The 72089-nt window shown below is 33.1% G+C and overlaps 5 protein-coding genes across 6 annotated transcripts; 2 read left to right on the plus strand and 3 right to left on the minus strand.

Moving 5' to 3' along the window:
* The first annotated feature begins 9328 nt into the window (after nucleotides 1–9328).
* LOC145038590 (stem-specific protein TSJT1-like) lies at nucleotides 9329–10922 on the plus strand. The gene is made up of 4 exons (XM_078986901.1): nucleotides 9329–9571; nucleotides 9820–10060; nucleotides 10144–10264; nucleotides 10548–10922. Exons 1-4 carry the CDS (start codon nucleotides 9372–9374, stop codon nucleotides 10736–10738), a joined length of 753 nt encoding a protein of 250 aa, XP_078843027.1. The 5' UTR covers nucleotides 9329–9371; the 3' UTR covers nucleotides 10739–10922.
* An 890-nt stretch (nucleotides 10923–11812) lies between these two features.
* On the minus strand, nucleotides 11813–19536 carry SFR6 (sensitive to freezing 6). The gene is made up of 16 exons (XM_078990431.1): nucleotides 19030–19536; nucleotides 17747–17815; nucleotides 17459–17547; nucleotides 17114–17226; nucleotides 16808–16909; nucleotides 16049–16727; nucleotides 15353–15971; nucleotides 15188–15267; nucleotides 14995–15077; nucleotides 14685–14921; nucleotides 14421–14601; nucleotides 13198–13745; nucleotides 12944–13120; nucleotides 12471–12857; nucleotides 12212–12395; nucleotides 11813–12018 (listed from the first exon to the last, which is right to left on the minus strand). The coding sequence occupies exons 1-15, from the start codon at nucleotides 19344–19346 to the stop codon at nucleotides 12246–12248; spliced, it is 3831 nt and encodes a 1276-aa protein (XP_078846557.1). The 5' UTR covers nucleotides 19347–19536; the 3' UTR covers nucleotides 11813–12018; nucleotides 12212–12245.
* Nucleotides 19537–30500: 10964 nt separating this feature from the next.
* LOC145042072 (uncharacterized) lies at nucleotides 30501–31085 on the plus strand. The gene has a single exon (XM_078990435.1). It carries the CDS (start codon nucleotides 30531–30533, stop codon nucleotides 30918–30920), a length of 390 nt encoding a protein of 129 aa, XP_078846561.1. The 5' UTR covers nucleotides 30501–30530; the 3' UTR covers nucleotides 30921–31085.
* Nucleotides 31086–31764: 679 nt separating this feature from the next.
* Nucleotides 31765–34879, minus strand: LOC145042071 (Eukaryotic aspartyl protease family protein). Of its 2 annotated transcripts, none has more exons than XM_078990432.1 (8): nucleotides 34621–34879; nucleotides 33845–33962; nucleotides 33441–33661; nucleotides 33109–33333; nucleotides 32847–32985; nucleotides 32359–32559; nucleotides 32205–32277; nucleotides 31765–32076 (listed from the first exon to the last, which is right to left on the minus strand). In XM_078990432.1, exons 1-8 carry the CDS (start codon nucleotides 34788–34790, stop codon nucleotides 31967–31969), a joined length of 1257 nt encoding a protein of 418 aa, XP_078846558.1. In that variant the 5' UTR covers nucleotides 34791–34879; the 3' UTR covers nucleotides 31765–31966. The 2 variants fall into 2 exon arrangements, with proteins under 2 accessions (XP_078846558.1, XP_078846560.1); XM_078990434.1 differs by having other exon boundaries at nucleotides 33832–33962; nucleotides 34621–34878.
* A 7758-nt stretch (nucleotides 34880–42637) lies between these two features.
* On the minus strand, nucleotides 42638–44360 carry LOC145042073 (epoxide hydrolase 3-like). Its single transcript, XM_078990436.1, has 4 exons — nucleotides 44037–44360; nucleotides 43512–43679; nucleotides 43169–43404; nucleotides 42638–43105 (listed from the first exon to the last, which is right to left on the minus strand). Exons 1-4 carry the CDS (start codon nucleotides 44322–44324, stop codon nucleotides 42856–42858), a joined length of 942 nt encoding a protein of 313 aa, XP_078846562.1. The 5' UTR covers nucleotides 44325–44360; the 3' UTR covers nucleotides 42638–42855.
* Between the last annotated feature and the right edge of the window lie 27729 nt (nucleotides 44361–72089).

A 72089-nucleotide genomic window follows, 5' to 3' on the forward strand; every position in this document is an offset into this window, starting at 1 on the left:
CTTAGAAGATGGAAAAGAGTAGTAGCCCAGGACCCAAAGAACCATATGAGGTCTGCCCCTAAAACCATGTTTATTGGAGGAATCCTTAGACCGGTCATGGGTATTTTTCATTTTTTTGCAAAAATACACGTATAAGCAAAAAAAGATGCAAACAAAGTCATAATTTCAATCACCAGATGATACAAAGTCACAAGCAAATATGAAATATGACAATCAATCTTACTCCCGTGTTACAGTAACAATGGATACCAAAACTCTTATAATTTTTAATAATAGTACCATAATTTTCAATTCTTTATATATAGAATCCAATATGTCGAACTTCATACACATTTTGAATTTTTCATTCCTAATATCTAAACCTTCTTATTATATCTAGTTTCTTTCTTATGGATCATAATTATCCAAATTATAGCCTAAACCTTCCATTTTATGAAAGTTTTTTGAAAATAATATAACTCTCTCAGTCCGAAAAAAATATTAGTTATCTCTGAATCTGAATCAAATGCCTAGTATGCCCACTTATGAAACCACACAAACCATCTCTAAAATTTTGTTTGACGATTATCAAAGGCCAAACAAAAATATTAAAAAAGGTAAAAAATGATAAACTAAAGAAGATATGTTTTTGTTTAGTCAAGATGCAACAAAAAATTATGGTAGCATGGTGTCATGTTAGTCAAGATGCAACATATAGAAACATTTAGAGAAAAGAATGTCATAGGAACTTGAACTTCGTTTTCATATGTTTATCCCTAACAACCTCGTTTGTTTTCAAACTTGATTAAGTTCATTATGTTGGGACTAAATTGATTTTTCCACAAACATAAATTTGGAATATTTTTTGAGAAAGTTCTATAAATGTTTTCTTAAGTATTTTTCAACTAGACCCTTAAATCTTTATTAATATTTCATGACATAATTATGTTATGCCCAGAGGAATAAATGATAAGAATGGTCGATATTGTATATAAAAAATTGTAGGTTCATTTAAGTTTTTTATTTTTTTTTTTTATTATTTTTTTTGTGTTTCAGTTTCATTCCTAAGTTAGTTTTTGTTTCCCCAATAACTAGATTTTGATGTTAAATTAAATCATTGTAAAAAATTGTTTGTCATTTTCTTTATTCCTTCATTGAATTTAGTCATTATATCGGCCACAACAATGACCAACTCTACCCTCCCTTTGGTGTGTATATATATAATTGTTTGTCATTTTCTTTATTCCTTCGTTTAATGACCCCTTTGGTGTGTATATATATAATTGTTTGTCATTTTCTTTATTCCTTCGTTGAATGTAGTCATTATTTTGGCCACAACAATGACCAACTCTACCCTCCCTTTGGTGTGTGTATATATATATATATATATATATATATATATATATATATATATATATATATATATATATATATATATATATATATATATATATATATATAGGGTTAGTTTATGTGAGACGACCTAATTTTATGAGACCGTGAGACGCATTTTTTTTTTTAGTTAATTCAAGTTCCGAAAATAATATTTAAAAAAAGAATTTTTGGATTTTTCCATTTATTTTGCATTTTAAAATTATTTTTTAGAAGATGTCAGTGTAATATTCTATTAGAATATTTCACGTATTTTTCAAAAAAAAAAATTATTTATTTATTTATTTATTTTTAGTTAATTCAAGTTCCGAAAATAATATCTAAAAAAAGAATTTTTAGATTTTTCCATTTATTCTGCATTTTAAAATTATTTTTTAGAATATATCAGTATAATATTCTATTTAGAATATTTCACTTATTTTTCAAAAAAAAACGGAATTTTTTTATTTTTTTTATTTTTATTTTTATTTTTGTTTTTTTAGTTAATTCAAGTTCCGAAAATAATATTTAAAAAAAGAACTTTTGGATTTTTCCATTTATTTTGCATTTTTAAATTATTTTTAGGTTTGGTTTCACAAAATTAAAATGATCTCAAATGAACATGAATATATATATATATATATATATATATATATATATATATATATATATATATATATATATATATATATATAGAGAGAGAGAGAGAGAGAGAGAGAGAATTTCAAGAAACATTATTAATCAAAGAACGAAATAATCAATATAAAGTGTCAGAATATAAAACGACTAATGATCAAATGAATGGTTCAAGAGTTATATATTGGAATGCACCGGATTATACTAAACAATCTATTTATTCTTTTATTTAATTTGTTTAGGCTAAGTTTTTTATCGGAAAAATATATTTATATATCATTGTTCATGATTATTCGTTCTTTTTAAAAAGAGATCTATATCGATAAAAAAAATAAAATAAAATAAAATAAAAAAAATCTTCAATTGATCGTTTCCTTTATTTTTTGAAAAAGTTAAGACTTTTTTTATTGATAGAAAATTAATAAATATATTAAAATTCATATTTTTGGCGCTTTTTAAAATTAGTATCAATATATAAATAAACAAAAAAAATTAAAATTTATGTCACTACTACAAAAAAAGCAAAAAAAACCCGGTTAAAATACCTAATCGAACCCGGTTTTGCATTCGGGTTTGTTGTGGCCGGGTTATATTTGAAATGACATATAGAACCCGGTTTTCTACCGAGTCATATTTGTAATATAAAACCCGGTTTCCATACATAGAACAACATCTTTTACCGAGCCAAAATCAATTTTCCACCAACATATTACCTGGTTCTATAATAATAAACAACCGGGTCCTTTACCCTTTTCCAAAATTTTTTTAATACACAATAAATAATCATATTTTCATTCACATGGCACCCTAAACATCCAAATGTTGTTAACATAAGATCAAATTTTGCCAACATACACATTAAAGAGCAAGCAAATATTGGATACATTCAAGATAAAACGAAATATTAAATTTAAATTGAATAGTTGCTTATAACAATAATAAAGTTCAAACAGTAATGCAAATATAAGTTAACTAGTTAAGCAATTGTTGCAGCTAAAAAAAAAAAAAAAAAAAAAAAAAAAAAAAAAAAAAAAACTTGAACAGCAATAAAAAAAACAGCATTGATGGTTCCAATCAAAGTGAGTCTTCCAATCACAACGAGTCCAACTTTCACCATTGTTCCTTTTGTTTTGCCATAACTAAACATTAAAGAAGAGCCTGGTTAGAACATTATGTGCACATTAGGTATTCTTAGTCTATAACAAATTGGTCAAGGTTAAACTAAAAGTTCGTTGTTGTAAGTATTAAAAACTAATCATATATGTCTTTCTAGAAAACCACATTTTCATATATTTGTTCAGGAATTGTGTTGCCCACTTAACAACAATTGAAAACAAGGTGGTTTCCGAAAAAGGAGTGGTACCTTCCAAGGGGTAGTAGTCTATATAAAAATATAAATTACAATTGTTATATAAAAAAATAGAGTCTATAGTCATATACAAAAATGATAAATATATTTAAGTACTTACTCTACTCAAGAATCCGTGTTGTTCAACCATCACAAAATCCATCATCCATTTCATTACATAATAGTCGCATTCTCAATCGCCCGGTTGTTGATTGCACTAAATTGTAATCACAAATATACACTAATCAAACAAGTGAAATACAAAATCTATATTTTTGGGTATAGTGACATGAATTACCTCGGCAAGCGTCCAACTGATTGGATTTGATGTGTATTTCCCATACCTTGCAAAAGCCCTGAAAAATAAAAATTAGTGTTGTGATAAAAATAATAGAAAACAATGTCACGTTTATGAAATTTCTTACGTGTCAACATGTTTCTTCAGTAGGTAATAGGTATCCACAGGCTTTTGTACAGGACTCTTAATTGAATCCAATATGTACCCGGTGCCATTATGAGGGCAAATCACGAACAAGCCCAATGCTTACTTGTAATGTTTGAAGTATTAGTATAAACAATAAATATAGAGAAAGTTTAACAATTATTATATATATCAACATAAAGTACCTTTGCAGATATGGAGCAATGAGAAATTGTTTTCCTTGATGAATCCGCATCACATCAACAATGTAATTTATGACACCTTCTGGGTTTTCTTGGCAACTTTCCCCAAGAATCTTATGTGGGTTTAGGAAAGAACATTTGTTCTTCACACGTGCAATGGAATGTAGATTCCTAAAAATAAGACAAAATGTGTTACAAGCATATAATATCTACAAACAACCTAGAAACAAAATATTGGAGCAACTAACAATAATAAAGTTATGTGTACTTACATCTCCCAAATGGTTAGAATGGTAACATCAAGTGTTCTTTTGTTCAACAATTGAAGAATTTCATCATGTGCTACCCAAAACTCAAAATTGTCAGATTCTAGAATGCCATCATCAGCTACAACATGAATTAGTGGGTTGTTCTTCAATCGCTCACGTAGTAATTCAATTGGCTTCGATTTGTTCATTTGAGTGAGTGTGTTCTTTCTTGTACAACCCCCTACACTGATTTGTGGCAAACTTGGAGTCGAATTTTATTGCTTTCTTCCTTGAATCTATATCCACAAACCATTTTCATTAAACACATTGGAAATAAATTATGCATATACATAGTAACTAAAAAATCAAGGATAAAAAATATGTACCTGAGTCAGAATAATAGCATTTTGTGGCCACTAAATTATTTGGCCAACTGCATTTTGAAGATTACTGACTTCATCAGTCACTACAGGAATAGGAAGACTCCGGAAGTATTCCACGAATTGCAATGGGAATCATATGTGTCAACAAAACATGACAATCATGGGATTTCATACCTTCCAATTTTAAGTCATTCATCGACACCAACTTCTTAATGTTAGCAAAATAGCCAGATGGAACCTTCATACTATGCAAGCATTGGCAAAAATTTTCTTTTTCATCCTTGGACATGGTATAACATGCTGGAGGCAAATACTTACGTTTCCCAACATTCTCAACTGGAGCAAGCTCGGGTCTAATTCCCATTGCTACCATGTCTCTTCGAACGCTAGCCCCATCTTTAGACTTCCCTTTAAGGTTCAACAATAACCCTAACAAGCTTTCGCAAACATTTTTCTCTATATGCATGATATCAAGACAATGTCGGACTTGCGAGTGCTTCCAGTATGGTAAATCCCAAAATATAGACCTCTTCTTCCAAATACTATTGGTAACAGATCTACTTTTACCTTTTACTTTACCGAACACAATGTTTAGATTTTCAAGTCGGGAAAATAAAATTTCTCCATTTAATGGTTTTCTTGCCTTTTTTTTTCTCGATTCTACCATTGAAGACCTTTTTTTCTCTACGATATTAGTGTTTATGTGGAAGAAATCTTCGATGACCCATGTATACAGTTTTCTTGCAGTTTTTTAACCACAATGAATGTGTGTCGTCTTCACAAATATGGCATGCCTTTTTCCCTTTTGTACTGTATCCTGATAAATTCCCGTATGCCGGGAAATCACTTATGGTGCAAAAAATCATGGCTCTGAGTTGGAAATTATGCCCTATATATGCATCATACACTTCAACACCTGAATTCCATAATATTTTCATATCGTCTATTAATGGAGCCAAATACACATCGATGTCGTTTCCAGGTTGTTTGGGCTTTGAATTAGCAATGACATAATAATATATTTTCGTTTCATGCATAACCAAGGTGGGAGATTGTAGATACACAGTAGTACTGGCCATGTATTGTGACGACTACTCAGACTTCCAAATGGATTAAATTCGTCTGAACTAAGTCCGAATCGAATATTTCTAATCTCTTGACCAAATTCTTCAAAATCATTGTTGATATTCCTCCATTAAGGAGAATCAGCCACATGTCTGATCTTATCGTCTATTTTACGCTCAACATGCCATCTCAACAACTTTGCATCTTTGGCATTTGCAAATAACCGTTTCAATCTTGGTATGATTGGCAATTACCATAATAATTTAGCAGGTGGGCATTTTTTGGCCACTTTAATATTTTCTTCTTCCATCTGGGCTTTCCTCTTATACCGTGAAGTACCACATATAATACACTTACCTAAGTCCGCATGTTGGTTTCTATATAACATGCAATCATTTGGACATGCATGTATTCTTTCGATTTCCAATCCCAGTGGAAAAATTAATTTTTTTGTTTGGTATAATGAAACAGACAGTTCGTTATCTTCGGGAAGCATTTCATGCAAAATCGTAAGTACACTTGTGAAGTTTGTATCACTCCAACCATTGGTTGCTTTTATGTTAAACAATTTGAGCACAACTGAAAGTTTGGTAAATTTTGTGCACCCAGTATACAATGGTTTTTCTGACTCGTCAAACAGTTGTTGAAATTCGTCATAATATTCCTTCTCAGGAACATTATCCTCACAGTCATGCAACATATCAGACACATTATCACGATCCTCATTCCAATCATTTTCGTTGTTAATTTCTGAGAAACTTGTGTTCTGATCGAGCAATGTCTCACCATGTCGTGGCCAACACGTATAGTTACTCATAAACCCACGAGTTATCAGATGTTCTTCTATTTTTGTAGAATCAGTGTACATATGATAATTTTGACAATCGATACAAGGACACCATATGTAACCTTCTCCCTTTTTCACCCGATTTTCCTCTGCAACTTTTAGAAAATCGGCCAAACATGCCAAGTATCTAACGTCTGAACTTTTCATCTCGTACATCCAATAAGTACGATCCATCTATAATTCAAAATATGTATTTTAATAAAATCACTATACTGGAGAAAGTATTAATATAATTGACTATACGAGACAAAATATTTAAAAAAACAGTCTTAAAATAAGAATCCTGAAAATTAAACTCTATTACATTAATTTTGGATAAGTAAACATCTAAAAGCATATGCAATGTATATGATACTAACTAAATTACTAAATGGATGTTGCAAATATATGATGGGTATCCTAAAAAGTGATAAAAAAAAAATATACATACGTAATTACTTTTACAATTTAGATTAAACAATTAATATATTTTTTTTCTTTTATCAGTTCAATCAAATTTTAAATTAAATACCAATTAAAATATTTAAATTTGAAAATGACAATAACAATTCTCATAATTTCAAGTGCTATTATTGTCTAAATTTCTAACACAAAAATTTATAAATAAAGTTTTTAGAAACAGTCAAGAAAAAAAAAATAACAATGTAAATAATAAAACAAAATATGTGACGTACCATGATAACATATATATAATTTAATAATTAAAAACATTAAAATTTATTTTATTCATTGTATAATGGTTAGATATCATTATTCTAATTAGTTTCTCTCTCTCATATTGATTTTTCCTTCCCGCCACTCTGTATTAGGTACCTAAAATATTAAATAAAATCTAGAATAATTAGAACGATTGCTTAAAAGTGGTAAAAAAAATGTTACCTTACTTGTGTAGATTAGATCGAGCTAGAAAAGTGTGTTTTGTGGTTCAATTGATTTCTGCCGGCATTTCTGTTATATAAAAGAATAGAAATATTTTAACAAAACTACTCGATCTCAAGAGTTAAATGCAAACTTATAAAATAAATATATAACATAAATAAAAGAGTTATCACAATACCTTAAGAAAATGATGATGAATCGATATTGTGAAAATATTGCAAAGTGGTGATCATGTGCTATAAAAACTAGAACTCTTTTAACAAAATATAACTTACGAATGCAAAGTTTTCAAATAAAAATGCAACATAATTAAAATAGTAATCATAATACCTTTAGAAATTGAAGTAAAATTTGATGGTGAACCAGTAACGTGCAAAGAATGAAAAGACGTAATGGTGAAAGAAAAGAATATAAAATTTGTAGTTTATTGAAACCAGGTGAAGTATATGGATTTATACATAATCAATTGAGATTAATTAGGGATTTGAATAACCAAGTGTCATTGGTGATAAAACTTAATCTCATAAAAAAGTTGTTGCTCATTCATCGGTAAAAAAAGTCTGATTGTTAAGTGGGGCCTATGAATTCGAGAAAAAGGTCGTCCAAAGAGTATAAAACCCGGTTATTTATTTTAAACCGAATCATTAATGAAAAACTCCTATTTCCCTATTAATAAAACCCGTTTTTTTCAAAACCGGATCCTTTCTAAAGGGTCCCATTTACTTTTTTGTAGTAGTGTGTTTGGATGTTCATGTGAATCTTTTAATTTCATTGATTTTTTTATAAAAAAAATTACATGAGCATGATTATTGTACTTGATTTTTCCAATAATTATTGGTCATTTATATGTGAATTTAAATAATTCACTTATTATAATTATCAGTAAGTTTATTTATGTATGATCAAAATGTTAAAATCTATAAAATTCACACCATCATGACCATCATGTACAAAACTCGTTAAAATATATCAATTTCTTAGTCAACATTCAAACTTTGATTATAGATATCAATTAAAAATATATATGTGAATGCTCGTTAAAATCAACATATCAAATTTACATATGGATTCGAACAAAAATTCACAAGCTAAAATCAACATATCAAATTTACATATGGATTCGAACAAAAATTCACGTTCACATGTGAATCTAACTAAATTAAATGTAAATCTATATAAGTTGACTTGATTTTTTTTATGATTTTATCGTTTTGCTCGTACACAAATAAATTTACTGATAATCATTGGTGAAATTACTCAAATTCACATCTGAATTTCATAGAAATATTTGATACATATATGAATTTTTTAGAAAAATAATTATTGACATGTGAATTTTTTTAAAAAAAAATCGATAAAGATTAGTAGATTCACAGGAATATTTTAAATATATATTTAAAATGTACAAAACAATATAAATTTTGATATATTTATTAACTTTTTTTAAAAAAAATAAACCCTGACGTTTAAAATAAAAAAACGAAGTGAACTTTTTTTTTTTAAAATCAGTTTTATATATCAATAGTGATCCTAATTATGAATGGTATATTTTGTTTTTCCGATAAAAAACTTGACCCAAAAATAATTAAACGAAAAAATAAAGTAGGTTTTTTGGTATAATTCAGTATATTTGCGTCAATTTACAAGTCTACAACTATTCTATTGACTTTTGATCGTTTTGATTTCCGACGCTGACGATCGGTTCTTTGGTTACTTGTTTTATATATATATATATATATATATATATATATATATATATATATATATATATATATATATATATATATATATATATATATATATATATATATATATATATATATTGTATCCATAAATAACCAAAAACACAAACACACATGCATCTTGAGACCGTCCAATGTTCCTATTTTCGTGTGTGGTGTTTGCTTATTAAGCTGGCATTCTATTGATTTGAATTGGTTGAGAATTGACGATCAAAGAAGAAAGAAGAAAGAAAAGAAAGAACGAGAAAGATGTTGGGAGTATTCAAGAATGGATTGGTGAGCCCACCAAAAGAGCTAAAGAGCCCAGCCTCATCCCCAAGCAAGGCTGATCAACCCCCGCTGAAAGCCTTCCACTCTTCTCATCCTAACAGTGCTTCCACCATCTCTTTTGGTGAAGATGCTTCCTTGGCCTTTGCTCATTCTTCCCATTCCCTTATGGCCACCCAAAGGTAACATGCATGCATATATAAATACATACCTTTTATACATACATACATACATACATATATATATATATATATATATATATATATATATATATATATATATATATATATAATGGTGAACAAAATTCATGGTTCACATTTTGTTCCAATGAAATACATCTTTACCCTTTTACACAAAACAGTAAGAAATTATTTCTTTGTTTTTCTAACAAACCGTGTATGTTTAAACTATTGAGATGTTTGTTTTGTAGGTTGTTTTGTAGCGTGGATGACATCTACTGTGTGTTTTTGGGGAGCTTAAACAATTTGAATGCCCTTAACAAGCAATATGGGCTGAACAAGACTGCAAACGAGGCCATGTTTGTGATCCAGGCCTACAAGACCCTTCGTGACCGTGGCCCATACCCGGCCCATTCGGTCCTTAAGGACCTTGAAGGCAGTTTTGGTTTTGTGGTGTTTGACTTAAAGGCTAAAACCGTCTTTATTTCACTTGTAAGTTTCTTTGAAAAGAAGATAAAAAATATATGCATAAAGTGTTGATGGTCTTTTTCACCTTGTATGTGAATATTGAACAGGGTAATGATGGGAGAGTTATGCTCTTCTGGGGGTTAGCTTCTGATGGGTCTGTTGTAGTTTCTGATAATTTGGAGGTTATTAAGTCTAGCTGCTCCAAGTCTTTTGCTCCCTTCCCAACAGGTAGGTTGTATATTTATTAAATCCACAACCAAAATTTTATTACAAATTGTATATTGTCATCAGTTTTTCTTATTTTTTCATAAGTAAAGTTTGTAGAATCCGAAAACATACTTTTACAATAATTTGTATGGTAGAAGTATTTGAAAATTTATCAACATAACCATTTATTTGTAAGAAGTAAGAACGCAACATAGATGTTTTTACTTTTTAGTGTTCTTTTGAGAGAGGAAAGAAAGGAGAAAATGGTAATTTCTAACAACTGATTAAAATGAATGGAATGTAGGTTGTTTGTATCATACTGGAGGAGAGTTGAAGAGCTTTGAGCATCCAAAGAACAAAATGAAAGCAATCTCAAGGGTTGATAGTGAGGGTGCAATGTGTGGAGCCACCTTCAAAGTTGATATCTATGCAAAGACCAAAAGCATGCCAAGGGTTGGAAGTCATGCAAATTGGGCTTGGAGCCAAGAGGCTTGAATCTGTTTTGACTTTTCTAAAGTCAACGAGTAAAAGTCAAAATCATGCTCATTGAATTCAAGTACATTTGAGATGCCTTAGTTTTATAATACTCATAATATGACCAAGATTTTGTTAAGTCTATGTGTTTTTGTTTCCTTGTAATTTTTATTTCCTTTGATGGGTACCTTCTGTTTGAGTTGCTTCTTGGAATCTAAATTTGTCTTTGGAGGATTCTTGTACTATTGATTTGACTTCAAACTTATGTGATGCACTCAAACACGATAAACTCAACCGTCTAAATATCAAATGTCATGGTTACCCCAATAGGTTTTTAAGTTTCATACTTTCATTATTGAATGAAGAATGCGTTCTAAAAGGGATCATTTACCAGCCATTATTTTAATTTCTTTAGCATTAAAACCACTACATATTGAAAAAAAAAAAATGTAAATCAAGTACTATGATTTGTTATAACTCATTAATAGATCATTTATGCTTACAGGGACTTCTTCAATTTATTTAAAAAAAAAAAATGAGGTGGATATTATGTTGAGAAAAAAGTTTGTACTTATTAGACCGATTGAATACATTGGTTGAAAAAAATATAAGGTATATTAAAGAAAGTAGACAAATAAGGTTATATTAAGGATGACAACGGTTGAGTTGTAGTGTATTTTAACTCCATTTCATATTTTATTTAACGAGTGATGTTGACATATACATATAAAAAGATGGGAAGGATATGAAGGTTGTTAACAACATGGTCACATAACATGTGATTTGTTGCTTTTGGTTTTGGATGACGTGTACTAAAATTTTGAGATCTGCTATTTTCCGGATGTGACAGACAGCTTATTGTGTTTTTCTTATCCCAGGTGTTTTACTTTTTCAATACGGGTGAGTCGTCAAGGGATTACTATGAGTTGAAGGAATTAAATCTATTCATGTTAATATCATATATGATTTTGGTTTATTCTCATTTATTCCCTACATGTTAGCATTATTACTAAATCAATTAATTGACTTTTTAAAAACACAAATAACGAGATACAAACGTAAATTAAAACCATTACCTAAATAGTAAATAGTAAATACCACAAATCAAAAAGCGTGTTGCTATTAAATATTATGACTTAACCTCAAAATGATATTCATTTTTACAAGTACTTCAAAATTAAGTTCACTTTTTACAGCTATTTTTAGTTTCATTTGCTATCTATGGCTTCATACCACGTGGGAAAAAAAAAACAATGAATCCTGATTACGCCACCTTATCGAATTGAATATATATATTCTATCTGCAAGAGTTGAATAAGAGGGAGATCAGCAGCAGCAGCAGATATATTGTTTTGTTCTCCGTAGTGTTAAATGTAAAAAAAAAAACTTGCATTGATTTGTTTATTACATACAGCATTCTAGTGTCTACCAATAATCATAATATAAATTAATATTTAATGTGAAATTATTTATGGATCAAAGCAAGAAGCTAACCTAGAAGACCATAGATAATAAGGTGGTGATATGACTATACAACACGAACCCATGTCCCTCCACACATAGGACAGCCATGAACCCATCGGCTAATCCACCATGTCTCCCTCTCACTTTGAGTAGATGTATTGGTGTTGCCAGCTTGCGAGTTAAAAGCTGAAGTCTGCCTCAAACATCTTATACACTGCATAAAGTAATGTAAAATTAAAAGCACTGGAGAAAAAAGAAATATGTAAAAATAAAATAATATATAGCATACCTTGTACCAAACGCCTTCAAGACCAGTTTTCCAAACAGCAGTTACTACATCTCTTCGAGAGCCCATGATTCCAAGATACGCACCCAAACCAACGGAAGTGTTTAACCCAAAAGCTGCATCTCTTTCAGACATTCTTCGTTTCCTTGGCCATATACGCTGGGCTTCATGAACATGAGTGGCAGTGGTTTCATTCGATGAATCTGAGGAAGTGGAAGTGGTGAAGCTCATTCGTGAAGAGGAAGAATCATCAACACCACCAAAATCATCAGGATCGGACCATGTCCCACCATATGTGTTTCGTCTGTGCCACTCTTCAGCTGGAGGATGGAGTTCTAATTCTCTCAGCAATAACCCAGCAGCATCTGCACCTCTAGGCCGAGGCATATTCTGTCAAGTGTGAAAAAAATAAAAATAAATAAATAAGAGTTAAAGGAAAGAAATGAGATGTATGTAGAGTATAATAGAAAACCTACCTGCATATGTGGGCCGAGTGATGCTTCGACGACCTCTGGCAAGACGGTGTAGTTTCCGTCTATGTAGTGGAGGCGGACCTGGATGTTGGCGCTGCCTACCTGGGAAACAGGCAGTGGGTGTGCCAGACCTGATGTTCGTTTACACAGATCCATTAGTATCAAGAACAGCACCTTTACCTGCATGCACCCCATCACACATCAGAGGAGAGAAAAATGAAAGGACAAAAAGAGGAGAGATCAAGTAATGATCTTACCTCATCAAATGTGTAACCTTGACCAGCATTGCCCGAGCCATATCTTGACCTATTTGCAGGACCTTCTTCAGGGCCTTTTGCTCCGGACCCAACCTGCTGCCCAGCCCGGGCAATGGCAACGGGCAACTCTTCTGTCCTGCCCAAAGCGGATGTAGCTTTTGTAGGAACAGAGCTGACTTCTTCAACCTTTCCAGGCTGAGGTTTATGAACAGCTGCTGATGAATCTGTGTTTCTTTGTGCTGCTGCAGCACCTATAAATCTTGGTAGTTGTATTCGCCGGAAGAAAAAGCAAAATAGCAAAAGTTGGCAGAGTCTATGAAGGAAATGGCAGTCCCCGATAAGCCTGACAGCTGGCGTCCCAGGGAAAGTTCCGGTGTTTATACTTATAGGCATAAAGGAAGGTGGACCAGTTATGGGATTGGGAGTCGTGTTGCTGTTGTTGCTGTTAGGAGCACCATCAGATGTGTTGCTGATCTTAGCGATGGCTCCTTGTACCCATGCTTGGATTGGAGTGCTTGCTGTTGAACTTGCACTGCCATTTTGAGCACCTGGAAAAATGAAACAAAGTAAATGAATATCTGACCATTTTCGCATAGTTTAAAATAATTCATAAGAAATTTCAATTTACTTTTCTTTATTTGTGTATTATAATTCATACATAGCATTGATTTGTTTATTAACAGTGTACTTTGGAAAATGAAAAATCTACCCAACTGTAGCAATGTCATCCAAATACAAAACAGGGTTTGATTGTTTTACCAAGTATAATGTCCTAAAAAGAAGTATGAAAGTACAATGCTATAACGGGGTAAATAAAGTAGCATTCTTCGATAATAATAAAAAGTGAAACTACAGGGATTTAATAGAAAGAGATACACATGTAAAAGAAAGTATGCTGCTGTTTCTTGCATTTAACCCAAAGTAGAATGTTGTAACAGAAGGAAAAGGAAGTAGCATGCCATAATGAACAAATCAAAGAAAATACACTTCTATTTCTAGCAATTAGCCCAAAAATATTCCCAATTATAGCAATGAAAATAGCGTTGTTTGTATTTGAATGGCATTGCTATAACAGGATTAATTTTTCAAAGTACAGTCCTGTAACAAAATAAGGTGCAAAAATAAACAAATCAATGGAAGTAGGTAAGTGGCCATTTTTGCAATTAACCAATAATTTTAAACCAACAACGAATGACAACTGTAGTAAAAAAATAAAAACTAACCCTGCGTAGCTCCAGGAGCAGGAGTGCCAGTACTTTGGGTGGTGGGACTGATGACCATGCTACGGTTGCCACTTGTCCCAGCAGTTACAGCATGACTTGCCAGTGTACGACAGAAGCTGGCATAACGCCTCAATCGTGTGATGAAATGTGATGCCAGATCAAGAACAGCATCAACATATGCCTACATATTATATTTCATCCTTAAGATTACCAAACAAGCAACAATATCATCAATAAAATCATCAGTTCAGTTCAGTTCAGTACCTGGATGGTTAATACAAGTGCAGGGTCAACAGCCATTGCTTCATGGTCAATGTTGTTTAATGTCTCACCCGATGCCTGCCATGGCTTATCAACTAGAGCTGAAGGATTAATCAGAGCCGATTCTATTCCTTTCCCCAACATATCAAGTAACAATCGCGCTTGCATATCCAGCACCATTGCTCTCACCTCTTGAGCATTTGTGCCTTCTAATAGCCTGCATTTTATCCTATCTAATCCCTGCAATTTTTTTTTAAATAAATCCAACTTAAAAAATAACCAAAAGAATGAGAGATGGCTTGAAGAAACATACAGGGCTATATTGTTGTCTGTGCTGAGTGGAAGGAAGAGAATGAAAATCCGCATCCAGAACCGCAATCACATTGTTCAGTGAAACTGAGTAACAACACAACATCAACACGAAATGACCAAACTGCCCTTCACTATCAAATTTTTTATGCGTAAAGTTTTTTCAGATTATAAACGTTGCTAATTCATATTATTACCAATTCCATCCTCAGCAGCACTTTGTGTACAGCCAACAGCATCCCACCAATCAACTCCAACCATAAGACTCCACCAAAATCTGCAACGCCAAGTAATTTAGGAAAAAGAAATTGCCATGTCAGCAATCCTGTCACGAGTTCTGTAGAAATGAAATTAGAATATACCTTTCTGCAATTGCACGTTCCCATGTTGAGGAGTTTGCTTTCACTTGACTGCTTGGAACAGCAGGGGGAAGAACACGAATTATCTTCAACATAGTACAATCCTTACTTGTATCATGCCACACAGTAGCAGAACAGCAGCTCGTAGAAGAAAAAGCAGGAGAAGCAATTGCAGAAAAAACATTGATCTGATAGTTATCAACAGGTGTAAAACTCGAACCAGAAAAAATATGGACCCCACCTCTTAGAAACGCAACAGCAACCTCACCACCATGAGCAGAATAGACTATGCGAGCAAGGGTTCTAACATCACTTGGCAAATCAAAAGGATCAAAAACAACCCTTTTTGCCTTCTCAATGTCAGATTCTGACATGTTTATACCCTCGGAAGTCGATCCTGGTGTAGCTGTTGGATTGTTTTTAAAGTAATCAGTAGCTGGAATGCTTTTATTCACTTTTGTGACCCACACTGTCTGCATAGGAGGTTGTCCACCAAAAGTGGATGTAGGATTCCCAAATATTGGATGCAGGACAACAGGCTCTAAAGAGGATTCCCATCTTTGAACTCTCCATCCAGTAATTGAAGGACCTTCATCTGGATCATAAGGAGACATGTATTGACCTACATAAACAATGTCAACAGTTAACAAGTAACATAAAAGATAATGTAGAAGGTTGAAAGGTTGAAAGGTTAAGTACCTTCAACAATTACAATAGCAATAACAGAGCCACCACAGGTAGGGTCAAAGGCAACTGCAGTGACTCCAGAACCCCATGTAGTTGTTGCTGCTAATTGAGCTGAAGCTTCAGGACTCACATATGCAGAAAAATTTGAAACGGGAGAACAATGAAGGGCAACCATGTCACTATAATCTTGTTCTGTAAGTTTCTTCCCTTGTTTACTTTCTGAATCAAAGTATTCCTGCCAGCTAAACAAATAAGAAGCTAACGAAGCAAAACCATCCCAAGAAGGTGGATTAAGTGAAGGAGGGATCCCATTAGCGGTGCTTGTCTTTGGAGTAGCTTGAAATCCATTCCCAAATCCAGGAGTCACCTCCCAAACAACAACAGTAGAAGGGTTCACAATTGGGACTCCTGCCACATGTAAAGCTCCTGAGTCTGTAACAATTGCATCAGCTGCCATAATCCCACTAGGCCCAGCTCCCAAGAGGCCTTTGCTTGTGCAAAACCATTTAGATGTGCCACTTTGATTCAGTGGCCATTCAGACCAGTGGAGCTGAATAGATCCAGATGAGAAAACAGAACATACACACAGAAAATTTGGCCATCCAGCTGGAGCTTGAGGTTGTTGTGAGAGAAATTTTTCTTCAAATGGTGACTTTGGAGAGCTACCAGATCTTGAGGAAAGCCACCTATACTAGTTTTCAGAAAAAGAAAGAAATGTCATGAATGATTCATAGTTTGAATATAGATAACCAGAGGGTATAAGCATCATACAGGAGACACCCCAGATAGCCACTTTGTTATAACTGCAATATCCTGTCTCCACTCATGTTCCCGTTGCCAACAACTAGCATCGTTAACCAAACTAGTTGATCCCTGTAGTATCATTCAACATGTCAGTGTTAGTGTTAGTGTGTCATATCAGAGAACCTAAAGAGCTTGGGGAATGAATAAGAAAAAAAAAAAAAAAAAAAAAAAACAGATTTGAAGGGCAAGAATAAGCTTTTGGATACTATAGTGATACAATGTCATACACAATTAGTGAAAGTCAATACTAGAAGTAAAGCAGGCAAAGCTTACATGGGAAGGCTGAGTCCAGATGGTTATCCTCCCATGAAAGTTAGCAATTAGCAAGGCACGAGGGCAAGATGAAGGTGACCATTCAATAAATTGAACTGAATCACGTGGAGAATCTGGCATATGGTTATTCAATCAAAAAATTCATGACTTAGAATAAAGATATAAATATACCACAAGGAACAGCAAAAATAACTTCTATGCATGTTGGTGAACATATTGCTAAGGAAAAATCAGTGCAGTTGTTTTTGATGTGTGTGATAGATTGGCTATCCAATGCTATTGAAAAATCCATAAATAGAACCAATAAGAAAATGAAGTCTTCTAAAAGAATTTCACAAACAGTACCTGCTATGACATTGAATACGGTTGACTCAGTAGGTCGTTCAGGGATCACAATATGTATTGGAATCCAAAATGGCGGATTTGCATTAGAACTACAAGAAGCAGAATAAATCTTAGAATGAAATGTATTAAGTATTAACCACAAAGAAATGGCTTCAAATTGCTCAAGTTGTGCATACATCTTAATATGCTTCCTGAAACTGAACTAGATGATAAAACTTGAAACTTTACCAATACACAAAGTATGTCTGCCAATGTCATATGGTTGGAATATAGATAATATTTCATTACCTTGGTATACGTGCACAGGTCTCTGAAGCACATGCTATGGCATTCAGCTTTCCACACCAAGCAACAGCACTGTTAAAGCACTAAACCCAATTAGATATTACTAATAGTCAAGTGAAGTAACAGAAATCCACACACAGCAGTTATTTCTGCCACAAAAGCTAAGATTTGGATGTTTCCATACAAACAAATCTTAGATGAGCCACGTTTTAACAAGTAAAACATGAAAAACCGAGTTTCTCATACAAGCTTCTGTCATACTAAGTTCAAAGTTGAAAGTGCATAAAAAAAAGATGGTGCTATGTCTCAACTTTCATTTTGAAAGGATGATTCCATCCAAAGTGATCAAACACTTGGAAACAACAATAACCAGTAAGAAATTGTTTGCACAAATGAATGGTCAAGAACTACAGTGGATACATTTGAATATTTGATTACATCAAGATTAGGGGATCTTTAGGATTGCTAATAATTATAAGGTGCTTTAGTGCTTATTAGCTTATTGCAGTTTGCTACATCCAATAAGCTAGTAACAGCTTCTGTTTATTGACTTAAAGAAGCACTTTTGGAGATGTTGTTTCATTAATTTATCATCTCTTTGTGGTTAGGTGCTAATAAGCTAATTTGAGTGTTTGGATAAGTGGTTTTATTTTAACTTATCAGCTTATTGTGTATTGGCATCACAAAAGCTAATCCAAACAGTTTTTCTTAAACTGTGTTTGGTACCTCATAAGCTAATAAACACTTTTTATTTAAAAAATAATAATAAAATAAAATAAAATAAAAAAACATAAGTTGTTTTGAATAAGCGATCCCAAAACACCCCTAGATGTTGGAAGATACAACTCACTTTACTAAACCTTCTATTCTAAAAAGGTAATAAAACAAACCCACCTAATAGGCCGCACAAATTGTACTTCCTGTCATCCAATCAAAAGAAATAGCACCTAATGTGTCTGTTTAAAGTCGACCAGGTAACTTTCCAATCCAAATCAGCATTTTCATCTTCATCACAGTGGTGATTTCACTTAATTTCAGGTATAAATGCTTGACAACAGGAAATGTTGCAGAACATAAATGTGGCGTCTAAGATATATGTCTTTCGTAATGTTAATGTTTATTGCTAATTCATCCGCATACAAAGTGGGTTAAGAATGGGGATATGTTACGAATGCTAGTTTTTTAGGCTGCAGAATCAAACTTACCAAGAAAATAACGCAGATTACGCACCAATTAAGAAAAATTAAACTTCAGATGTAGAAATCTGAAATACCAAGGAGAAATACCTAAAATTGCGACAAAGTTCAGGGACACTCATTTTATACTGCAAATTAGACCTTGGCTGCTTAAGCCTGATACAAAAGACGGTTGCGGGATTCACAGAATCCTCATCCATAGGATCCCCGGCAGTTCCACCTCCTTTATCCATATCACTATCGTCTCCACCACCGGCACCGGAATCAGCAACAACAGCGTCTTCCGGAGGCTCGTGAACAGCAGAAGTATCAGCTGTAGCAGTGGCAGCAATACTTGTACCGCCAGATGAGGATTCTTCTTCGGAGTCTTTAATATTGTAAGCAACGGGGCCAGACGAGGCACTCATCTGAAAGAACCAATTAAAGGGCCAAAAACCCTAATTTATATATCGATGTAGAGATAGAGAGAGAAAGAGGAGAGAGGAAAAGATGAAGTGGTGAGAAAGTCGCAATTGAGGGCGACAGGAATGACTGGAGATAGAGAATTGCTTTGTTTTCTGTCGAGAGATCGAGAGGGAGAGAGTGAAAGTGGGGTTAGGGTTCGTATAAAAGAAATGGGTGACAAATAGAAAAGGGGGCAGATTTTTTGGGTGGGTCTGTCCAAAACAAATGTTTTCGGTTAAAACAAATCTCCCAACTTTGTTTTTTTCATAAATATATTATTACATCACTCACTCTTTATTACTATTTTATTTTTAAAGATATAAACAAATGAATACTTTATTCAAGTATAAGGTAAATGTGACTTATATGATATGGTAAAAATACAAGGTTCTAAACAATTTTTCGTAGTTTCGTCACAGTGGGTTATGATTTCAATGTTTATATTTGATATCATGCTTTAATATATATATATATATATATATATATATATATATATATATATATATATATATATATATATATATATATAAAATAGGTGTAGTTTAATTAAAAAAAATAAATATAAAATTTTAACAATTTGAAAAGTTTGAATTTATAAGAAAAATAAAAAAAATTTGAATTATTAAGATTAATGAAGACTTTAATGTATTGAATACACTACATATATAAATTTTTTATAATAAATATTTTACATATATATTACCTTACACATTAAATATGAAATTTTAATTTAATAAAATGAAAAATACAATAAAATGACAAGTGGAAAATAGAAAATTTAAAAATTCTAAAAAAATGTCACGTGTCCAAATGAATGAGAAGACGACATTTGGCAAAAAAAAACATTCATTTATTATAATATATATATATATATATATATATATATATATATATATATATATATGTATTCAAATGTTTCTACTATTTATTGTGTGCATGTAAAATTGATTTTAAACCAATCATTTTAGTTATTTTAATAAAATAATTAATACATATTAAATGTTGAATATTTAATTAATATTCATTATATCTTCAGCGTATAATATGTATTAATTATTTTTTTAAAATGACTAAAATGATTAGTTCAAAATCAATCTTACATACATACGATAAATAGTTAAAACATAATAACCTAACCATATATATATATATATATATATATATATATATAATTGTCGCCTTAAGTCATATACAAATGACGTGGCTCGTCACTGCTCGTAAAATCTTGAGGTTTGAAATTATCGTCAAAATCGCTTAAAGTTATTTAAAACTTGAAAAACACCATTATACTAAAAATTATCACAAAAATGTAATAATTTTTATCTTTCGTTTTTTAAATATCATTGTGACTGAAAATAGTTTATTTTCGGTCAAAATGGGTAAAACAAAGTTAAAGTTTTTTATTTTTTTCATAATATTTTTAGTTCAAATGGTATTATAAATATATAAAAAACAAACTTTATGAATGTGAGTGTTATTAACGTAGTTAAAAATATAAGCTTTTATGCATATAGTAGATTAATGCATGAAGTATATTTTCAATCCCTTAACTTAATATAACCTTTGATTTTCAACCCTTTAATTTTAATAAATAATATTTATCATCTTTTTACTTTTATAAATATCATTTTCATCATTTCCACCTTTAATTTTGTAAAATATCATTTTCACTGATTCGTTTTCTAAACTATACTACTTATCCTGGAGTATATATAAATACGATTTTTCATCGTTCTACTTTTTAGAATGCTTTTTTCACGCTCTTATTTTTTAAATGTTATTTTGATCTTCTTTGATTTTCTCAACAGAGAAAATACATAATGTCAACAAATAAAGTGTAACTTTAACCCTTCAACTTTGTATAATACATTAGTTACAACCCTTCTATTTTGTAGAAAAATTTTCTTTCCTTGAATTTTTAAAATATATCTTTTACCTTCTCCACCTTCAACTTTAAAAAAAGTCACTTTCACCCCTTCATCTTTCATCCCTAACTTTATATAATCTGTCACTTGCAACCCCTCGATATTGTAAAATTATGTCTTCCATCCCTTCACTTTTTAATTTAACTTTGTAAAATATCACATTCACAACTTCATTTTCTAAATTTTCCTATTTATCCCCCGTCTTATATATGTAATAGTATGATTTTATCTCCTCTATTTTCCTAATACGCAACAAAAACACGTAAAAATCCGCGGCAAAGCGTGGGCTCAATTACTAGTTTATAAAACACTTTAGATATCTTGTTATTTTTTCATAGCTTTTTCGGTTCATAATTTAATAATCAAGTTTTTTTTTATAAAAAATATGTTAACATTTGTTATATATATCTTTACTATTCTATAAAAGAAATCTATTTATTTCTATAAATAGATTTATTATAATAATATTATTTTTTTAAGACGTTCAAGTCTCAAAGCCTAAATTACAACCAATTTTAAATAAAATAATAATAAATTTTAAGTCATCCAAGTTTATAAACCTAATGTACAATTACGTAATGCATATTTGGACCCAATCCCTTAATCCGCTTGATCCCTGATCGAGTTTGTTTACTCCTGAGATCTCGCCAAATATCCCGACATCCAACCTTTCTGTTTTCTTCATTCTCAGATCTCAGTTTCAAAATCGGGAACCCTCTATCTCTCTAAACTCTCATGTTCAATATAATAAACCCTAGCCTCAACACACCACCTCTGATCCTTCTCTCCCAATTTCATGCACACAGTCTCCATGGGTCACCACAATCCACCACCTCCTTCAACGTCTCCACAATCCACAAATCACCGTCATAACCTTCATCACTACCAATTGCTACTCTCCAAAAACCCTCACAAGTGCTAGCCACCACGATCATCAAAACCATTCACCATCATTATCCCATGTCAGCCTCTACTCATGTTTCTCTCTTCGTTAGATTCTTGGGTATTTGAGGAATTCCTGGTGTTTCATGAAAAAAAGCTAATGATACTATGATACTTGAATTTTAGGAGAAATAACAATGATACTCGATTGTCAAGGATTGAACTCGAATCACATATCAAGAGAAAAAGAAAACCTTTACTTGTAGAAGATGTAGGAGGCGAAGGTGGCACAGTCGAAGCAAACAAAGGCAAAGTAGGCGATGCCGGTGACATTGCAAATCGGACGGAGTCAGACGATATCGGATCTGGAGGAGAAATAGGTGGAATAAAGAAGTGGAGTCGAAAAGAATAAGTGTGTGTATGATCAAAATGCCCCGCTCTATGAAGAACACGATGAAGGGTAAACCCACAAAGGGTCGTTTGTGTCGATTTATTGAATTTAGGGTTTTCATAACCAATTTTTAGATAAAGAGGGGGAAAGAGATTTAAATCGGAGAATTACCATGATTATTGGGATTATTTTTGGAAGTTATTAAACAAATAACTAAATTACCCTTATTTATTTATTGGGTTAAGTTCAAATGAGAACACTACTTTATTTTACTATTATACTATGAATTTAATATGTATAGTATTGTGGTAATTATAATATGAATATATTCAATTTTATATTGCTATTCTATTGTAAAATTTATATATATGTGTAGTAATTTAGTAAATTCTAATGTGAATGTTAAATATGTAATTGTTCATATATTCGGTGATGAATAATGTCATAAAGTTGTACATAAAAAAAAAATTAATGTGAATATTAATGTGTGATTGTTCGTATACGTGTTGATAAATAATGATATATCGTTGTATATACAAAATTCATAGTAGAATAGTAACATAAAGTGGTGTTCTCACGTTCTCACACTAAATAGTGTTCTCATTTGAACTTAACCATTTATTTATTTAATTATTTAATTTTGATTGGCCCACATTTATGCATACAATAACACAATATTTATTTTAAACAAATGAACCTAGATCTCTCTCTTTCTCTCTCTCTCTCTCTCTCTCTCTATATATATATATATATATATATATATATATATATATATATATATATATATATATATATAACTTATTAATTATATAGTTTCTACAATTAGAAATCTAACATCAATATATTTTTAAGATAAGATATCATGTTACATCGCTCACAGTTTAATGAAAACTATAAGACAAAATTGCAAAAATGTTCAGTGTGGTTTATCGAAAATTAACACTTTAGTCCAAAAAGTTTTGAACTAGCATCATTGGTCCAAAACTTTGATTTTGTTGCATTTTTGGTCCAAAATATTTTGAAATTGTCTAAAATGACAGATTTGCCGTTGGTGTTTTTTTTTTCAAATTTTTATCAATTTTGTTTATTAAAATAAATAAATAATGTAAACACCCCCCCCCCCCCCTATTTGCATTTTTTATTGTAAACACCCCATTTATCACTCAACACCACATTACGTGTCAAGCATAACCACCACCACCAGAAGCTACCACCGGTAGCACAACCACCACCACCACCTACATCGCCGCCTATATGAGGGATATGAATAGATAGAGTCGGAACTAAAGAGACGGAGAGAGACACGAGCAAATTCTCTGTTCATCTACATATGGGGATCAAAGTTCTTCGTCCACTACCGAAGTTCTATAAGCAATGATATTCGTTCTCACTTCAACCCTTCATAAATGGGGATCAGAGCTAGAATCTCAAGAGACACCAGCTGGTCATCGTCGGATCTTCGAATCCTAACACCTCTACAAACCATAGCTCGGGTTTGCAAACCCTCGGTAGGCGGCAGAGCCAAAACACTTATTGAGATGCTGGAAACTCAAGCTACATACGTCGGAGTCGTTGCAACGGCCCTAGCCAAACCCTTATCGTCGTTGACAAACAAATCTGGTAGCACATGTAAAGTCATCGTTGTCAGTTTTCATATCTACATGGTTGTCGTCGGTTTTCATATCTTTGAAAAATTTGATGGAGAGCCAACTGGTCATTTGTCGGAAAATCGATGTTGGTGGTGGTGTTGAATTGTATATGTTAGAAGGTTGTTGTGGTGTTGACCGATAATTTTCAACTGGTGACGATGGTTTACGACTGGTAATGGTGGTTTCCGGCTGGTAGCGGTGGATTCCAACTCGTAATGGTGGTGGTTGCTCATATATTTTGGACAGGTAATGGTGGTTGTGTTAGGTTCTTTTTGTGAAAAAATAAAAAGTAGAAAAAAGACATATGGGAAGGGGGAGAGGGTTGAAATTATCTTTTTTATTTTTCTTTTAATTAGAAAAGGTATTTAAATAAATAGATAAATAACTGTAAAAGGGAAAAGTAATGGCAAAATCATCATTATAAAAAAAATTTAAAACTACTCGGACCAAATTCACAACAAAACCAAAGTTTTTAACCGGTGGTGTTAGTTCAAACTTTTTTAGACCAAAGTAACAATTTTAAGCTAAACATATGGGACCATTTTTGCAACTTTGTCAAACTATAATCATTAAATTGTGAATGTTGTAAAACAACTTTTTTTTAAACTGTCAATGTTGTAAAACAACATTTTTTGCTTGCAAATACATTAATCGCTGCTTTCTTATTGTATAATATAATTTTTATTAAATTTTTATTTGTTTAGTTATTTTTGACAAAAATTGCAAAAAATATCCTTATGGTTTGTCGGAAATTGCTACTTTTTGTTCAAAAGGTTTTGAACTAACATCACAGTCCAAAAAGTTTATTTTGTTGCGAGTTTAATCCAATGTATTGATCGTCATCTATGTTTCCCCACTAAATGGATCATGGGTTGGCCATGTGATGATATTTTTGTTGCTTCCTATGCGTTTCCCTCTATTTAATTAATATACTCGACAATGTATCCCGAAAAATGTAAACATGGGTTCTTATCGGTCTATGAGGTTCAAAATATCGCCATATAATCATAGAAATACAACACCATCGTTGATTTCTTAGGGAAGAATAATACTTAGGGGAAAAAGTGTAGTGGAATAGTAATTAGGGCAAGAGTGGGGAAGTAAATGAAGGGAAGAGAATCGTTACCATCTCTTTAAAGGGATATAAATTAATTAAACAGGGAGAAGTGTAAGATCCCTCACATCGGTTTATTTAAATTAGCTTGTGATAAAATCTTTCAGAATAATTTCAAAGTTTTAGTTTGCGGAAAAACAATTTCCAAAGTTTAATTCAGTTCTTCATAAACAAATAGTTCCCAGACATGGTAAAGGAGGGTGATACGATCGACATGAAGTCCTTGGGCCCACACACCATTGGGATAATTAAACAAAATCGTAAAGGAAATGTCACTTTTCAAAGACTTTACCCATTGGTAAAATTCAGATGTTTTGCTAAACCAAATGAGGCGTCCGAGTCTCACAACTCCTCTGACAAAATATCTTCAGAACACACCTCGTCTGAAAAAGTGATCTCGGAAGGAGATGTGATTACTGTCTCGGATCAAGAAGGGGAGGAGACAGTCGTTCCTAATGTGGCTGTAGCCGAGGAGCATAACCTAAGATTAGTGCACATTGAAAGCGACTACAATGAGGGGTCTTCTATTAATGAAACTGAGGTTGATCAATATGAAGACCTTGATCTTACTGGTTTTGATCAAGATGAAATTCCTACAAATTTCGGAAGCAATGATGATTTCTTGACAAATGTCAACCTCAACACTCTGCTGGATAATGTCAGTGATGTTGCTCTCCCAACAACGGAGACAGGGGAAACTGAAGACGTTCTTGACTCAACACCCATCTCTAAAGAGCAAGTGGTTGGTTCTACGATTCCTATGGTGACTGTGTCAGGGATTACTCCCCTTGACAGTGCTTTGCCTACATCTGAACCACTTCAGGGTGATCAATCAACAGACCAGACCTTGCAGCCTCCATCCAAAAGAAGACGATGATATCCTACGTTCAGGCTTCTGAATTCTAGCTTGTCTCAAGGCTTTCCAATTACTCCAACTACCACTCCTGCTATTGTAACTACATAACCTTTACGTGAAGGCCCTAGCACCATTTTTGAAACTGGTGGCTCCTCTGTTCCACTAGGATTTTCTCCTCCAAGGGCAAATCTCGAAGATGCCTCTGTGCGTTTGGCCTTGCATCTTACTCAAGAACAAACCGCTGCACTTTCTTTTAAAGCCAAAGGAATTGCCTTTAGAGAAGGTCAGTCAAGAGAAGAAGATTATGTAATTGATGAAATTTAGAAGAGAGTAAATGTGTTGGATCAGAAAAATATGGAGCTCAACATTCGAGTTGAAGATCTTCTGAGTGAGAATACTAATTTGAAGATTCAAGTTTCTGATCTCCAAGAAGATAGAGCAACAAAGACCAAGCAAATCTTTGAGCTCCAAGCTCATTTCAATATTTTGACCTCCAACTATTTTGATCTCAAGAATAAGCTTGAAGAATATCTCGGTGCTAAGTATAAGACATCTGCTGATGAGTATAGAATAAATCTTCATTCTTAGGCTCACTCCATTGTTGTGCCAACTACTCAGACCTCACGGGTCGTGGACCGTTTTGAAGAAGAGTCTGCCCATGCTCCACATGTTGCAGAGATTATTCGAGACAGACAAGCCAAAGCCGTTGAGAAAGGACAACTCTTATTTAAGAGGAGTTCCGATAAAAGCGCACCCGGGAACAAATCCACAATTACTGTTATGGATCTCGAGGCCGTAAGGTTTAAAGACACGTATGTTGATCGTTCGAGAATCACATCTTGGGGTTTGCATGATCCCCTAAATATGTGGATTGTACGGAGAAAGAGCGGCAATACAGATCTCTACAAAGATTGTCATGATTTAAACTCTTGGACCAGGGTGGATCTTTCAGAGTTGTCTCAATCTCCCTTTTCAAATCCGATAGATAATCAACAAGCAACTAATTTCAAAAAATTTCTGGAAGATAAAGTGAAGAAGGGCTTTCCATCTACGAAGACTATTGAATCCGTAATAAAGCATTATCCTGACATCATTGATACCAAAACTGGTCATCCCCTCCAGGTGGTGATGTGGCCTGCTGAGGAGATATTTGAGTCAGCCGTGAAAGAATACACCGCTATGGTTGCTGAGATTATAAACAAGCAAATGTGGAATGGAGCGATGGGACAAGAAGATGTGATGATTGTGGACAAAGATTAACTTACTTCAAGCTAGCACCAAACCAAGGGGGAGATTGAAGGGTCTAATTAATGGTTTGGTGTAGGCTTTCACTATAATAGGTTCTTTTGTATGAATACACATTTTTGGTAGTTTATGTAAGAGTTTACGGCCGTAAGCTTGTTTACGGCCGTAAACCCAAGACTGGCCCAGGTCCGTTATAAATAGGGGTGTGCTAGGTCGTTTAATGGTTGTTGATACCTCAGAGTTTCGACTGTTATTCCACAAGTTGTACCAGACGTTTTTGCTATTAGAAGCGTGTGCAAGCTTGTTTAGATTCTTGTTTCTACTTTGTTCTTTATTATTATCGATTGTGTTTATTGTTTGATCACTGGTAACATCCGTTTCAGGACCTTACAAAGGGTCCTCCAAAATTGTTTTCCCCCAAGATCCTAGAAAATTAAAAAGAAACCGACATAATAAAATAGCTAATATTATAAGAAACACGCTACATATATTTGTATGCAAATAACATGTAATCTGCACTGTTAAACGATTGCTTTCAAGATCCAACATTGTATGGCTAGCGAGTTTTCTATACTATTCAGGAACCATAAGCTTAGCTTATTATTACAATCCGTATCGCCTTAAGCCCTAATTAATATCAAACAAATAATAACTAAAATCAAGAAATAAAGGGGCTAAAAAAGAGGAATTTATTGAAATTTTAATACAGAGACGCATAAATGGAGTAGAAGGGAAAGTGGGAAAGAAATTACCTCGTTTTATCAACCCTAAAACCTCAGCATCGCCTCAAGATCTAACATCCACCCTCATAAATCGAAACAAAAAAGAGATATATGAATTTGTAGAGAGAAGATGAAGATAAACATAAAGTAGATCAAAGTTAATAGGAATCAGAGAAGAGTGGTGGTGGTTTGGGGAATACCTAAAGGCATGTGAGTTTCTAGACCACCATCATATTTTCTCTTGAGGTTGCAAAGTTTTTGCAAATTAGAATAAACATAGATGGGCGCATAAGTGAAGAGCGAAGCGCATCCGTTCATCGAGTTCATGAAAATCGTCCATGTTTGCTAAGAAAGACGTTTGGAAGCAACGTCTTCCAACATGTGTGTCGGTAAAAAAATCAACACTTTGGCCAAGCAAAATCGTTTGAATCGACTTTGATGTCAATGGTATCATTCTGGATGTAGGTTACGCGTCATTAAGAAAAGCCTGTAAATGTGATCTAGGCAGCTGGAGAAAAAAAAAGGGTTTTTTATATAACAATGATATTAAAGAGGTAGAATGATGGAGACAGGTGGGAATGAGATCCAGACATTGTATCTTTCTTGTACGTGCTTGCTATTGTAGAAGATAAAACTGAGGTTGAGAGAAGAGATCCATACCTGGTAGAAAGAGGAAGAGAAAGATCGAAATAAAGGTAGATCAGAACAAGGCGGGTGTTTTGATTTTTTTTGGGATTTCGTTTCTCGCCTAGCCACTAAGCAAAATGCGCGTTCCCTAAAATAAATATAAAGCGACACCTCTACACGACAAACATATTTTTTAGGTGCCCTCTGCATTTTTTAGACACTAATTTTAGGGCACGCAAAAATGTGTGTCCTGAATCCTTATAATTTTGGGAGAGATGACATTCTTTTTAGGGCACACACTTTTGCGCATCATAAATCTGTGCGTGTCATAGTTTGCGCGTCATTAAAATGGCTATTTTCTAGTAGTGTTGCTCCAAAGAATGAAGTAGTTCGGGAAATAAACAACCGTTTGCTATTGAAGTTTATAAGAGACGAGGTTGAATATTTAAGTTCAAATAGTATATGCCAATCTGAATTTATCCATGATCATTTTGATACAAATTTATATTCACCAGATGTTTTAAATGATCTGAAAGTATCGGGTTTACCAAACCATAAGTTAGTTTTAAAAATCGGTATTTCGGTTATGTTGCTTAGAAATATTGATCAGAAAAATGACTTGTGTAATGGGACAAGACTTAAGGTGATATCATTGAGCAAACGTGTTATTGAGGCATATATCATATCTGAAACTAATACTGGAAACCACATTTTTATTCCAAAAATGTCTTTAACTCCATCAGAAAAGAAAATTATTTTCAAATTATGAAGAATATGGTTTCCATTGGCAGTATTTTTGTAATGACCATTAATAAGAGTCAGTGACACTCATTATTCAAGGTTGGTTTGTTTCTCAAAAATCATGTGTTTTCATATGACCAATTGTACGTTGTCTTATCTAGAGTTCAAAATAGGAACATATTAAAAGTGTTAATTTTAAATAAGGATAATAGTATCACAAATAAAACTTCCAATATTGTTTGTAAGGAAGTTTTTGGGAATTTATAAACAATGTTTTTGTACCATCATTTATTTAGGTGTTGTTTTTTTTTTCGAAGCAAAAATGTCTGAAGTCTGCGGACCACCTCTGCAACCCTCTGTAGCAGAAGAGGTGGAACAAACGGCAGCAACATTTAAAAAATTCTATTTGTTTTTTAACGTTTGCAGACTACTATATTCAGTTAAAGTAAGACGTGAAAATGTTTGAAGCAGTTGGTTTAGTGTTGCGCCACGCAGCACACGCGCAACAGTTTTTAAGTCAGAAGTCTTCTAAAAAACAAACAGTTGCGAAATGTAAAATGCTGCGCGTGTGCTGCACGGCGCAACAATAAAAGACCATAAGAGGTTTTTTAGAAAAAAAAAACATCTTAGTTTTCGTGTATTACACTTCATCCATCATATTAATTAATTAATTTATAATACTTTATTGTGTTTGATTTTTTCATGTTAATTACAATATCACTATTATTCATTTTTTAAAACTTTGATATATTTTTTTTATTACACAATCAAATATACTTTTTTATTAGACAATCAAAATTATAATTCTATTTCAATTTATGAATGGTAGATTTCACGGGTTTACAAGTTAAATGATAAAATATATAAAAAATAAAAAAAAATACTTAAATATATTTTTTCCTTATTTTCCGTTTTACCGACTACAAGGATGATTTATGTAATTTCGTCTACACGTAAATAGGAGAGATAACGCCTGTTTTATTTTCATTGCGTCGATGTCGGAGGCATACGAGAGAGTGAAAGGGGGCAGGCTGACCTTCAAAGGAGGAACCCTAGCTTCAAGAAGCAAATCCATTGATAAAAAGAAGAAGAAAAAGCACAAGAAATCATCTACCGAAAACGCTAACGTCACCGAAGAAATTCTCACCGGGGACGCCGCTACTGCGACTGCAGAAGATGGTGGTGGTTCCGCGGCTGCGGAAGGTGCATCAGGAGGAGGCGATGACGGTATTTACACGATTGATGCGGCGAAACGCAGGAAGTACGATGATCTGTTCCCTGTAGAGGCTAAGAAGTTCGGGTATGATCCAAAAGCGAAGGTGAAGTCGGTTGAGGATGCCCTTGACGATAGAGTCAAGAAGAAGGCTGATCGTTATTGCAAATAGAGGAGCTCATTTCTAAATTGAAGGTACTCATAATCATTGAGCGATGTTAAATGAGATAGATCGAATGTTGATTTGCTGTGAATTGATGTTATACTCTACGTAGCCTTTTGTTTTCTGTTTCGTAAGTCACTGTTCTTGGTCTAATTGCAAGTTCATTTACTTTCACGTAGACACTCTTACCTAATTGAACATTAAGCTATCGATTAAAAATGCCTGAAAGCTTAAAGGCCATGAGAATCAACATTGTCTACAGCTACTGAATTCCCAGGGCCTCTTAGTTATTGTGGGCGAAACTGCTTAAGATTGGGAAAACAGCTGATTTATGAGTTATGACTGTGTTACATGTTTCTTTTATGCACTTTTATTGCAATTAGATAATATGCTTTGTGGTAGATAACATTTGCAAACATTCCTTTGATAAAAAAATGTACTTTCTTCTGCTAATTTTAGGTTTAACCCCACACCCGAGTTTTTAACTTTATTTGCATCTATCGATTTACTGTTATAGATGAAAATGAAACTATAATCTCAAAAATTGTGCACATCTTATTTATCAGAAATTTCACCTTTAATTCCTGACTCTTATCCCTCTCAACCAAAATAAACAAAAACAAAATTGCTGCTCAATCTTGTGTGAAGGGTTTGAAGTTTCATAAAAGGACCAAATGCAAGAAATAGCTAACATACTTTCATTCATCTGTATTACAGTATCTTACTTTCCTTTCTTTCAGTCACATCGTTTCTTTTATCTTTTTTCCTATCAGGACATTATATTTTGAAAAAAAGTATCAAATTATAGCATTGAAAATTGCTTTGTATTCAGATGACATTCCTTTAATTAGGGTTGCATACAAAAATGGGCGTGTTGTACTTGAGATTTTACTTGAAATACAAATCGGCGTGAAGTTTGTATAATTTAGATAGTTTACATTTATAAACGTTACTATGAAGTATGAAGTATGAACTAGTATCCTTTTAATCAATCTTGTAGACCTATAGAGACTATTTTACATTTTTATATAATCTGTTTCTGTAGCTGGAGACAATCAAAATATGATTGTGTCGGACCTTGGTGGGTTGTCACAGTTTGCAGGAATCCATCCAATTGTTTGTTTTTCATTGTCATATATCACCATCTTATCTTGCATCGATATATCTACAAAATACACACAAAAATTTTCACTACTTCATTCTCTAACCACGTAAGATTTTAATTTTTGCTCCATTGTTATTAGTCTCAGTACAATGCATGTCAAATACAGTACAAATGTTTTATAATCGTACCTCCAATTATGTTGAAGTTTTGAAGTCCGACTTCAGTGCCATTGAGAACTCCTAAACAGACACTCCCTCTTGACTGTGAAAGTAAGAAAAAAAAATCCAGATTCCATGTTGATTGGTGGATTTTAAATAATTGGAATGAAAAAAGGAGACTTACTGAGATAAGAAGGTATCCTTCAAGTGGGATTTCGAATTGAGTTTTGGATCTCCAACCATTGGAAAAGCTTAAAGCCACAGGCTTAAAGTACTTCTTTACATCCCTTATGCTTCTGAATGGTTTTCTTCCTTTCCAACAAAAGGGTAGAGTTTCATCATCTACTGCTTCTCGTATAGGCTTCCCACTCAATTCTTTTGTTATCTATCAATATGAAATAACATCCAAAAATGAGTATTGCGAATGTTATGTTAAAAAAAATAATAATAACAATAAAAAGGGATTAGTTGTAAGAAAGTTTTATTTTGATTAATTTCCAAAAGCGTGAAGACGTTAAATAACCAGGGAAACTAATTTACAAGCTTCATAGACGCTAATTATAAACGATAGACTTGATTTTCACGTTTTTATGGCTAACAGCCTTAAGAAACGGATTAATTGATAAAAATCCTAGTCAGAGTTAGAGTTTTATAAAAAGTTGAAAAACTTACCAAATAAAGCAAACCCTCATAAGCTTGGGAACTTAGATACGTGTATGAGCTTCCACTATCAAAAATCACAAGTAAATTCTTTAGCCCCGTTGCTTTTCCACCATAAATCACCTCTCCATACCCAGGTGAATAGTGTTTCCTGAAAGACATTTCATAAATCATCAAAAAAAAAAAAAAAAAACCATTAAGTTTCTATCAATGTTTAGTGATAAAAAAACTTCATCATCTATCTGTGTAAGATTTTTTTTTTTACACTTATTACCTATAATCGCGTGACATTGGGGTCGATATTACACGTGAAGAATCATACACATCATCTCCAAAGAACAAAAACCCACCTCCCCGACTACTGAAACAGTGCCCAACCACATTCCGAATTAGACCTTGACTATGAAGTTGCGATACAATTCCCGTTTTACCCTTCCCTAACCCAAGAACACCATCAAGTGGTTGATAAGATGGACCGGGGATCTGATCATATCCACACCTATTCACCACACGACACAAACAAAAACATTCAATTCTTATCCCACTTACATCAGTTCCAATCCCAGTCAAACACAGTTACAATCTGTATAAAAAAATGTTACAAACCCAATGGCGAGACGAGGAGTGATTCGAACGCCAGTTGTAAGATTGAGAAGAGAGACATCGTTGACAAGGACACCAAGAGATGAACCACCATCAGCATACTCGACTTCATAATCACATTGATTAGGGTCATCACATCTGTGATCCCCCGAGTGGAGTGATGCACAAAGAGGATCTTTACATGGAACTAGATCGTTATTTGGTCTATAGTAAGGATGTGGGGCCTACAACACATTACACACAAAGATAAAAGCATAAACAAGGGAAATGATTAATGTATCCATTATGAAGTATGAACAACCATATATGGTATTATGGTATAGTTTACCAAAGTTAAGTCCATTGAAAAATGTAGTATGAATGGAAAGGAATTTAAACGTTGAACTGATTATACCATGAACAACAACCTGAGTGCAATGTACACAAGGAGCATCACACTGAAGCCATGTTAGGTCACTACCCGTGTCTGGATCAACAAAATAAGGCCTCGGAGGATGCCCGATGTTTATCTGAGCATAATAATACCTGTTTTTTTTTAACCATAAATCAGATTCATCAACACAACATATTCATATTAGATTCATCAATAATCATCAGAACAGAAATGCATATAATTACTACAAATCTTGTCAAATTCAAACTGATAATTTCAAAAAAGAAACAAGTGTGTAAAATTACGATGCGAGAAATCATGAAGAACGAGTTATTTTATGATTTCCCCCCTACACATGACAAATTGGCACCATTATATATACAAGTTAATTGGAATTTTTTATTAGTTCGTCTTCATAATTTTATGGATTTCTAGTATTCACGATCAAGTCTAATGTGGTTATCATTAATTATTCGAATTTGATTTTGGTCTACATCAAAAATTTGAAGTCAAATTGTTGTTTGAAAAAGGAGCCTGAAGCTTATCTAAGTTTACTGATCGATCGGATCAACTGATACATTTCGTATAAAATCTAATTTATTCTGTTGATTTACCAAATGAAGTTAACTCGAAAATATCAATTTAGCTATTTCCTTCACTTTGACAGATTCTCCAATGAGAACTTCAACACAACGACCAATTCAAATGTCGAATCCAAAATTCTAAAGCATTTATTCGTTGATTCAAGCTGAATCGATGAGAAACTATGAAGTTAGAGATGAAGTTATTCGAGTAATTAGTACTTCTCACCCTTGAGGATAAACATTGCCGTATAGAGGAAGTACAACGGACGAACAGATTGATTTTCCGGTAGACGGCCATTTCCACCATTTTTGCCGGCGATCATCGGAAGCCGATGACGGTGGTACGATCAGCGCTAAGGACAGAAAACACAATACCACGATTATACCTGCTTTCATCGGGTGTTTATGGTTTGAATTTTTTGATAGAGAAAATATAGAGGTAAAAATAATAATTGAATAATTTTTTTTTAATAAGTTATCTATTAAATGCTTTTTTGTGTTTGTATTGACTATATATATAGAGAGAGGATGGAAGAGATACTTTGGTTGATAACGAGGGAAACAAATAACAATATTAATTTATTTTTATGATTAAAATTTTAGACCCTTTAGTTTTTTATATATAAATATTTTTAAATATAATCTTAATGTTACTTTTGTTTTAATAATATTATTTGATATAAGATATCAATATAGATTAGATATCAATTACCAATGGTCGTTTTGTCGACCTGTTTTCATTTATCATTTTAGCATTAATGCACTATTTAAAAATAAATTATTTTGATTAAAGTTAACCAAGAATAATTTAATTTGATATTATTATAAAGCGGCCCTGTCATAAAAGTGTTCATAAGTGGTTGGATATTGTTTCGATTTTCGAATATGAAACTAAAAGTAGGGAATTATATGAATATATTAATTAGTTCAGTCATTTATATAAGTAACTATGAATAAATTTGAAAAAGTAATAGTTTTAATGGAATGATTATATTGATATAAATATCAAACATTATACCTTTAGATATATACTAGAAAAAACTTTAAAAAATACGTAATTTATTCATACTAATAGTATTCATAAGTCGCCAGATATTCATATTCGCATTAATACAGTATGATTCTATGTATAATAATCGAATAAAAAATTAATACAAAGGAAATACAAAGAATATTTATGTGTTGATGGTGATGCACTGATACCTTTGGGTAATTTCTTGGGAATAAAGGCATGACCATGGCATTGCTTCATGCATTTGACTTCTTTTTCTTTTCTTTGTAGATGGGTTTTATACTGATTCGTTTTATTTAATATTTATTTTTATTGAACTAAATGTTTGTTAAGATATAGAATGTGTCGTGTTTGGGTTTGTGTGAAACATTACAAACTATTAACATTGCTCAATTAATTTTTGTAACATGACGTGTCAAGATGCTACAATATGCGACTGTGTACATATATAATAGTATGAGCTATATTTCATATTATCAGCAAGTGAGATCATTTCTAGATTGAATTCAAGTTAACTGTAAATATGTATAATAAATAATAGAGTGTTTAAGTTTGGAATAATATATTGTGTGGGTGCTTAAATTTGTAGATTGCAATTTGAGTAGTTTTGAATAAAAAACTAAATGGCTCACTAATTTTTTATAAAAAGTTTTCTATATAAATTCAAAGATTTTATGGATAAGATAGGTAATAAATTATTTTTAAAGTAGGTCACAAAAAATTTCTATAGAAAATTAGATGAATTAAAAAAAAAATTAGATGGGTCCTAAGACCCACCTTTCTTATACCTAGCTTTGCCCCTCACAATTTCTCTCTTCAATTTCTCTAAATTTTCTTTTCCTAATCATGTTTAATCAAATTTGATTACTTTTACGAGTAATTAAAATATCACGTTTAATATATCACTGCAAAGGTTATAAAAATACCTATTATTATTTTTGGTTTAAAATAATTTTTTATAGTGGTAACAAAAGAAATTGTAAACTAGGAAAAAAAATAAAATGTTAGTTTAGAAGTAAATTATATATTTATAAGGGAAAAGAAACAAACAAACAACTGAGAATTATTATTTTTTTGAGAAAAAAAGTATTACTGATTTTTTACTAATAGTTACAAGATCAATTATTAGTAATATTTACCTTCTTATATTTGATATCAAACCCGTTGACAAATCTACATAGAAAAAGTTTTTCACTCAAGTCCTTATAGTCAATGCTAATCCATCAGGTTGGTGTTTAAAATCACGTAATTCATAAGAAAATCGTTTTTGAGGCAAAAATGATGCTTGGTCTAAAAATATATATTGCTATGCTCACACAAAAAAAGAGAGATAGAGAGAGATGCTAAATGCCTACGTGCTTTCCAACTTCTCATTGTTTTGGAAATAATAATTTGATTATTTGATTTTTTTTACATAATTTATCATTAGTGATATCGGCTTTTAAAAAAATGTAATTTTGTATCTATGATTTATCATTAAAATCAGCTTAACATGAATATCCAAACTAATCCAATCACTTAGATAATTCAAATTAATCCAACGACTTAGATAATTCATATTAATCCATGTTCAACCAAGGTTTCGATCCACCAACACGAAAGGAACCATCAGAACCCCTTATGGCCAAACCATGCCAAATAAACGCCACCCTAGCCCATAACAAGTTTGGGTATTGTAAATATCTCCACCTCTAACGAAGAAGTAAATACCGTTTAAAAGCAAGCAAACTACTAATTCCAAGACCACCTGATTCCTTAGCATTAAGAACACGATTCTAAGTTACCCAATGTATTTTTCTTTCACCTGTAACATCCCAAAAATTACAATGAAAATTTTGATTTAGAAACAGATTAATCGATTAAAACCTTCAACTCAAAAATGACATTCATTAATTTGAAACCATAGTATTATCATAACTAATTTATAGGAAAGCGGAAATCATTATCTTCGATGCGTGTGTAGAGTCCTACCGAGCTCTTCTCAAGAACTCCCTATAAAATATTTAATCCACAACTGTAAGTGATACATAATTATTATACCTACTTATGAGTTTTACCAAATATTCAACTAACTATTATGGTTTTAGGTAGTATACCTTTTTCGCAAATAATATAGCACTAACAGTAGAGTATCGAACAGAGGGAATAAATTTAATTTACTAATTTAACTACTAAAAATTAACCTATAAACAAGCAAAAGTTAAATTGGTTTTTATATGATTTTGCAAGTTCAGACAAACTTAATTACAAACTTAATCAATATATTAAAAACACTTTCATTTAGTTTGAATCCACTTCTCCTCTATGGTTAGCTACTAATTATGGATATTTAAAGTTGGTTACCAAAATTTATATTATTAGTAATTTAAGTCCAAATTTACTAACGTTTCACTAATTCATGTAAAACTATGGTCATAGACAATCAAACACAGAATCAGCTATGGATTATGAATGGACTATGTAAGATTTATTTAACAAACACAATTATGATCATAATTTATGTTCTCTAGAACAAATAAATTCAATTACTTCAATTACTTATCTAAGATTGGGTCGATCCTAGCTCTAGCAATTCAATGGTCACTAAATCGCTAGGTGTTAAGTTCATGTAATTTAATGGTCAATAAGCTACACAGAACATGAATTCAAGCAATTAAAGTATCAAATATTAGCATGCTAGATATTAATAATCAAACACAAGCACACAACCAACTATTAAAATCCATAACTAATTGAACTAATCCATAGAGTTAAAGCTTCATCTAGCTAAACAGAAGCAACTAGATTTAGCTACTAATGGTTGAAAACACACACATAAATCCAATTATGAAAAAACATGATTAAATGTACCAAACTAAAGTGATGATTATAATCTTCAATCTCTAGATCTTCAATAAGTTCTCCTTCTTTGAATGCTTAGACTTGGTTTCTCCGATTAAATTTCCTACAAAAATCTCTTTCTAAACCCTCCAAGTCTATCCCCAAAACTCTTCAATTCGTAAGTGCCAAGGATTATATATATTTTTGGTAGTTATGCCTCTTACGTCGTGAGCTTGGTTGTTATCTGTATCGATCACGGACTCTGACCTCTCTTCCTTCGACTCCACTATTGTACATTTCCCAAGTGAAGTGTTACCCTTGAATTCATTATTAGCTTTGTATTTCGGATTAAAATGCTTCTTAAAGAACCTTTTCACTTTATTGTTGGAATAGTAAGCCACAGCCTCATCCTCCGAATTCATCAAGAATCCTTCATCTTCAAAACCAACTTGCTCAATAACCTTGATCTCAGAATCCTTCGTTGACACCTTCGATATCAAGGCTAGTGGACCTCCAAGATTCATTTTCCCTTCCTTAGCAATCTCATTGATTTCGCTCTCATGAGCTTTGAGCACACTGTACAAGTCTCCCAATGTATAACCATCGAAGCTTTGCTGCATTTTTATCATCAAATTGATATTCCTCCACTCTTTCGTAAGCCCATAAGGAATGTGAGATTGTATTCAAGAGTTGAACGTGTGACTCTATAACGGTTGCACCTGAATATCAACTCATTCAAGAGATCGTAGTAGAGTTTGATGGTTTCACATTCCTTTTGCTTAAATTCTCCAAGTTCTAGCAAACACTGCTTTATTGAGCTCTTCTTCGTTTTCTCACTACCTTGATACTTTTCCTTCAAAGTATCCCCGATCGATCTCTTTAACAATTTTGCAACCTTGAACAAAGTTGTAAACAACTGGTGGAAGAGCACCACGAAGTTCACTGAGACACTTTTTATCATTAGCTTTTTGTTTATCATCTTGCAAAGCAACATCGACAAAAGAACTTGTTGTTCCAGTTTGTTCTAGTCTTCTTGGACGGTAATTACACTCGTAATACATCTCTATAGATCCTCATCGATCCCATTGAGATAATCCTTCATGCGATCTGTCATTGCTCGTAGTACTCTGGAATAGGCACTGGAATCTTAATGGAAGATCCAAGCAGATGAGAAAAGGTAGACATTGTGTTTATGTTGAAATTCATAATTGTTGTACGGACTGAAGCGACGATAAGATTCAAAAAATGAGATCTAACAGATAAATCTTTCAAAAAAAGTTTAGAAAACACTCGATCAATCAAACGATCGCATAATCATAACAAATCCCTTAAATAAAACTAGTTTTCTTAATCAAAAGTGAGAAATGTTTTGAATTAGAAAGAACAATTTAAAACTTTTGAAAAAGACGAGAAAACTAGAAAATGATTGATTGTATCCTGCTCTGATACAAATTGTAGCGTGATTGAATCAAGTATTAAGAACAAAATCAAGAATAGAAAGCGTTAAAAACAAATATGTAATTATAATATGTTTGGCTCGTTGATTAGGTCTGAACAAGTACAAGAATACAAGAGAGTAAAAACACTAAAGCTCAAAAAGCATAAAAGCCTTATCTCGATTCCAATACTTACCCTATTTATAGGGTGATACAAACGCATACAAAAATACGTAAGGGCTAAACATTTAAGCTTCAACCCCTAAAACTGCCTTACATAATACATACATTCGAAGTACTTGACTTCGATATCGATACTACTCAGACCCAAAAGTACTTCGACACCTCACTACATAATTTGAAAGTTACAATTAAACCTTTTTTATAAGATTTTTTTTATAACTATTAGCGTTAAACTCTTCTTATAAGATAAATTTACACACTAAAACATGTTGCTTACAACAGTAATTGAACTATATTATTATTATTATTATTATTAGTATAATTTTTATTTTTATTATAGTAATTCAATGTTAATTTAGAAACACCAATTTTACCACCAGGTATAATATAATTTTTATTTATATTATTTGGGTCAAAGAACACCCCATGACCCCATAAGTGACTTTCCTGCAAATCTCCATTCGAATAGTCCAAAATAGATTACTAACATGTCGGTACCGGCTAACAATGCATATCCTATTATAATGTTGTTGTTGTTGATCTAAAAAGACAACTGACCATAAAAGAAACACAAAATTATGCATTTAATTGATTTTTATTCTTTGACCATGCATTTTAGGATCTAATTTAAATATAAACTGTGGAAGTTAATTAAAATAATAACCAATTCTCAGCAGATGAATTCCTAAATGTAGGAGATTTCCAACTTGATGACCACATAGGCAAAAATATAAGAGCAAAAGATTTAATTAGGTAATCAAAATAATAAATCAAATTCAAAATCTTTAGTATAAGAGCAATTACAAAGGTCACGTGCATCCCATAATTAGCTATATCAACATATCTACAACAATAGCCAATAATCTTATGCAATATATTGAAATGAACCGAAAATCTAGCTTCCAAAAAGTGAAAATCGAACACATCTTTACGTTTGTAGACGAATACTTCATGGCTACCCAACCAAATGTCTTGAATAGATGAGTTGTTTTTGAATGAAGTACTCTCATAAAATGAAAAAAAAAAACAAAAAAAGGATGCAAATAGATGAAAATACAAATAAGTAGTCAAAAATCGACTTGTATTTGAAAGATTATGTAAAAAAAGAATACAATCATTCATTTTTAAAAGAAAAAAAGATAATGTATAATAATTTAAAGGTCGATTTATAGTTTAAAAGGTGTAATTTTGGATTCTTTTTAATTCCATTCAACTAAACATAGACCTAAAGACACATATATATACTTTTCAACCTGCATGTTCCAATATAAATTTAAAGGTTGAAGACATACACATGAATTTTTTTAAAATGACGTGAAAAGATTAAATACAAGATATAGCAATGTAGTTGTAATTCTTTGCCCAGTGTCATTATAAACCAAACAACTTTCATCAAAGGGCATTTTAGGTATTACACAAACAATCAAACATTGCACGTTTCATGATATGAAGTAGATACCTTGTTTGAGTAAATGAATCTTTAATAGGAAAGGCAAATGATTTTTCCACAATATCAGACATGCTAGAAGAATCACCACCTTTTATCTGAGACTGTTGATTGATACATGAGAAGAATTCGAATGCAACCTGAAAGGAGTCCTGTTAAAAGACTCCTTTTGTTATCATTGTTATGCAGAAGAATCCCTAAGCTATCGATCGCACCTCAACGAATATAGTATATCTCTGAAATTCATTTGTTTGGTTGTTTGTTGCTTTCGATAGAATCAAAACCCCAACTTTAAATTCCAAACAAAATTGAAAATTACAGAAAATGAAGAACGGGGAGCGGTGTACCGATGTGCAAATATCACCAAGAAAAAAACACTACCGTCATGATCTCCACAACAAAATTAATTAATTGATATTGAGAAAACACTAATTTATTTATCTGTAGATAAGAAATCCACTAATGAAAGAGATAGAGACGGAGAAGAACGAATGAGTTGGTGCAAGAAACTTTATGGAATAATCAGACCAAAATTGTCGTAATTTGCAGCTTCTAGTGTTTTTAGAAAGAAGGGGAGAAAGCAATGTGATCTGGAATTGATTTTGAATTATGAATCAAAACAGATGAAAACGACGATGGTGAGATTATAGGTTAATCGGTAATTAAGAATTAATAATTAAGAAATAACAGAGCATAAGGGTAAATTTGACATTTTACTTTGTAAAATTTGGAGGCTAAAAAGATGTCACATGATACTAAAAAGAGTCTTTTGTTAGATAGGAATATAAGCTATAGTATTTATGTTTGATATATAATTCATACAGCTTAAAAAAGTAAATAAGATCATCAACAGTTGGAACATTTATTTTTTTCATACTATTTGTTATTTTTTATATATATACAAATCAACTAACGTTTGATATATAATTTACAACGGTTTATTAAATCATCAAAAGTTGTACTATTTTTTTAGACTATTTATTATTTGTTTTATGTAGAAATCAATCCACGTTTGATATATAATTTACATAAATTAAAACGGTCTATAAATTCATCAATTAATGATAAACATTACCAGTGATTTAAAACTATAAGGCTTAATAAAACCAATTGGTTAACTATATGTTTGCTTTGCTACTAACATTGATTTTCATATATAAATATTAAATCACAATTTATAGAATTGAGAATAAAACTATAGAATGTATTTGTATGTGTTTGTCGTTAAAAAAACTATATAACTATATTTTTACGCAACCAACAAACATTCACCTAACATAGATATATACCAAAGACATTAAAAAATATAATGCAGCAACATAAACATGTAAGAAAGATTCGAAGGTGCACACACCGGAGGCCAATGTTTTTTTCAAACTTAAGGAAAAAAAAAACCCAAAATATAAATATACATACGAATTAATGGAAACTACAAACCTTAATTTATTAAACAAAACAACATCATTATATCACTAATAGCTAAACAAACACTCGCAAATCAAAAACATTGTGGGATAAAGTAAATTAACACCACACTAGAGAATAATGAGAGATATTAGGAATTCATTGGCCAAGGAAAGCCAATATCAACTGATTCACCTGATTAGGGAATTGCTCCTGAACAAAATGTGACCCATTGGGCACGTATGTAACCTCTAAATTAGGTACGTATTTTTTCATCTCATCTCCATTTATTACATCTTCAACACCAGGGAATTTGAATAAATAATCCTTTTCACCCATAATCAGTAATGCTCGACCTTCTACTTTTGGATCCTCTATGTTAAACTCATACCTTTCGTCTAGTAACGACCTATACAAGATTTAAAATTAGGGTTATTCAAGTGGTCAATAATTGGGAGCTGAAATGAGTTACCTGTAGGGAACTTTGAGAGCAGTTTGAAATCCAGATTTTTCATATAAATTGCCATACGCGACAAGATCGTCCTCCGTGAACCAAGAGGGCAAAGGCGTATCTGGCTCCACAAGATCCATGATCTCCTGGTTTTCACTGGCTATTGGGATTTCACTTGCAGAGAATAATATGTAGATGTTTTTCACCACTGTTTTAGCATCAAAACGGCTGAAATCAGCTTCGGCTCTTCCAGGATTCTGTAAGTAGTAACATTGAAAGCGTATGAGTCAAGAACATTTCTTCAATGGAGAATCCGAAAATGGTGATGAATTGATGAAATTAAGTTGGGATCAGAATGACGTACCCGAAATCTCGAGATGTAGAAACCCTCGGGAAGGGATTCATGACTAACGAGAGGACCTGGAGGGATAAATGGCACACCAAGTGTTACAACTCCTAAAACCCTTTCACCGCGTAGAAGCGCAAATGCGTAAGCCACAAACGCTCCAAAATCTTTGCCGATTACAAACACCTATATGTTGAATAAGAATATGATAAAAAATCGGCGACAATTTTTTTATGAATTTTGTTAGGTTTAATGTGCTTTAATTGAATTTGCTGCATAGATATCAAATTATCAATCATATCACTTGGTTTAAGTTTAACTGGATCAACCAAAACTGCGATTCCTCTTCACCCCGAGATGATAATTATGGTAGTTCATTGGATCTCGAAGAAAAATGATGATTTTAAAGTTTAGATATGAAATCGAAGAAAGTGCAAAAACATCGTACCACAGTAGCGAAGTTCTTAAAACTCAAAACTAGGATTGATTTTGCCTGTTAAAAAGTCGATTACGAATTACCGGAGGGAGTAGTTAATGTATCACCTTGTTAATGTTGAGAGAATCGAGAATCGCGAGGGTATCGTAAAGCATGTCGGAAAAGGAAGTTTTCTCCGGTTCAACGCCGTGATCTGATAGCCCGTAACCTCTGAAATCAGGTGCAATGGCTCTGAAACCAGCATTGGCAACGCCAATCATCTGGTGGCGCCAGGTGTACCATATCTCCGGGAAGCCATGCAAGAAAACTACTGCCGGCGAAGACTCTTTTCCGATCTCGGCTACGTGAAGCTTGATCCCGTTCACTTCCACGAACTTGTGCTCTATTTGGTCCATTTTTTAGCGCAAGAGGGAAAGTTTGTTTTGTTAAATTGAATTGAAATGGTGCGATTATATAGGCTAATTATGAGATAATTAGAATCTTTTAATCTCTAAAAATAGAATATAGTTAACAATTTAGTGTTTGTTTGTTTGTGCTTTAGCGTTTTGTTGTTGATGATTAAATAATTATATGATTATTTAGCCTAATAGAAATCATTATCAAAATAATAAATATTTTTTATTATATATTCTTATAGTTTTTAAATTTCAAATTAATTTATAGGGAAAATTTCATATATATCCTTGCAGTATATATCCTTTCAAAGTTTATAATTACTTATACGTCCTTCTTAACCTATTAAACTCTCATTTATATCCGATCTCATAATTTAATAAAATATAAATCAATTTAATATCAAAAATATATTCTAAATTAAAAAATACATATAAAGTTACCAAAATACATTTTGTAAATTATATCCAAAGTTTAACTCTAATTTTCTTTTGCTAGGAATTGTTAATCAAAATTAACTCCTTCAATCCATCGTCAACACTGTTCATCGAGAACCACCGACAAAACCAAACCTATCTCTCCCTCGTTTTTTATGGTTAACCTCCTCCTCCTTCCTTCTCAGTGCACCGGTAAGCCACAACGCCGACAAAAAAAAATGCGTCGAACACTCCTCACCATTCTGACCTAGCTAGGTTCACCCTCCCTCCGATCAAAAGCAGGACATTTGATGGTAAAGTCCATCAAGTCCGGAAAAACCACTCAAGCTAACACTGGTAAGCCAAGGTAACACGATTTCTGCATGAGTCCTCAAGTTCATTCCTTTTGAAGATAATATAAACTTCAACAAGGTTCAATTTTGTTATCCTTGTATTGTATCCCTAATTTTATTCAATTTCAGGGTTTTTACATTGTAAACTGTAAACAAACATCACCTGTTTGTTGTGTCTACATTTTGATCTTAGTCCATGGATGGTTCCTTTATTTAGTCAAGAAATGGTAAATGGTTCCTTTATTTAGTCAAGAAATGGTAAAAGAAAATTGTATACTACCTAAATTCTCTCTTTCACTTCTTCTTAATTCAACAATTTCATATCATAATAGTGAAATTACATGGTTTACATATGTGATGTATCTTGCATTTTTGGTATTGCTTTAGATAGGAGAAAGAACCTTAAAATTTTTTAGATTAGGCTCTTAGAGTGTACGTCTTCTAAAGGTTGCAATTTATCCAAGAAACTTTCTCACATTGCAAACGTCAATACCTCCACAGCTTCGTACGACAAACAATACATGTTTGTCTAGTGCCGACTGTATCTCCATTTGAATGGTAGTTTTATAATTCATGATTTCCAAAACGATTAATTTGTCATTTATATATATCCTAATAATTTGTATCTATCATGTTTATGCATCCCTTTTCGATCACATCTCCTCCAGATGAAGATTGCCAAGCCATTCACATAAGGTAGCATGCACGATGAGGAAGACCCAACTTGCAGGTCGACGTATGATCAGGAGTAATAACAATGTCAAGGCATGATAAGGAGTATCACATGATAAAGAGAACCATGTAGCTAAGATTAATCATAATTAACAATGATTTAATTTTGATCTTTATTTACAAAGGGTATTTTGGTAACTTTATATGTATTTTTGATTTTTAAATATATATTTTGGTATTAAATTGATTTATATCTTATTAAATTATATGATTGGATATGAACGAGAGTTTAATAGGTTAAGAAGGATATATAAATAATTATAAACTTTGGAAGGATATATACGTAATTATTAATGTTTGCAATGATATATATGAAATTTTCCCTAATTTATTTTTCAACTATAATAATAATAATAAAAGTATCTATTAATATTTGTATTTTAGAAATTTCTTCTCATAATTGCAATGCCTTTTGTAGTTATATTTTTTGGTTTCAATTCTATACAAATTATAATTATATGCAAGGATAATGACTTGAGAGGGTAACGTACTCTAGTTTTTTTTGTCATATTTGGTTACTAAATTATTTTTGTGTTTTATTAACCTTGAACCTGTTGAAAGGTATACATTATACCAGTATGACCGGTAATAGTGGGTTTTGCCAATTTCTGGCATTGTTTCTGACCAAACATGAGTTTTTTCGGTCATCTTCTTCAATCAAACTCAATTCCCAACTAAAACCACCGCTAACACCTCCCAAATCAGCCACCAACCACCACCCTTACCTCCACCATTCCTACCTAAAACCACTACCAACCACCTCCAATTACCCACCATAACCCACTAAAACCACTAGACGGCCTCACTGGAGAAATCCTAGACGAGATTGAAAACTGCAAAAACCTCTCATTCTCTTTGTGAACCCCGTCAAACCCACACACCCTTCTCTATCTGTCATCCAACAAACCTGCAAATCGAAAGGGGGTGGGGAGGAAGTCTACAATCGATTTTTAGAGAAGAAGAAGAAACTGATGATCTCGCTAGAGAAATCCCATATGAGATCGAAAACTTCAAAAACCTCATGGTAAGCTCACGTCAGATCTTGGCGACTGTTTAGAGCTCCCGCCATTACAACTTCGTTAAATCAATCTCTAAAGAAATCAGAAGGAAGCATAGCTGTGACATTCCCAATTTTCAGAACCAAAAAAAAATTCTTTACGCTTTAAAAATCGTAATATCTTTTTTTTCCGAAATCCCTGTATATTAAAACAATTTGAGTACAAAATATTGTCTCAAAATAATAAAACTCTAGGGATGTCATAACTGATACACAACATATATTATAACGTAAAGACCTAGCGGTCATGAACTTTACTGCACGTATTCTCTCCGCATCTTACTCAAGTCTTCAGTATTCTTACACTACTACATGTGATACATGTAAATTGAGTGGGTCAGGTTGGGAAACCTGGTGTGACACATAGGGTTTTCAATCATGTGATAATAATGTATATCTTGAACTTACAAAAACCAACTATTATCATTAACACACACACACACACACACACACACACATATATATATATATATACCATACCAACGATCCCTACTGAATGATCCTATACAATGATCTTACGAGATCTACCCTAAAGGATCAATATGAACATCAAACTAACGATGTTGCTTTGGAAATTTCGTGACAACAAACGAGGTTCAATAGAGACATAAAATGAGGGGAATGAAATAAGTTTACCACGAACCTCCGTTCGTAAAAAGACCACAAGATAACTAAGTCAGGGGTGGTTATCTAGATACTATACCTAGCAGTGGTCTGGCACCCTTGGGTATTATACCCCAAGCTCACCCTATCTGGAAAAATAACATCAGACATACCTAGTAGTGGTCTATTACTAACACACTCTATTTGGTAGTCTACGAAGTTCCCTCAATTACTTCGTGAAAGGAAACACTGACACACAAAGCTCATTAAAAGAAAAAGTATGCACAAATACTAATAAAGTACCCCCGTACGCTCCCGTACTCCGACACATAATAGTGTCAAAAAAGACTTTGTACATCATAGTACGTCTGACACATTATAATACCTTGATATGAGTATGAATTTTACCCCAACACATAATAATACCCCAACACAAGTAGCACTTGAGATACAGAGCTTTGAAAAAGACTTGGTACATATTAAGTACTTTTGTACGTTGGACGAACTCCATCGATCATCAATCTCCTCACATAGAATTTATGCTTTCTTTTTCCATCATTCATGTACCCTTATTAAGATGCTACCTAATATCCAACTTAATTGAACTAAGCATTGCTTTTTAAGTCTTATTCATTACTAGGCAAGACTACAATGCTTATAATCAATTTCCAATACCAACTCCATTTAGGCAACGCTAACTAGTGTATACTTTTAACACTGAGTTTTAGGTATTAATTTACTTTTATTTAGAAATAATACTTCTAGTATTATTATTATTATTATCACATAATAATATCATATATACAACTTAAAACATATAAAACTATATCTGGTTCACACATCGTATATCATCAAATATATATCTAACATATATTTCAGGCGATAAACATATAATTCACATATAAACTTTCGATAGATATTTAATATATTTAAAAAATACTTGTATTAAAATCATGTTCATGAAAGTAACTATGTACTCACCTGACTAGTTACTAGAAACTAACTATTATCGTGACTTCAAGCTACGTTTGCTAACTTATTATCTTGCCAAAACCTTATCTCTTTTTAAGTGTGATACGCACCGACTGAGATTTTTTTAATCTTAAAACTTTCATAATTTTGGTCTTCTTTCTATCATTTGAAAAGTGTTTTCTTGAATAACAAAATCGTAAGAAAAAACCATCTATTTATACTCTCACATGAAACTAACGACAAAACAAGATTTCTTGTTGATTAGGAAATAATAGATATACATCAAAGTACTAGTGACTAGTATATACTCATCCTAAAATACATGTCATACAATGATACAAAAAAAACATATACCGTATTTGAGCCAATTACACACCACGGCCAATTCATCTTTTCTTTAATTGATTAATTGTATATATTATCCACACCTCACGCAGTGACTGAACATAGCATAACATAATCATAACTACTAGCATAAACACATATACTGCATTCTGCATCGGACCAAAATCCGAAACACATAACACAAAGACATGCTTGAATCACAAAGACCTCAAGCACAATGAACTACTGCATCGGAACTATTGCTGACTAAACGGGCCGACATTGTGGCCGTAGACCCGTTCCTACTGGAAGGAAGACTCACCTCACACTACTGAAGTCCCGCTGACCAAAACCATAACTGCTGGATGATAGATTCCCGATCTGTCAATATCAAAATAACACCCAATTAATAATTGGGTTCCACTACATAACTATAAATAAATACTGTAGACGCAAAATTGTAAAAGTCGAATATTGTGTTTTGTATTGTTTCGCATTTTATGTTATTTTACTAAGTCATATTTGTGCGAAGTGTAATGTTTAGACTTAGTATATTTTTTGTACACTCATGTTCCCTATAAATAGGGACTGAGGTTAGAAGTAGAGGATAACTTTTGTTAACGCAAACATCCTTTCTGCTTATTCTGTAATCAGTGTTCATCAATATGAGATCTGATTAATATTTACTCTTCGTGTTCTAACTCTTAGATTACTAAAATCATACTTTGTTTTCTTAAATCTCGATAACAATTCTCTTCAATTGGTATCAGAGCAGGATTCAAACTGCATCGATCTGATTTTCGTGTTAGAATCATTTGCTTTTTGAGTTGCAACTTTACTCAAAATTTTCCGCGCATTTTGGTTTTGAAAATCACATTTGATCTTCAGATTTGAATTGATTCTATGTTTGAATTGTTTAGTCGAGTAATCGATCAGTGATTTGTGATCAATTTAATTGATCAAATTCTCAATTTCATCAAGTTTTTCAAGCTTTCTGAAAATTTATGTGTTCATCAATGGCGAACTTCAACATAAATACAATGACTTCCTTCTCTCACTTGCTTGGTTCTTCAACCAAAATTCCGATGTTAATTCCAGAATTCTATGATCAGTGGGCTGATAGAATGGAAGATTACTTAAATGGAATTGAGGAAGAACTTTGGAATTGTATCGATGGAACAGTGAAAGCTCCTATTAATGTTCAACCAATTGGTCCATCTGCTGCATCTACTGAAGTTGCTGATCAACAAAAACGATTGAAGAATAATGAAAAGAGGTGCATGAGGGAACTAAGAGGTGCTCTTCCTCCTGTGGTTTATAATTACATTCGTAGTTGTAAAGCAGCAAAGGACATCTGGAACACTCTAAAAGAGAAGTATCAAGGTAGCGAAAAGACGAAGATCAATTCTGTGAAGCAATGTCTAGTTGAACTGAAAGGATTCAGACAAAAGGATGCTGAAACTCTTGAAAATTACTATGATCGTCTGAATGAGCTTATATTTCGCTGCAATAGGTATGGAATCACTAGGTCTCTCATGGAGTTCAATTTAACATTCATTATGGGTCTTCGCAAGGAATGGCGAAGTGTGAGCATGATGATTAAGAATCAACAGAGTTTTGATACAACTCACTTGAATGATCTCTACAATCAGCTGAAAACACATGAATGTGAAGTTTCAAAAATGTATGAAGAATCAAAACAAAGTATTGGAGGTCCTTTGGCTCTTGTTTCAAAGGTATCAGAAGATGATGTTAATGAAAAAGATGGTTCAGATGATGAAGGATTTTTGATGAACTCTGATGATGAGGCTGTGGCATTCTATTCAAACAATAGAATTAAGAAGTTTTTTTAAAAAGCCTGTTAATCCAAAAGGAAAGGCTAGTGATGCGAAGAGTGCAGTCATAAAAACTGGAGGAGAGGAGAGGAAGAAATTGGAGAAAGCTGATGAGAAACAAAAAGATGCGAAAGAAGTGAAGAAGCTGAAAGGTGACTCAGGAATTTAGTGTCACTACTGCAATGATGCGAATCATTTTGCAGCCGATTGCATGTTGCGAAAGAAAGAAAAGAAGAAGGAAAAAGTTAAAGATGAAGCATACTACTCTGAAAAGCTTGAAGAGATACATGCTAAGACCAAAGGAGTGTCTTTGGTTGCGAAAGGTGAAACTGATAATGAAGAAAGTGGTATGTATCAGATCTGGTCTTTAGGATCTGATGACGAGGAAATGAGGTATCCTACACATGGAGCAATGTTCGCAAGTTTTGAAGCTTGCGAAGAGGAAATTTCAGGAAGGTGCTTCATATCCAAATCCACAGACAAATCACCCATGACCACCAAGGTACGTGCAATACTTGAATCTTTTAATATTCCTTTATCTGCTTATGATGCTGAAATTGTTACATTTGATGAAACTGTGGCTTATTTTGATTCTGTTATTGTGTCTGCTAGTACTGAAGCTCAAAAATTAAATATACAACTAGGTGAGACACGGAGAGAATTAGAAATAAAGAGGAGCATAGTAGAAAAACTTGAAATGCAGATCAAAAATGTAGATTGTGATAGGAATAATCTTACAAATGATGTTAGGTTGTTGCTAGTACAAAGGAACATGTATTGTAATTCTACCAAACGATTATATGCAAAATTAACTGCTTTACATCATTCTTTTGACATTAGCAAAGAACAATATAGGAAACTTTTACCTTTTCTTGAATTTGAACGTGAAAAAGTTGATGTTGTTTCATATGATTGCGAAAGTACAATTGCTCAATTTGACAAAATACCTGATGATAGATATACATATGGTATTGTCAAAATTGATGAATTTCTGAATGCTGATGAGTTGGTTAACATTGTCAATGAAAGTTTGACAAAGAGTGAACAAGTGAAAATCTTAAAGAAAACAGAAACTTCAACTCTTACATCTCAATTCAATTATGCTGATATTGATGAAAATTCAGATAATATGAATGAAATCAGTGAGATAGAAGAGGAAGAAGAGGTTGACTGTTCTCAATTGTCAATCATTAATATCACATCTAAGATTAAAGGTAAAGAAAATATTGTTGATTCGATAGTAGAGGATGAAATTGATAAACCTTTAACTTCGCAACATTGTGAGTTTGATAATGTGGAAGTTGAAAGCTGGAAATCTGATGAGAATGAAGAAAACATAGAAGAAATGAAAGATTCACTTGAAATACCTCAACGAGTTGTGGTTGATCAAGTGTTTGAAAATACAAAAGAGTTTGACAAAATTTTAAATGAGAAAGACGCACATTATTTGGAAACCAACACTGTGGTATATCCAAATTTTGTATGTACTGATAAAAGTGAATATGTGGCTGTCATGTATGTAATATTAGGTATAGAACCATCAAAATTGACTTCAATTTTGATCAAAAAATACAATTTATTTCATTGTTAGTTTCTTCCTATTGCTTTTGAGCTCATATTATTTCTTATTTCATAATTTATCTCGAACATCTACGTATTTCGAATTTGTTATTTATATTAGACCTCTAGTAGACTTTATAACTTTCTTTGACACCTACCATATATATACTTCGATGGTTCTTTTTGATTTGTTATGGAAAGAAGTTTATTTGGTTTTTTATGAACAATTTCAATCTTTCACTATAGTTTTGTATATTAAATTTAAATATGAAGATTTATAGGTAGTTGATAATGTACTTTTATACATAGTTTGTGGTGCAAAATTAAATATTTAAAACTCCATAAAATATGTACAAAGTCTATCATCTAGTTTAATAAAGAATAGAAGAAAGATGGTAGAGAGATTTGATTATATTTTGTTAAAAGTATGTAGTTTTTGATGATTCTATACCTAATATTAGGTACATAACAGCCGCATATTCCCTAAGCCCATATATATATATATATATATATATATATATATATATATATATATATATATATATATATATATATATATATATATATATATATATATATATATTGAGATTCGTAACAATAAGATATTATCAACGATAATATGCCAAATGAAGATTGAAGAATCTTGTATGAAATCAGATTATTGATGCTCTTAGATTGGTTGGCTAAGCTTTTAAAACGATAAATTATCAAAACAATTAGTAATTCATTTTTTTCTGTTGTGATGCAAAATATCCTTACATTTTAGAATTTGTGAATTTTTACGACTAAGCAATTTCATAATTGCAGTAATTTACTAGAATAAAACTAAGTAGAAGTGTACTAACAAAATATCATTTGATAGTTAGAATAAAAGTAAATGTGCGATATAAAATTATTTCACAATTAATAATACTTTAAAAGTATAACCTTTTTTTTTTTTTGAAGATTCCGAGTAGAATTATATTTATTCAACTTAAAAACACACTAATTGATTGTGGCCGGCATTATTTTATAGATTTTTTAATCAAATAGTATCTCTTTGTGAAATAAATGTTTATATAGTTGTGATATAAATTAAATTATAAAGAAATAATAACAAAAATAATCAGAATATAGAAAAACGGCCTTAGGAGTAAACAAATTGACTATCTTGCTTGATTTACAATTAAGCTATGTGAAATTGTAAATCCTTATGAGAATAAATATGAACAATTTTAAATAATTTAGAGTATATAAAGCACGAAAAAAGAAACAATGATAAAATATGAATAAAATTGAAAATTCATTATTATTTCAAACTGTAACGAGTGTTTTATAATATTATTAAAAAGATAAATTAGAAACCTGTGGTAATTTTAAATATATAGAAATGTAGATACAAAAGACAAATACGAGTTTTTTTAGATAACTTCAACATCATTCCAGACTTTCAAATATTTTGTCTGAATGTGCATAAAACATTCTAAAACTTGATATTTTAGTCTTGCGTACAAAAATTACAGTTTGGGTTTGTTTTATTTGACACATCGCCTATTTTAGACCCGCTTTAAATTTTGCATTTTTTTTTTTGCTTTTTCCGTCATCTATTGGCTTAGGTTTTAACAAATTATCTCAAGGACCACCGAAACATTTTTTTGTTAATGAGTTCATCCAACGAATTCAGGAAGAAGGTGTTTCATGCCTCCATGTGTTGTTAAAATATGGAAAATGTGAATTCGAGAATAGTTATCCACATTACGACATGTGATTATGATCACTTCAAGATTTTTTTTGTTAACAAGTGTGTGGTAAATTTCATTTTGATTAAGATTTAGACATTTCTAATTGCTTGCAAAATACTTAGGAACTATGTTCATGATGATTGTTATGGACGGAAACAACATAATCTTGACGCTTAACTATGGAGTCGAAAAACATAAAGTGACGAATCTTGTACACGGTTAGTATCGAGGCTGGAAGATTGCATTTGGGATGTTGAGAATTTATCCATCACATCTAATAATGTAAACTCCATTTACATGACCATTAGACAAGTCATACAAATGCATATCATGGGCTTTATTGTCATAATTTGTGATCTCATACACATATCCAAGAGTACAAAAATTGTTTTAGGAGACATGTAAAGTGTCAAACCTCTAATTACAAAAGGCTTTTTAGCTAGACACTGTCATGTAATTCTGAGTCAATATGAATGGTTTGAAAATATTGGTACTCATAAATAGGTAGAGTGTCTTCTTTATGTTGCGTTATAATATAATGACATTTAACATTGTCGAGTCCATCAATAATTTATCGAAAGGTGAATAGAAAGTGTCAATAACATGCTCATTGAGGTTTTCTATGGCACAATGCAATGATGATATTCTCAACACTGTAGCGCAAGATGTAAATATATAAACTAGGCGAGTGCTCGCGCGTTGCGCAATGAGATAATTATGTAGTTTAATATGGTTATATATGGTTTAATGTATTGTGAATAAACAATACATAAAACTTGTATGCGATTAAATAACATGTATATTTTTTGATTTACAGATTTTTTATCATAATAAATAATGAATTTTTTTTACTATTAGTTTAAAATTTTAAATGTAATTTTTATGTACACATTAGTATGTAATGTAATTAGTTGATGATTGATTAGATATGAATTCTCATTTGTGGTCGTCTATTTATGTTGAACCTTATAAAAATACATATTTAACAACTTTTGTTAGTTTTACTATTGAATAGAAAATTATGTCGTATTTTAAGTAAATATAAAAAATCTCATTCTCAATCTATTTTAAGATAGTGATATATTTTAAGTTAATATAAAAAATCATATTCTAGAGCTAATGAAAAGAAAAAGGGAGCCAAATTTTTTAACTATAATAAAGTTGATTACAATTAAAAGTGTTCAATCGAAGATAATATCATTCAATAAACATCATAAAATATTACGTTATATTCAAATTACAGACATCATTTTTGTAAGAATCATTCAAAATATATGAGACTATAGTGCTTAATACAACAATGTAATAACCAAATGATCCTAACATATTTTAAATGAAATATAATTATAATATATTATCTATGCAACTAATATGGTATTCTTCTAATATGTGGGATTCGTCTACTATATGACTCTAACTATGTGAGATTTGTCTACTATATGATATTCTTCTAATATATTATATTATAGTATAAACATTATATTTGGAAAAACACTTTGAGTTATATTGTAGTTTATAACATTAAATTTATGATGGTCTGTATTTGACACATATTTGTGTATTTATATCTATATTATATATTTAAAACAAATCTTATATAAACATCCAACCTAAATATTCATCTTCAAGTTTTCTTTTTTCGTCACGTAAACAAACTTTTGTTATAAAGCAAAAACTGGAATAAAAGACATTTAATTGTATGATCATGATATATTGTATTTTAATTGGGGTTTGTACAAAACATGCATGAGCATATATTATTAATTTATCTCTTGTTTTGGGTAATTCGAATTAGATAGCTTCAAATCCAACGTATCAAACGGATTACCCATTTTGTAAGTCTAAAACCCAAAAACTCAAACATGTTCTAATACCATACAAATGCATGAGGTTTTAGTAAATTATTATCTTATATGAAATACCATTGATTATGTGTGATTAATATTAAGAAGGTGAAAAGGTTTGGGGGTTTCAAATGCATGAGGTTTTAGCAAATTATTGTGGGGGTTTCAAATGCATGACAATCAAGGAAAAATGCAAGCTTTATAAGTATGTTAGATATCTATTTACAACAAAATTTTGACATTATATTATGAAATGCTCATTTCTTTTTCAATAGAACTATTGGATTAAGGTCTCTAAATTCATAACTAAATTAATATATACTTTTAATTGGAAGCAAAATCCTTTTTAAGTTACCCATAAAACCAAAAATAGCTAGAAATGATATTAGGATAGAGAATGATAATTTATTAGATTATTATATGATTAATAAAATAATTGGAAATTATGAGGAAATGATTTGTTAATATATTATATGGTTAATATATTAATTGGAGATAGATAATTGGTTTGTTAATTTTGTAATGCCCACAACTTCGAGCTAGATAGTTTAGATATATTAAGCGATAAAATGACATTTTAATAGAAGATTATTTAGGAAAAATAATCTTGACCAAAGTTATAGTATATGTGTCAAAGATTCTGTACACATAAAGAATGCTGAAATCCGACTTCCTATGAAGAAGTTATACTTCTTCGAAGTTTTGTGATTAAACTAGCACGGCTATGCGTATCATAAAAAGTAAAGTTTGGATATGTTGTTTACTAGCCTACGCAGTCTAAATGAAATTTATAGTAATCGTAAAAACGAGAGCATGCATATAGAGAATGTCTAAATCTGACTTCATATAAGGAAGTTATTACTTTCAAAGCTTTCAGCGTATCTGTGTTAGCATAGAAACCGAAATTGAAATTGGTGAATTTTTAGGAAAAATAATCAAAACGTGAATTGACGATCTTGTTAATACCCATCCGTCGATATAAAGACAGTCGAAAACAGACATCAGATGAGAAATTTATATATTTTTAACGAAATTTAACAGTCTAAGCCTATTAGAAATACAAATTTAAAATAAAATGAGAATTAGCGTACATAGTCTAAATGAAAGTTACAGATGTCGTCAATAGCTACTCATGGATATAAAGAACGTCAAAAACAGAGTTCGCATGACAAAGTTATGAATTTTTGAAGTTTTTTGAGTGCACCTCGCGTAATAGAGGCATGACGCACATCTTCTAGAAGCTACCACACAACACCGGACAAAAGTTGCCACATGTCACACTCTGTGAAGAAGGATTTTCGACTAAGCTTGGGCACGACACGCACTTGGTCGGGCATGGCACACACTTGTCTAATAAATAAACATTTGTTGCCCATTCGATTTCCCACAATCTCATATACTTGTCTCTTAAATCTCTCTACATTTGGCCGGAATTTTTCTTAGTTTCTAAACAGTATCATCTGTATACCAAACGGACCCTATTTCCGATATGATCCTACCTGGTTGTTCCTTATTTGATAGATCTTGATGTAGGTATTGGGGTTAGTGAGGAATCTAGACTATCGTTAGTAGCCAAAAATATATGACTAAAACTTAGTAATATGAACCTTGGTCACGTCAGAGGAAAAGATAAAGTACCAAGGCGAAGTTCTGCCCAAAGTCTGAGGCATCCACTTTTATCAAGTAGGTGCATAGTCCATTTCATGAACATGACTTTAATACAAATATTAATTTAAGTATTAAATATCTATTAGAAAATTTTTATGTAAGTTATATGCTTACTGCATGGTTTATGTGTTAGAAATGTATTTGTAACACCCCGTTTTGTAAATAAATAAATAGATAAAATTAATATGAATTGTAGCCTTAAAATCCATAATATTTAGTGGGGTGCTAGTTTTGGGGAGCCAAATGTTATAACTTGGATTATTCGTGGGTCAAAGTGTAGATTCGAGATTTATTTTGTAAAGATTTTTAGAAGACAGGGGGTGTTTGGTAAGTATGGGACTTGATATGAAAGGATTTATGGAAGCATGGGCTAAAGAGTAAATTCTGTAATTCATTTGAAAATAATTGTAGAGGGAGGGGCTGCTTGGTAAAATGTTAGACTTAATTTGAAGAGATTTTAGATGGTTGGGGTTAAAAGGGTAACTTATGGACTCATTTTGAAAGAAAAGGGGAAAGGAGGGACCGAATATGTAATTATGGGGAAGATGCATAACCGGGTGTGAACCCGTCACCCTCCTAGTTGCCTCCATATATAAAGAAATAAACCCTAACCCTAATGTTAACTTCATCAGCCGCCACCACCCTTATGCCTCCCCACCGGTGCTGCCACCTTCACTCTCTCTCGACTTCCGGCGCCGCATCACCACCTCCGTTGAGGTCATCAACCACCGCTGTTGTAGTCGGAGATCACCAAGAAGCCTCTGTATTCTTCTTCTTTTGCTGCTATTGTGGTCGTTGTTTCCGATGATGGATTGCTACCGCCTCCGCACCGTAAACACCCTTCTATCTCTGTTTTTGCTCATACCTATCGTATACCGCCTTAAGCCGCCGTGAAGGATGACTGGATTTGAGTTTCGCCATCGGAATGCCACCATCCCTATTACTGCCACTGATGTCGTGAACAACAAAGATCTTCGCGTGGGTCGCCGGAAAACCGTAAGGCGAGGCTGCTACCGTACTTGTTGGGTTTCACACCACCATCTTCCCTTCTCGTTTCCTTTCGTGATGTCGTCGCTCACTCGTGCATGCCAGTGACCGTTCCGCTCGTTTCTGTCACCGCCATGCGGCTGTGCCGTCGATGACGCTGCTGCCCGCCTCCTCGTGTCACCACCGCCACAGTACACCACCAGGTGGGTGGCTAGATCCATTTGCAAGCAAGAAAACGTGTGTGTGCATGTATTTCTACTATGAGGGTGTGCGTGTGTTTCGTTTGGCCAGAAAACCAAGAAAGCCACCGCCACCACCGTAAGGTGGTGGATGCCGCCATGTACCAACACCGGCCACCACTAGGGTGGTTGTGTGTGTGTGTTTAGCTTAGTGTGTATGTGTGTTTATTTGGATATTGTGTTGTAATGTGTATTTTGATTGGAATAATTAAGAAAAACCCATCACCACCACCGTGAGCTGCCATTGACCACCACTACCCGAGGTAGTAGTGGGTGGCGTCTGATTTGTTTAACCCTAATGGGCCCAATGAAGCCTAAAGTGGCCTAAAAGCCTAATCATGTGACTAATGGGCTAGTATTGGGATGGAAATCCTAATTAGGGTTTTGAAAACCCTAATTTTAGATTTATTGGTTTGGACTTATCGGGACTCGCATTTTGGACAACCTGATTAGGATTATGTATTAAGCCCGATCACACCATCTGATTTATCTAGTAGATTGATGGGCTTAATGGATTAAATCCTTAATGGGTTAAGTAAGAAGCACTTAACATTAATCGTCATTTTATGTAAGAAACCCTAATTTTGAATTGGGCCTTAAGTTGCAACTTTCTATTGGGCTTTGGTGATTGGACTATTGATGGGCCATTCAAGAACAATCATATGGATTAAGTATATATGGATGGGCTTTAGGGTAAGGCCCATGTGAGGTTCGGGCCCAATTTTGAATATTAGGCCATGGATAGGCCATAATTGGGCCTTTATGATTATGAGATATTGGGCCAATAGTAATGCCAAATGTGTGGACCGGACTAAATGGTTGGACCTTAGGGAAGACCATGTAGAGGCTTGGGTCCAATTTGGAAAATTGGGTCATATGTTGGGCTTTGACTCATAGCTGACTTTTGGGCCTTTGGATTGGGATTTGGGTTTGAATCAAGCTAAGTTAGGGGTAAAGTTGTCTTCTACCCCAAGCATGGACTCATGGATATGTGTTGGGACCCAATTATTAATTGAATGCTATTTTGATCTTGACAGATTTGGGAATCTATCAGCTAGCAACCACAACTTTATCTGTGGGACTTCAGCAGTGTGAGGTGAGTCTCCTCACTGTTTGTATTGGTCGAAGGTACCAATGTCGACCCATTTGTTTGATGCATGGTAGGAAGACTCGAGGGTAACCCTAGGCATTATGTATGAAAGACTAGGAGGTGGCTCCTAGCACACTCTATGTTATTATCTATGGTAGGAAGACCCGGGGGTTAGCCCTAGGCATTATGTATGAAAGACCAGGAGGTGACTCCTAGCACACTGTATGCTAATTGGCTAAGTAGAGTGGTATGTACACTAGTTGTCTTTGTGATGCTTTCATGGAAGACCAAGACGTGGCTCTTGGCACTTGTTTGTGAGACCGAGGGGGTGGCCCCCGGCTTGGCAAAAAAGACCACGTGGTGGCCAGTGGCATAATGGCAAGACTATGTTTGGTACATAGCACCTTTACTGATTATAATATGTGTATGGCTCATGGTTATGTATGATAGTATGCGAGTTATGTGCTTATATGCTAGATACTATCCAGTTGGAAGAGACCGAAGGGGTAGGCCAGCACTCAGATATGCTAGGAAGTATGTTGATATTTATGGTATGTGGTATTTTGGGAACTCACTAAGCTTCATGCTTACGGTTTTCAGTTTTTGATTCAGGTACTTCGTTTTCAAAGGAAAGGAGTCGGCTCGATCGCAGCGCATCACACTATGTTTTCCTCATATGAGATCTTTGGGATTGCACTCTGATATTGTTTTATGATAACATGTTTTGATTATTGACACTTTGGTTTGACATGGGATGTTTTATGGATGTTTTTATACTATTGGTTTTATGAATTATTAAACTAAAAATGAAATTTTTGGTCTTGAATTTTGGGATGTTACAAGTTAGTATCAGACCGTTAGTTTGAGGGATTCGGGCACACTCTCAGGTGTGTCTGGGCATGGCACACACTTGTCTAATAAATAAACATTTGTTGCCCATTCGATTTCCCACAATCTCATATACTTGTCTCTTAAATCTCTCTACATTTGGCCGGAATTTTTCTTAGTTTCTAAACAGTATCATCTGTATACCAAACGGACCCTATTTCCGATATGATCCTACCTGGTTGTTCCTTATTTGATAGATCTTGATGTAGGTATTGGGGTTAGTGAGGAATCTAGACTATCGTTAGTAGCCAAAAATATATGACTAAAACTTAGTAATATGAACCTTGGTCACGTCAGAGGAAAAGATAAAGTACCAAGGCGAAGTTCTGCCCAAAGTCTGAGGCATCCACTTTTATCAAGTAGGTGCATAGTCCATTTCATGAACATGACTTTAATACAAATATTAATTTAAGTATTAAATATCTATTAGAAAATTTTTATGTAAGTTATATGCTTACTGCATGGTTTATGTGTTAGAAATGTATTTGTAACACCCCGTTTAGTAAATAAATAAATAGATAAAATTAATATGAATTGTAGCCTTAAAATCCATAATATTTAGTGGGGTGCTAGTTTTGGGGAGCCAAATGTTATAACTTGGATTATTCGTGGGTCAAAGTGTAGATTCGAGATTTATTTTGTAAAGATTTTTAGAAGACACGGGGTGTTTGGTAAGTATGGGACTTGATATGAAAGGATTTATGGAAGCATGGGCTAAAGAGTAAATTCTGTAATTCATTTGAAAATAATTGTAGAGGGAGGGGCTGCTTGGTAAAATGTTAGACTTAATTTGAAGAGATTTTAGATGGTTGGGGTTAAAAGGGTAACTTATGGACTCATTTTGAAAGAAAAGGGGAAAGGAGGGACCGAATATGTAATTATGGGGAAGATGCATAACCGGGTGTGAACCCGTCACCCTCCTAGTTGCCTCCATATATAAAGAAATAAACCCTAACCCTAATGTTAACTTCATCAGCCGCCACCACCCTTATGCCTCCCCACCGGTGCTGCCACCTTCACTCTCTCTCGACTTCCGGCGCCGCATCACCACCTCCGTTGAGGTCATCAACCACCGCTGTTGTAGTCGGAGATCACCGAGAAGCCTCTGTATTCTTCTTCTTTTGCTGCTATTGTGGTCGTTGTTTCCGATGATGGATTGCTACCGCCTCCGCACCGTAAACACCCTTCTATCTCTGTTTTTGCTCATACCTATCGTATACCGCCTTAAGCCGCCGTGAAGGATGACTGGATTTGAGTTTCGCCATCGGAATGCCACCATCCCTATTACTGCCACTGATGTCGTGAACAACAAAGATCTTCGCGTGGGTCGCCGGAAAACCGTAAGGCGAGGCTGCTACCGTACTCGTTGGGTTTCACACCACCATCTTCCCTTCTCGTTTCCTTTCGTGATGTCGTCGCTCACTCGTGCATGCCAGTGACCGTTCCGCTCGTTTCTGTCACCGCCATGCGGCTGTGCCGTCGATGACGCTGCTGCCCGCCTCCTCGTGTCACCACCGCCACAGTACACCACCAGGTGGGTGGCTAGATCCATTTGCAAGCAAGAAAACGTGTGTGTGCATGTATTTCTACTATGAGGGTGTGCGTGTGTTTCGTTTGGCCAGAAAACCAAGAAAGCCACCGCCACCACCGTAAGGTGGTGGATGCCGCCATGTACCAACACCGGCCACCACTAGGGTGGTTGTGTGTGTGTGTTTAGCTTAGTGTGTATGTGTGTTTATTTGGATATTGTGTTGTAATGTGTATTTTGATTGGAATAATTAAGAAAAACCCATCACCACCACCGTGAGCTGCCATTGACCACCACTACCCGAGGTAGTAGTGGGTGGCGTCTGATTTGTTTAACCCTAATGGGCCCAATGAAGCCTAAAGTGGCCTAAAAGCCTAATCATGTGACTAATGGGCTAGTATTGGGATGGAAACCCTAATTAGGGTTTTGAAAACCCTAATTTTAGATTTATTGGTTTGGACTTATCGGGACTCGCATTTTGGACAACCTGATTAGGATTATGTATTAAGCCCGATCACACCATCTGATTTATCTAGTAGATTGATGGGCTTAATGGATTAAATCCTTAATGGGTTAAGTAAGAAGCACTTAACATTAATCGTCATTTTATGTAAGAAACCCTAATTTTGAATTGGGCCTTAAGTTGCAACTTTCTATTGGGCTTTGGTGATTGGACTATTGATGGGCCATTCAAGAACAATCATATGGATTAAGTATATATGGATGGGCTTTAGGGTAAGGCCCATGTGAGGTTCGGGCCCAATTTTGAATATTAGGCCATGGATAGGCCATAATTGGGCCTTTATGATTATGAGATATTGGGCCAATAGTAATGCCAAATGTGTGGACCGGACTAAATGGTTGGACCTTAGGGAAGACCATGTAGAGGCTTGGGTCCAATTTGGAAAATTGGGTCATATGTTGGGCTTTGACTCATAGCTGACTTTTGGGCCTTTGGATTGGGATTTGGGTTTGAATCAAGCTAAGTTAGGGGTAAAGTTGTCTTCTACCCCAAGCATGGACTCATGGATATGTGTTGGGACCCAATTATTAATTGAATGCTATTTTGATCTTGACAGATTTGGGAATCTATCAGCTAGCAACCACAACTTTATCTGTGGGACTTCAGCAGTGTGAGGTGAGTCTCCTCACTGTTTGTATTGGTCGAAGGTACCAATGTCGACCCATTTGTTTGATGCATGGTAGGAAGACTCGAGGGTAACCCTAGGCATTATGTATGAAAGACTAGGAGGTGGCTCCTAGCACACTCTATGTTATTATCTATGGTAGGAAGACCCGGGGGTTAGCCCTAGGCATTATGTATGAAAGACCAGGAGGTGACTCCTAGCACACTGTATGCTAATTGGCTAAGTAGAGTAGTATGTACACTAGTTGTCTTTGTGATGCTTTCATGGAAGACCAAGACGTGGCTCTTGGCACTTGTTTGTGAGACCGAGGGGGTGGCCCCCGGCTTGGCAAAAAAGACCACGTGGTGGCCAGTGGCATAATGGCAAGACTATGTTTGGTACATAGCACCTTTACTGATTATAATATGTGTATGGCTCATGGTTATGTATGATAGTATGCGAGTTATGTGCTTATATGCTAGATACTATCCAGTTGGAAGAGACCGAAGGGGTAGGCCAGCACCCAGATATGCTAGGAAGTATGTTGATATTTATGGTATGTGGTATTTTGGGAACTCACTAAGCTTCATGCTTACGGTTTTCAGTTTTTGATTCAGGTACTTCGTTTTCAAAGGAAAGGAGTCGGCTCGATCGCAGCGCATCACACTATGTTTTCCTCATATGAGATCTTTGGGATTGCACTCTGATATTGTTTTATGATAACATGTTTTGATTATTGACACTTTGGTTTGACATGGGATGTTTTATGGATGTTTTTATACTGTTGGTTTTATGAATTATTAAACTAAAAATGAAATTTTTGGTCTTGAATTTTGGGATGTTACAAGTTAGTATCAGACCGTTAGTTTGAGGGATTCGGGCACACTCTCAGGTGTGTCTGGACTCAAACTGAGGACTTGGTTTGAAAATATTCAAAAGAAAAATCATTTTATAAAAAGAATTTTGAAAAGAACAAGGTGTGTGATCGTGCAAGCGGCCGAGCTCAAGTAAGTTTTTTCCAAGATACTCATACATGTTATGTTATGTTATGTTATGATATGAATTGAGAATATATGAACTGCATGCTAGATTAGGGATAAGGATCTAGGAAGGATGCCTTATATGCCTATTGTATGTGCTTATAGATCTGCATGATAGTACTGATCAGTTAGTGATAGGATAGCCTGTTTAGGTTATGCCTGATTGTATAAGCCTTAGAATCTCAAGCCAGTATAGATTCATGATAAGAGGATAGAATGATTTGATTGTAATATGTTGGTTAGATTTTCCATTGTCTAAATGCTGCTTGCTTTGTGCTTTGTAGGACTCTTAGTGATATGAGTTATCTAAGTGAATATGATAAGTCACATGGGACACAGGCTGGATAATCTCAGAGTGATGGACTTAACCCTATTGCACAACTCTCATTTGAGTGTAACCGTTCTAGGGATGAGTCTTTTACTCGAAGGATTATCTAATCTCTGTTGCATGTGGCTATATTCATAAGGTAGCTAGTTGCCATTACTGGGAATCTTTCAGTGACTGAGGACTGGTTGGGTTCGGAACCTAAGAAATCCTAGGATATGCTTTAGTGGGTTAGTAGTGAGGTTTAGTGAGACGTGGTTATATCAGTTTAAGAAGGCGACTTGGAGGATTCAGGATGATTCTTGAGGAAAGTATAATATATAAAGTACTAGAATATTCTTTTAAAATCCCAATTTAATTACTTTAGGAACAATATGAAATTATATGTTAATCCATGAAATCACACATCATTTCTTTATGATTCGTTAATGGAGAGTGTGTTGTTAACTGACACACTAATTTATGACTAAATATGAAATGATGAAACAACTTGTGTTTGTAATTATTGGTAGAGTGTGTGTGGTTAACCGACACATCAATGGGAGATTATAAATTGATTGAGGGTGTTTGAGCGGGTTTGCATGGTTATTCACATCTTAATTGTGTTCCTCGGCATCCCAATCACAATTGGTGAGAGCATAATCTAAGGTTAAACATTTCATTGATGTTTCAATGAAAATATCAAAAATATCTAGGAGTTTTATATGATTGAAATTGGTGAAAAGTTTCTACCTACCAATAGTTTTGTGATATGACTACGACATCCCTCTTCATATTATGAAATGAAAATATGGATCATAGCCTTAATTTAAATTTGGGTTAATAATTAAGGATTAAAATCAACTAACTTGAATCCTCTCTTTTCCTACTTTAGTTGTCTTATGAAGATTAAAATGGTCTTCCTCATTCTTATGGAAATGCTTTTCCTCAATCATCTGGAGATCGTCTTCCATATTCGAGTCAAGGTTAAATTGTTTTCCCTTCCTTAGGAAATGGTAGAACTAGACATCGTCTCTCTTCAATTATTCCACCTCCTCCTCATGTGACTCTCCCAATGTCATGTTTTCATCAAGTTCAAAGATATGAAACTCCTCAAACCTTATTGGCATGTAAACATCAAGATGGAATTTTTTTGTATGCGCATGTTCTAAAAATGAAATCTTACATTGACAAATTCAAAAGAATGGGTGTCGTATTCCTGAAGGAGCAATCCATTAATTTGGTTCTTCTCTCATTTCCAAAGTCATATGGTCAGTTTGTTGAGAACTTTCATATGAGGAACCTCAACGTGGCTCTAATTGATCTGACCTATATGTTTAAGGTAGCTAAATCATAGTTTCTTAAGAACACAATTGAAGCAGAAATTGTTAAGAGGTATAATCCCAAGAGTTCCATGGACATTAACAATGGTAACATTAGTGATTAAGAAAATATTTCTTTTTCCAATAAAAAGGAATCGATCAAGATCAAACCGTTTGATCATATGGTAAAGAGAAAGGATTGTTATGAGATTGTTCCACATTTTAACCCCAATGAGTCCATTTGTTTCTACTGCTAATTGAAGAGACATTGGAAGTGAAGCTACCCAAAATACCTCAAGGATCTTAAAGATGGTAAAGTCAAGTCGTGTGAATCTACTTCAGGTATATCCATTATCTAACTCCATAAGTTCCTATTCTTATTCTCCTAATACATAATGTGATAATCACATTTTGATGGTATTGCATGATCTAAAGGATAGAATGAAGCTTAAGCAAAGTGAGCTAAATCTAGTCGTGGAAAATGGACTTTTTTTGCATGGTTTTATGACCAGAATTTAGATCAACTACTAAGGAGTTAGGATAATTTTAACAGATTGTTGTTACTCTTCGGGGATGTCTAGAAATATAGTTTCTCATATTATGTATTGTAAGGATAAGTTCCAATTTTCTCTTTAGTCAGTAAATGTGAAGTTTTGGTTTATATAGTTACCTTATTTTGTATTTCCTTGTAATGACATAAATGAATGTGTTCATCATATTTATAATATTAGAAATATTGATTGTAGATTTGATTCTCATGATATCGTTTGTGGTACTATCATAATCAACCAAGTAAAAAGGAATCTCATTACCAAGTTTTAATTGGATGGAAACTTGGAGTCATACAATTCGAATTGCATGAAGCATGAGAATCTTGTTCAGCGAAAATTTATTACTAATTCATTGTTCACATGTTTATGTGAGACAAGTGAAGGACTAATGGATCTAGTACATGTTGATATGTACTTTTCAAATCCACTACAAGGGACCATAACTCTATTCATCATGATTTGCTGATGCTTTAGTAAATATGAATATGTTTATAATATTAAACAAAATTCTAATACTTTCAAAAAGGTTCAACGAATAGCAGAATAAATACAAGAATCTATTAGGCAGAAAGATAAAAGATTCTCCGATCTGAAAAGAAAAGAGGGTACTTTAGTATCATGTTTTATGATCATCTTGGTAATTGTGGAATTGTATCACAATTAGTCCTCAAAGAACATTTTAGTGAAATTTTAAGAATAAGAAGAGGAATCGAACATTGCGGGAAATGGTTCGGTTAAAGGATAGATCATACTTTGCTCCAATCAAGTTTTAGAGTTATGCACTAGCAACTATGAATCATATCTTGAAACCCATTTCAAACTAAGAAGGTTAATAACACCTCATAATATGCGGAGTACTGATGCTGTCTTACTCTAGCACATTTAGAATTGAATTTTTGATATTTTCGTTGATCGAGAAACAAAAGATAAACCGAGTCCAATTCTAAGAAGTTTTTTCTTATCAGGAATCCACACGGACTTTAGAATAAATGTTTTAGCTCAACAATGAATTTTCCTTGAGAGAAACTTATATGTTAAGAAATTAGTGGGAGTCGTATTGATCTTGAAAATTGCAAGAGTCAATCGGCAATGATCTTTTTAGTTATTACTAGCACACGACTTGAGGTTGATAACATATTGTGTTTAGTTAACACATTCTTATTTCTATGCACTTCCAGTTATGTTGGAAATGCTTTTGATTTCTATGTTTTTCATTTAAATGAAAAAGTAAAGCACATTAGTCAGTGAATGTACACTAATCAATATGGGTGAGCTGTTAATGGCACAGAAGCACTAGTAGGCCTTGAGCTGCCAGAAGGAAAGAAATTTAGAATAATGAAGTTCAGTGCATGAAGGAAAACTGAATTTGAATTTGGTTTGTCCTAAACCTTGTATTATGACTATAGGTTGGAAATGATCGGTTCATATGGATGCGAACGTATGCACCATCAAATCTAGGTGGAAAAGGTTTCTCTTTAATTCATGTAAATGATTATGAGGAAATACTTTTGTTGATAGAGTTTGAAGATTTGATAAAGATCTATATGTATATTAGTTATGTTGATATCTCAATTTCATAATATGATTACGACATCCCTCATCATATTTTGAATTACGAGGAATGTCAAGGAATTGTTTGAACTTTCAAGGGATATAAATATATCAGTCATGAAAAAGGTTTAAACACACACACACACATTATCAAACTAATGTGCATAAGCTTAAGAAGTCTAGTTGGAGACTTACTGAAGCATCGTGTAACATAAATCTATAAGAAAGTCAAATGGTATTGATTTCTAGACGTCCACTTGATTTTTGGGAACATATCAAAGCTAGTTGGAGTATAATTGTTAGGCTAGTATTGCATGTTGACAATACTGTTCATAGTAAACAATGTCCCTATTTTTGTAAATTGAAAACTTCAAAAAATGTTTCGCTGTAGTGGACTTAAAGGAGAGGGAACTCATACTTTGTTCTAAATTTAAAGATTTATATCAGTTGGTTTAATGGAACTTTGTCAAAGACATATATGAATAGCATGTTGAAATGTTTCAACATAGAAGATTCTATATATAAAAATATTATAGCAAGAGATTGAACATATATCAAATCCTTATGTAGGACATAATGAAGCGAGTCACATATTCTTCAGATATATGACCGATTACATATGCTACAATGTATGATTATTCTAATTTTTTTCCAATGCATTTAGCATAGTGTGAAAATGATTAGAATTTCATGTGACTAAAGTTGTTAAACAACTGTAAAAAACATTCTAAGGTTTACCGAAGATTGGTTGCTTATGGACAGTTAGGAGTACGATATTATTTAGGACGGGCCACAGTGACACATTTTGGGTTGATATGATTCTTGGTCAAAATTGATGGTCATATGGAAATATGAAAATATTTCCATAATAGGAGATGCTTATAGAATCTACATGCGAGTTGGAAACTTTAATGAAAGGGAAGTGTTCAAGGAGTGTACCTTGAATTTAAGATTTCATAACCATGAAATTGTTTCTAGTAACAAGTTCCAGTAAAACATTCTGTAATGTTGAAAGCTCATTCTCTGTGACTTTAGAACCTCGACATCACAGCAGATAAATGGATGTAAAATTGGAATTCCACTAAATCTTGTATAATGATAAGAAATTGGAATTATGAGATGAGAATCATTGGAGTAATGTCCAGTCGATCTGTTTACAAAGGAAGGCCATAGAGAAGCATAGTATGCATGTTTATAACACGACATGCCTAATGTTATCTAATACAAGTGGTTACTTTATTATTTGAAACATTATACATTGAATAAATTTGTAATTGTTATGGTGATAAAATAATAGGGACTTCTTTATATTTAATGGGTACAATACCATAGTTAATTAATTTATTATTGTGTTTCACTTTTCATGTTTTACTTCCTGAATAATTATTTAAAGTTCCACAGTCGCTCATACTTTTGGAAATAAGTAGTGAATCAAGACTGTCATGAATCGATTGTAGATTGTCCATAGATATCGGACATTGCAAGGGATTTCTATGAGTTGAATAATTAAACTATAAAAAAAGCTTTTAATTGATAGTATAAAACACATTAGAGCAGATTCAGCAAAAGGATCTGATACATCTAACAATGTCTACGTCGTTATTGACGGTGATGACTTTTTTTGAAGTCATGTCATCACTATGGTATGCATGTGCTACAATGAAAATAGAAGTAGTTTTGTTAGCAGGTTCACGAATTAGACATGGGCATTGGACTGGAACAAATTCAAGATGTGTGGTGAAGTTGATGTTGATGGCTGATGAACTTCTGGGGATGCGAAGCTAGGAAGTTGCACCTTAATTTTTCAGAAATTTTTTTCAACATGTGCCGAGGTGAAATTATTAGAATGGTTTATTCTTAGTGGATATACTATTTTATGGTAGAGAATGGTAATTCTATGTTTTTTTTTACTTATGATTGTGGGTTGAAGACGATGTTCCTTTTTATGTGGTTGCGGTTTTCTTTCATTTATCCAAGGTTGAGATTTGTTGAATTTTTGGCTATATGAAAGAAAGGTTTCCCATCCCACATTGCTACAATGATGAAATTTCGGGTGGGCTCCAAGCTTATAAAAGGAGTCTAAGGCTTTGGTTTCAAAGCACCCCACCAAAATACACTTGAAGTGTTTGATTCTTTCTTTCTTATCTTCTTTTAGAGTGTAGCAATTGTTTGTTAACACTTTAGGAGAGTGTAGTTGTTTTAGAAAAAATTATTGTGGCAATGTATAGATTTTAGTTCTTACCAACTATATTAGCTTTGTAAAAATTTTATACGCCGAACTATAAGGAAAGAAAGCTTTTGAACCAACAAATAAAAATGTTACGTCTAAAAACAAATCAAACTCAATGAGTTATGTCGAGGATCTTTAAGAATCTAAAAACCAAAAAGTCAACACAATCTTGGAGGTATTTTTTTAATAACCTAAGTAATTCATGATAACAAAAAGAACAGTAAGAAGATCAAACCTTGTCCCAGTTAACCGGATAAAATGAAAATTGAATCCAACCATCCCATGGAGTCTTCACACCACTTTGAAACCAATTACGGATCCCTCATTAGCTTATTCATTTCGTCGAACAACATAACTGCATTGTTCAACCTGCTCCAAGTTTTATAGAGTTCATTGAAGATTGGCATCTTTCGAATCTCTAAAGAAATTTTATTCGGATTAACTTCAAATCTTATACATCGATTCTTCGATTCATTGATAATTAATTATTCTACTTGTAAAACTTAAATTAGGGGTGAGCAAAACTAAAACTAAAAAAACTGAAACTGCAACGGAAACTAACGGTGTGGGTTTGATTTTTTCAAAAACCGGAAATTTTGGTTTGGGTTCGGTTTAAGAAATTTCATAATCCGAAAAAAAACAAACCAAACCGAAATTGTGAAATTATATAAAATTATACATATTATATATGTATTTTAGTATAATGCTTGAGATCTAAACATACGTAATAACTTGCCCAACTGGTTAAGGTGCTGAAATCCTAAAGCTAGAGGACCAGGTTCGAATCTCGGCTTTGTGATGGAGAGTTTTATTTTGTTTAGCAGTAGTTTTATATCATATTTGTGCCTAATTATTAAACCTTGACCCTATTCATCTCTTATATAAGCATAAACCAAGTTATCAATTCTCAACAACTCAAAATTTCGAATGGTTTTGGGTTTAAACCAAAACTAACTTGTAAAATCGAAAACCGAGAGACCAACCCATCGATTTGGGTTTAGGGTTTGGTTTTAAATATTTGAAAACTGATATCATTTGTTTGGGTTCAATTTTGGGTCAAAATGACCTAAACCATCCCATGATTTCCCCTAACTGAAATCAAGAACCATAAATTAAACATAACAAAAAGCAATAACAGATACCCTAGATTCACAACTACTGGTGACGATTACTATCGGAAGCTTTCAGGTGTCGAAAAATGAAGACGAAGGAGGCCACCACACAATAAATCAGAAATAAGAATCTCATAATCACTAATATGCTATCGATATGAACATTCTGTAGGTTGAAAGCGACCCCAATAGTGAAGATTATCCCTACGACATAGTTCCACATTCTGGGCTGGTATCTAAACATGCCAACCCTTCAAAACATTCGAAATAACTTACATTATAACGAAACTCATAATAGAATGGGTTATTTAAATAACATCAACCAAAGAAGTTGATAAATGAGATTTAGCATCATTAGGAAACAATAATTTCAAGACCTCACTTCCAAACAATAAGAATGTCATTCTTAATGCACCATTGAGATCGTCACCGCAACTTATGGCATTACGTGTCGGCATCAATGTAGCATTTTGTAACGCTCGCGTTTCTCGCTAAGCATTAATTATAAAATATGTATTTAAGTCGGCCAACAATTGTAACCTTATATGTAACATCCATAAAAATTCAAGCCAATTTAAAATTTTTTAAATCATTCAAAAACTGATAGTTATTACAAACATGTTTTCAAAATGGTTTAATGTTAGAGTATCCCATAATCAAATCATAAAAACATAAGGAGGTGCACAATCACGCCTTTGCCTTCATGCAATCAT

This window comes from Lactuca saligna, chromosome 4 (assembly GCF_052625555.1).
Source record: "Lactuca saligna cultivar CGN05327 chromosome 4, ASM5262555v1, whole genome shotgun sequence".
Classification (NCBI taxonomy): domain Eukaryota; kingdom Viridiplantae; phylum Streptophyta; class Magnoliopsida; order Asterales; family Asteraceae; genus Lactuca; species Lactuca saligna.

Bases quoted from the DNA above. Each gene is read 5' to 3' on its own strand.
- LOC145042072 (XM_078990435.1), top strand. From the start codon at position 30,531: ATGTCGGAGGCATACGAGAGAGTGAAAGGGGGCAGGCTGACCTTCAAA.
- LOC145042071 (XM_078990432.1), bottom strand. From the start codon at position 34,790: ATGAAAGCAGGTATAATCGTGGTATTGTGTTTTCTGTCCTTAGCGCTG. The intron at 33,334-33,440 runs GTTTGTAACATT...TGTGGTGAATAG, and splicing joins ACTCCTCGTCTCGCCATTGG to GTGTGGATATGATCAGATCC. The intron at 32,986-33,108 runs GTAATAAGTGTA...AATGTCTTTCAG, and splicing joins CCAATGTCACGCGATTATAG to GAAACACTATTCACCTGGGT.
- SFR6 (XM_078990431.1), bottom strand. From the start codon at position 19,346: ATGAGTGCCTCGTCTGGCCCCGTTGCTTACAATATTAAAGACTCCGAA. The intron at 16,728-16,807 runs GTATGATGCTTA...TCTGAAAACTAG, and splicing joins GGCTATCTGGGGTGTCTCCT to TATAGGTGGCTTTCCTCAAG. The intron at 12,858-12,943 runs GTAGGTTTTCTA...CACACTTGACAG, and splicing joins CACTCGGCCCACATATGCAG to AATATGCCTCGGCCTAGAGG.
- LOC145038590 (XM_078986901.1), top strand. From the start codon at position 9,372: ATGTTGGGAGTATTCAAGAATGGATTGGTGAGCCCACCAAAAGAGCTA. The intron at 9,572-9,819 runs GTAACATGCATG...TTTGTTTTGTAG, and splicing joins TCCCTTATGGCCACCCAAAG to GTTGTTTTGTAGCGTGGATG. The intron at 10,265-10,547 runs GTAGGTTGTATA...AATGGAATGTAG, and splicing joins TTTTGCTCCCTTCCCAACAG to GTTGTTTGTATCATACTGGA.
- LOC145042073 (XM_078990436.1), bottom strand. From the start codon at position 44,324: ATGGACCAAATAGAGCACAAGTTCGTGGAAGTGAACGGGATCAAGCTT. The intron at 43,680-44,036 runs GTGATACATTAA...TTCAACATATAG, and splicing joins ATTCTCTCAACATTAACAAG to GTGTTTGTAATCGGCAAAGA. The intron at 43,405-43,511 runs GTACGTCATTCT...TACTACTTACAG, and splicing joins TCTACATCTCGAGATTTCGG to AATCCTGGAAGAGCCGAAGC.